The 72,089-nt window shown below is 37.8% G+C and overlaps 1 pseudogene; it reads left to right on the top strand.

Annotated features, from left to right (window-relative positions):
* The first annotated feature begins 57,154 nt into the window (after positions 1-57,154).
* On the top strand, positions 57,155-57,342 carry LOC132538377 (small nucleolar RNA U3; annotated as a pseudogene).
* Positions 57,343-72,089: the final 14,747 nt, after the last annotated feature.

Genomic DNA, 72,089 nt, shown 5'->3' with positions numbered 1-72,089 from the left:
CCAAAACTCCCTCTGTTGTGATGCAGACCAGATGCTTTATCTGTTGAACCACCTTTCAGTTTCACAGATTTTTCTTTATTTGTGATATAGCCCTGCTCAGGTGTAAGAAAGCATGATGAGACATAGATTCGAGTGTCATTATGTGCAAATGGATCTGGGAGGTTCATGATTGGGGCTGGACAGTAATACACTCAACAGAGCTCACACATGCAAAAGGACCCAGATGGATTCAAACTCTTGGACCCCACCTGTATAGGGAAAGCTTTGTGAGTGAAGAAGCAGTGCCAAAGGTGTGTTTCTCTTTTCCCTCTCTCACCCTCTCCCTTTCCTCTCAATTTCCATGTCTTGCCAAATAAATAAATAAAATTATAATCAAAATCTAACGCATTACTCTGCACATGAGTTGGCTCTGTTGACAAAATTATGAGGAAATGAAACATAAGTAAGCTAGAGAAGATCAGTGACATTCAAAACTTCACCCCCTGACCTCCAGTGAGCTGAAGTGTGAGGTATACTTTATTTCCTTTTCCGTATCACAAAGAGCTGCAGTCTGTAATCAGAGATAAGACTCTTTCCCTAGAAGAACTGCAGTAGATTTGTGAACACGTATATGGTAATATGCGTATCCTGAATCTGTCTGTCAGCTGATGAATAAATTCAGGGAGCCTGGAAACCCTTCTTTTGCAGACCAAGTCTAGTTAACTTTCTTTTGAAGATTATGTTTGTTTGCTGTTTGCTTGTTTATGCTTATCTTCAATGTAAGCCTCCATTTTGTAAAGGTTGCAAATCTTCTCTGTAAAACTGGAGATTAATGGGTGAAACTTGATAGGGAATATCATTAAGTATATTAAATCTATGAACTTTCAATTTTTCCCCCTTGGTTTAGTTAACAACTTCTCTGGTGTTAAAATATGTAGCTATATTTATAATTGTACTGTTTTAGTAGGTATTGGGGGGGAATCATAGCTGCACTGCCTGTGACTATTAGATTATTGTACTAGCTCATTTGATACTTTGATGTGTTCTGCTAAATATTAGTACAGCCCCTCTATGACTGCATGTGACAGTGCATTTCCCCAGAATCATTTACTTCATTTCATTCTTACCTGAATTTTTTAATAATCCTAACCAGATGGACATCTGCCTTCTTCTCTAAATACCAATGCTCTAGAGTTTACTTATCCTGGGATATTTTAACATTTGTGATGAACTCTTTAATGAGGAGTAGCAAAGGGATCATGGAGTTCAGTTTGTTAATTAGCAGTACAGCTTCTGGCTAGTGTTCAGATAAAAAACAATTGATTTATATTTCAGTGCTATACTATCTATGCAAGCTCATACAGAAGTATTTGATAGCCTTACCTGAAAGTGACTGGAAATAAACACTTTCTATAGATATAAAAATTTATCTTGAACCAAAAATTTCTGAGGATTTTGAAAGTAGTCTAGAGAAAAACGAACGAGACTGGAGGCATCACTCCTAGATCTCAAACTGTATACGGATATTGTAATCAGGGGCTGGAGAGACAGAATAATGGTTATACAAAAAGAGTTTCATACCAGAGGCTGTTGTTTTTCCATTGATAAGTGTCTGGGTATGCTATCCATTGTGGGGATTAGGGGCTTGAACCTGGGTCCTTGTGTATCGTAATGTGTGCACTTCACCAGATGAAACACCACCTGGCCCTGAGTATCCAGATCTTTTCAAAGGTTGATTTCTAGCACTGCAGCTAAGAAGGAGGCATGATGCTTCCAAGCTTTCATGTCTCTAGGGTCTCATTACCTGTTCTGGGATTTTTGCTTCTTGTTTTATATCCTATACAATTAATGTATAGTGGTTTTTATGCTTCATTAACACAGGTATGTGGTTGTATGTGTGCCACATGAGCATTATTTCTGCATATTTCCACTAATTTAAAAACTCACTTTACAAATTATTTGGAAATGATTTTAATCATCTGAAAAAATTATTTTTAAATGCAATTTTGGAGACTAGCCCTAAAATAAGGAGTATTCCAAATATGACAACGTGTCTTCTCTAAGTCAGTGGAAACAGTAATTCAAGGTAAATCTACTACAGAAGAAATCAATCAACAGTGACACTTGTGTTGACCTCAGTGAGCTAGAACTGGATCTGGATATGATTGTGGATTGGCAGGACAGTTCTAAGACCTGTTAGCTAAATTAGAACAGGACAGGTTTAGCAAAAGCAAAGCATTTTGTTACAGGAGGCTGGATGAATAGTTTACTGATTACTTGTTATCGCAGGGATGAAAAAGAAGGAAGACTGTGATGTTTTCTTAAATGTAGCTAACTATTTAACATTTGAATGTATATTTGCTCCATAAAGTTAGTAGTTGAACTTGTTAGAAGATTCCCCAGAACCCCACTCCACTAGGGAAAGAGAGAGGCAGGCTGGGAGTATGGATCGACCTGTCAATGCCCACATTCAGGGGGGAAACAATTACAGAAGGGGGGTACTCACTGCAAACTCTAGTGTACTTCTGCTTTCAGGTATATATTTTGCAGTAGTTTACGGATACGTGTGAAGATATGCTCTCTCTCACAGAACCTGGTGTATATCTAGGTTTTGGGACTTTGTTAGAAAGTGAACCACCTGAGATGGAATTAGAGAATACCATGAAAGGAAAGGTCTCACCCGAGTAATGAGGCTGAAGGGTTGTCATTTCACACGTGAAGTCTCTGGACATAGTCTGAAGTGAAGCATGTTGAGGTGGCAATCATTGCGTTGGTTAGGTTGTGATCGGCAGATGCAATATTATTTGATATGGATTGGGAGAGGCAAACCCTAACAAAAGGACTTTTCAAAGTTAACCCAATTACCAAACAATGTGATGATAACATTAACTATTAATTGTCTTTTTGAACCCTAAGACAGCAGGAACCTCACATCTCCACTATAGAGCTTCTACTTCCCCTATGTTTCCTTTTTATAAATAGAAAGAAAGAAGAAGATTAAGCTTCAATGTGAGTAAAGAAGTCATGAACTTTAACTAGAATATCAAATTCCCCATTTTATGTATGGTTCTCATAGGACCTTACCCTCAACTTGGATCAACAATGGTAGAGAATGGCTGGCTGGACAACATACTTTATGCTACACTTGAGGAAGATGGATCCTGATATTGGGGCAATTTGGAATGTTCCTACTGATGACCACAGAATGTGAGGTCGGATCTACAGGGATACAGAGGTCACATAGGCTCCTACGCTGAATATGGGCCCCAGATAAGGTCAAATCGATGGGGTTTACAGTCTGCTATATTTGTACACCTTTCCCATATTTGGGAGCTACTCTCTTCCCTGATCTAGCTTTCTGGTCTTTCTCCAGCCATGACATCATCTCCCCAGACAATAACTAGGATCCACCTGCATATCAGATTTCAGGCCCAGGGGAAAAAATTAAAAAAACATTAATATAGCCACAGGCCCATTGAAATATAACTAAAACAAGCCTATTAGCTATCTATAGAATGGAGACCCCCCCCCCCCAACTCTTCATCTGCACTACTCCAGGCTTTAGGTTCATGATTAGTCAACAACTTGTTTGGCTTTATATGTTAACTCTCTTTTCAGCCACCAGGTTCCAGATGGTAGCATAATGCTAACCATATTTCTCTGGACAGACAACCCCACCAATATGTCCTGGAGCTCTGTTTCCCTAGAACCCTGCTTGACTAGGGAAAGAGAGAGGCAGGCTGGGAGTATGGATTGATCTGTCAACACCCATGTTCAGCAGGGAAGCAATTACAGATGCCAGACCTTCAGCCTTCTGTCTTCCACAATGACCTTGGGTCCATACTTCCAGAGGGTTAAAGAATAGGAAAGCTATCAAGCATGGGGATGGGCTCAGGAGTTCTGGTGGTGGGAATTTTGTGGAGTTGTACCCATCTTATCCTATGGTGGTTGTCAGTGTTTCATTTTTATAAATAAATAAATAATAAAAATAATTATGAAAGGGAAACATTTTTGACCAGTAAGTCTTACCATAACAGTGGAAAATTATTTTAATGAAGGAATGAATGCAAAACCAAGGTAAAAATGAAGAATGGACACAATGATTATACATGTATGCTTTTTTTTCCCCAAGTAGCTAAAATCATTTACTATATGAAAATATACCTAATGGACATGTCTGTCTTAGACTTTGAAAGACAAAAGTTTTGAGTCTCATAATTTTATTGTAATCAACCAAATATACATAATCACTAATTGCTGTTGGCAGGTTATTGTGCTGATGTTGGTTGGTGGTCATTGAAATTTTCTAACACAAGAGAACTGAATATTCCCTTGGTGAACTTAGTGACTTGAGGCAAATTCAATTCATATTTGAATGCAATTTCTTCCTCAATAAATTCATGTCATAATAAATATAAAGACTGTAAATAGGATGATTGATCCCTCTTTTCTGCACAGTGTGCTATTGATTTTTCCAATTCAGCATAAATTAACTTACTAAGGGGAGAAAAATATCAAGAAAAATAGACCTTTTTTTTGCTTTAACAGTATGATGTACATATGCTGGTAGTTTTGTTTTCCTTACATCTCACTATAGTAATGATTTAAGTACGCATGTGTTACTAATATAAGTACTAAACCACTCAGCTTGCTGATCATCTTTAAACATATATTTTGGGAAGACAAAAGATAAAAACAGTCTGTTTGTAAATTTGTATGTGTGGTTGAATATAAGGAAAGTATTTTATGACAAGTGAGGCTCTGATTTCTTAATAATATGAAAATTGTGTCAAAAGGTTTGAAAATTGGATTTAGAGACTATTGAGGTAAAATTCATGCATGATGACTTGTTCCATAAAGAAAGCAAGCATGTTATCATTGCTTAAAGAATTGTCCATATTGTGCTTATGACTTTTAAATGAGACATCTATTATAATTGAAACAAAATGCTTTCTTAAAATTTCAGGTAACATCAATGATAGATTTAATTATTCTCAGATACTTTATTGAGTAAAATTATATGACTTTATTAGATTCAACGTTGCTCTTACAAAAATGTTACTTTTTTTTTTAAGATTTCTTTATAATTCACAAAAAAGAATAAAAGTAGAGTCGGTATGGACAAAAAGAGGACCACAGCAATATTCAAGCCTGGCTGCCAGAATTGAACCTGCATGCATGTGCTCTAACAGGCTGAGCTATCTCTCAGGTCCTAATAGTAAGGATCTGTTATTCATAATCTAAAGTGACACTTTCTGTGTGGGTCTCTCTTTAACACCTCCAGTATTAGTTTTTAAAAAATGACCCCATCCAAAAGTGAGGAGAGAAAGTTTGGATGCAATTATTTAACTTTTCAGTTAAAGTCTAAATATTCTGTATAGTATATTCAATAGCTCCTATAATTTGATATAAAGTTGTATTCTAAATCTGAACTTTCAGAACCAATTTGTCACTTAGATTATGGAAAGATATGTCTCAGTGTTTTTACCTCCCATGTCCCACATCAAATTACTCATGCAATGTGGTAAATTCTATTTTTTAATTTTTTTATTATCTTTATTATTAGATAGAGACAGCCAAAAATCAAGAGGCAAGGGGTTATAGAGAGACAGAGAGAGACACCTGCATCCCTGCTTCACCACTTGCAAAGCTTTCTCCTTGCAGGTGGAGGCTGGGGGCTTGAACCCGGGTACTTGCACAAAGTAACCTAAGCACTCAACCAGGTGCGCCACTATCCAGCCCCGTCAATTCTATTTTTTAAAAAAGCCCTCTTCTCATATTTTTTTCTGCCTCCAGGGTTATTGCTGGGGCTCGATGCCTTCAGCACGAACCCACTGCTCCTGGAGGCTATTTTTCCCCCTTTTGTTGCTCTTGTTGTTTAAAGTTGTTGTGATTATTATTGTTGTTGTTGTTGTTGTTATTGATGTTGTTGTTTTTGGATAAAGAGAAATGGAGAGGGGAGGGGAAGACAGAGAGAGGGAGAGAAAGATAGACACCTGCAGACCTGCTTCACCACTTGTGAAGCAACCCTCTTGTAGCTGAAGAACCGGAGGCTCGAACTGGGATCCTTACGCATGTCCTTGCGCTTTGTATCATGTGCGTTATCCTGTTGCGCTAACGCTGGACCCCGTCCCTTCTTTAGTTCTTATCCCCTGCCTGTTTCCCCGTGTTTAATAAACAATTTAATTAGCATTTGTGTTACTTTTCCAGTGACTGGACACTTTCTACCTGTCTCTCTTCTTATGCATTTTGATTTCCCCTTGTATGTCAAGATCTTACATATGAAGTAAACCCGTATGTAATATTGAGAGAATAAATTTAACTGAGTTCACTTTAAGGGTTTTATTGGCTTTATCCAACAATTCATGATTTGGGTAGTTTTCAATCTAGGCGAAAGAAGCTCAGAAAAGTTACTAGACAGAAGAAGGCAGGCACAAGGAAGTTATTTCATAGTGGGAAGAAGTTGCACTAGATGCTGTCCTGTAGAAGATGGCACGGTTTTATCAGGCAGATTACTTAACTATGCTGATAAGTAAACTCTGACTTTCTAAAATTCCAATTCTGGGAGACCTGAGACTTTAACTAAATCTTGACTTGGTGACTGTAACTTGGCTTAAACAAATCCAATTTAAATTTGTCTTATATAAAACACGTATACAGCTCATGTGTATGACAGTGGGGCTGCTGACAGTGTGGGTCCCCGTCAGCCCCGGCCTCAGCTGATAGACCATCTTTCCAGGAGTCAGATGAGGGGCAGCCATGGGTGTGACTGTGCATGATCTCAAGTTTTCAATCTGAGACCTCCCAGGTTAGAAAAATATATATATAATAAAATATATACAAAGCTGTTGGTGTTATTATTTCCCCAGAATGTTGTCCATGGGAAGAAAGTTGCTTAAAAGTTGGGAGCATGCCTGGCCTGTTTCTGTGCAAGCAATAAAGTAAAAAAAAACACTATTGCAGAAATATTTATTCACACTTATTCTGTGTGATGATGCTAAAAATGTATAATGAAATACTTAAGGGCTGTGCGCACATGTTACAATGCGTTAAGGACCGGAGTTTAAGCCCCAGGTCCCTACCTGCAGAGGGAAAGCTTGGTGGGCGGTGAAGCAGGACTGCAGGTGTCTCCCCCTTCCCTTTAGATTTCTGCCTGTTTCTATCCAATAAATAGAGATTATAAAGCTTAAAGAAACCAAACAAAATTTAAGAAGTACTTAATACACCCAACAGAATGCAAACAAATGCAAGGGATTACTTTTAAAATTATGTATTTTCACTAAATGTAGCTACTTAGCTATTAATCCTTGTCTTAGAGATCCACAAACTTTGTGGCTTAATGGACAACAGAATAATAAATGTAACTGGGTAGGTAGTGCATGAAGTATTTGACAGAGCCAGGAAGTCCAACTCTGATAAGTATACATTCAGTGTTATTGTCTCCATCATCTCTAAATTCAGAGCAGCAGCAAGTAAGACATACATTGTTTTCCAAAAAGGAAACAGTTCATTAAAAAGAGTTATCTAGTAGTTCTAGACCAATTTCAGAAATAAGAATGTTTCTTCTGTTATAGGGAGAAGGTAGGAGCCTGTCTCTCATAGCAAGGATGATTTGATGGTGGTACTTTTTTTTTGTTACAATTTGTGATCGCTTGCTTTTAGCTTGGTTATTCTTATCATTATTTTATTTTTATCTGGGAAAGAAAAAACGGGGATATGGTGTGTTCCTTTTTTTTATTTCTAACAAGTAGTTTCTCAGAACACAGTGAAAGAGATTTTGAATAGAAGATATTTGAAAGAAGTATAAAATATTTCATATATACATTATCTTCCTCTAAAATTCATGTTGTTTTCTTGGCACCTATTACAGTAGAAAATGGTTTCTTTTATAAAAAAATACTCTCAATTGCAAAAGTTGAGTTTTTTCTTTATAAAACCAATAGCATCATTATCTAGTGCAAAATTTATTCTTATTCTCTTATGCCACTCTTAGAATGTAAAGAATCATAATACATCAGATAGAAATAAATAGAACTATGCATATCATTTTTGCATTGATTATTTCTAAGCACAGCCTTCTGGCCAGACTTGCAATGCTCTTTTTTCCCAGTCAATACCCAGTTCTCCAGATCCACTTACTTCTATAAAATGGTCAATGTATTGTTGAGCAGACACTGAACTTTGAAGACAGAGATGCAGTACAGCATTTCAATTGGAATTCATTTGACTAGAGGGGTGGTTGATTAAGCTGGTCACTTGAAGAAATATATTGATTTCATAATATATTTTCAGGAAGCAATTTTTCTTTTCTGAAACACTGTGTCATGATGTGCTATTTAAATTTTCTTCTTTTCCCAGAGGGATAGGGCAGAGCTTTCAACAACTGAATGAAGACATAGCAATGGGAAAAAAAAGGTTATTGTGTCATCATTACATCCAATTCCCTAAATGCTAATATACAAATATCAGTCTACATGTTTCTCATTTTTAAAGCTTATGTAAACATATTTTATCTTATTGTGCATTAGTCATACTACCCCCAAAAAGCACATTATGGCACATTAAATTCCTAAATCACAGCTAACACATGAAATGTGTAAAATACTTAGTTTTGTACTTGGCAGAAAATATCATTTGAAATTTATCTTCATTCCCATTTTCTTTATTACACAGAACAAAAATTGTTTCTTAAAGTCTACTGCTTCAAGGGGGGAATTTCTTGGCCTCCCTCTGTTTTAAATACTTACCTTTGGAAAGAAATTTACTTTCATTGAACATTTAGTTACCACTAAGCATTTTCAAATATTACATTTCATAGAATAGTCACAAGAATGATCTGAAAAGGAAGTTACTACTCTTTTAGTGATAAGGAAAAAAAAAGAGAAATTATATATGTCAAGGCTCACCCAAATAAATCTGTTGTAATAATATAATAATAAAATAAGTATGACTTTTGGGTTCATCAAATAACTAGCCCAATTTCCTCCTTATTTATCTTTATTTAATGGAGATTAGACCTTTGAAATACTTTATTTCTCAGTTTCTCATGCAGCTAGAGGGGATGGAAAGACCATAGTTCTACTCAAAAAGATAGATACAGAAAAAGTTCCTATAGGAGGTGTGTGTGTGTTTTCATCAGTCTGAAAAAAGTAGGTTTCATATCTGAAATCAAGCAGTCATTCAGAGACTATACAAAACTGCCAACCAGAAAGAGAAATGAGTCTGTAATGCTGATGATTACTGGAGTATTTATTACCAGATATGGTTTTCCCAGCCTGGGACATGATATGCCATAATAAAAATAAATGCTTATTTTTAAAAGTCCATACTTATATAATTTTTGTGTTATTTTCAATTCTCCATATTTCTAGAAAACTGATATGCAAGTATATTTTAATTGTCCAAGGTAATTTTTTATATTTATTTATTCCCTTTTGTTGTCCTTGTTGTTTTATTGTTGTAGTTATTATTGATGTTGTTGTTGTTGGATAGGACAGAGAGAAATGGAGAGAGGAGGGGGAGAAGAGGGGGAGAGAAAGATATACACCTGCAGACCTGCTTCACAGCTTGTGAAGCAACTCCCCTGCAGGTGGAGAGCTAGGGGCTCGAACCAGGATCCTTATGCCCTTCCTTGTGCTTTATGCCACATTCTCTTAACCACTGCCCTACCGCCAGGCTCCCTGTCCAAAGTAATTTTAAAATTTATTGAGTACATAGCATAGTGGCTAAAGCACTGAACTTGATAGTTTGAGTTCCCAAGTTCAAGCCAGAGCACATCATAAGACAGAATGATGCTCCAGTTCTTTCTCTCTCCTCTCTTTCTACTTCCTTTGCAACAAAAAAGCAAATAAGTAAATCTTTAAAATAATGGACAAAAAGGATGATGTTTTAAAACCCAGAATATGATTAGACCAGGATCACTTAATCAAAATATTCTTCATCACCATCAGTATAGTCTATGTCACCAACCAATGCCTTTTCACCTTCAGCTTACATTCCACCAAACTATCTTAGCTTTAGGAATTATAAAAAAAAGCTTAAACGGATACTGAGTTAATGAAATCAGTAGTGAGGTTATTATCTAAATTATATATCACTATATATTTTGGACTTTCTGTTTGTAACACAAATTTATTTTGGTATTTGCAGTACACAAAAGAAGCTGAGACATGTACAGAGTTATGTGATTCAGGCCAGCAAAATAGCTCACCTGATTAATGCACTTATTTTGCCATGCATATTATTCAGACTTAAACTTGGCATTGGAGAAAACTCTAGAGCTATGTGTATCTGCAGAGTCAAATTTATTATCTAGGAGAAGTGGAAGGCCTCATGATATTGATCACATTTTCCCATGGATCATGGTGAAAATGCATGCAAAGATACTGAAACTGTTTTCCCAACAATCCTTATGCACAGCATTTTACACTATATTAATAGGTTTAGTAAGCACAACTAGTAATAAAGGAAATGAAAGTAAACTCAGGACATACAGTATGCAGAGCAGTATCTGCAAGTCCAACATCTCCACAAACTGTTGATTTATTTAACTCTTTCCTCTTGATATTATTTTATTTCATTTTATTATTGATCTTATTTTTAACCAGAGCATGGCTCATCTCTGGTTTATGATGGTTCTGAGGATTGAACCTGGGACTTCCCATGGCTAGATCAAGTTTTTATTATTGCCACAAGAATTATTGCTTGGGCTCAGTACCAGCACCATGAATCCACCTCTCCTTGTGGTCCATTTTTTCTTTCTGTGTGTATGTTTTCATTTCTAGTTTTTATTTGATAGGACAAATTAAAAAATTCAAAGAGAAATTGAGAAGAGGGGGAGATAGAGAAGCAGAGAGAAATATAGACACCCACAAACCAGCTTTACGTTTTTGTCATGTTCCCTTGCAAGGGGGAGCTGGCGCTTGAACCTGGATCTTTTGCACATGGCAATGTGTATACTTAACCAAGCACCCCACCACTTGGCCTCCCTAATGCTACTTTCTGAAGAAGGGTAAAGATGGAGGGATGTAAAATGTGGAGAAACTCAGAGAGTATATCTCAAAAGATAGTTTAGTCCACCTTTAGAAAAAAGAATTAGGGCTGGCAAAATAGTTCACTTGTATACTGTACTGTTTAACCATGTGTGTGACCCTTATCCTTATTCTTATTCTTCTTTGTTTTGTATATGCTTTTAAAAGATTTATTTATAAAATGGAAATATTTACAAGACCATAGGATAAGAGGAGTACAGTTGCACAAAATTCCCACCATCAGAACTCCATATCCTGTCCCCTCCCTTGAAAGCTTTCCTATTCTTTATTCCTCTGGGAGCATAGACCCAGGGTCCTTTTGGGGTGTAGAAGGTGGAAGGTCTGGCTTCTGTAGTTGCTTCCCTACTGAACATGGGCATCGGCAGGTCGATCCATACTCCCAGGCTCTCTCTCTCTTTCCCTAGTGTGGCAGAACTCTGGAGTGGCAGGACACATTGATGGGGTCATCTATCCAGGAAAGTCTAGTTGGCATCATGGTGGCATTTGGAACGTGGTAGCTCAAAAAGAGTTAAGATACAAAGCAGAACGAATTGTTGACTAATCATGAACCTGAAGGCAAGAATATTGCAGATGAGGATTTGGGATCTCTGTTCTGGAAAAAACTTAGTCTATTCCAAGGAGTCCATGAGTTCACTAGTTTTTTTCCTGTGTCTGATAGCTAATATGCAAGGTGGACCCAGGCTATTGTTTGGGGAGATGGTGTCATAGTTGGAAAAATGACTAGAAAGCTGGATCAGGGAAGAGAGTAGCTCCCAAATATGGGAAAGGTGTATAAATACCATTAACTATAAACCCCATCAATTTGATCTGGGGCCCATAGTCAGCACAGGAGCCTATGTAACCTCTGCATCCCTATAGGTCTGATCTCACATTATGTGGTTATGGCTAGGAACATTCCAGGCTGCATTAATTTCAGGACTCATCTTCCTCAGGTGATAGGTAGAGTATGTTGTCCAACCTCCCTTTAGAGAATGAACATTTCCTACCATTGTTGATCCACATTGAAGGCAAGGTCCTATAGGGCTCTACAAAGGGGTCCATTATGTTGTTCCTCATGGAAATGACCAGTAACAGCGGTGAGAGGGATCTGTTAGAAGACTAGGCCCATCATGTCTGTGTGGGAATCCCATGACTCCCTGACTAGGGCCCTAGGTAATGGGGTGGCCTCGCAGTGACTCAGAGTCATCCTTAAAGTATTCCAGTCTCTTCCCCTTATCCAGATTTTGTAGTCTTTACTTTGACAAGGTTAGCTTTGGAGTGATTGAGGGAAGTGAAATAGGAAGTAGGTGAGGAGGGTATTTAGGTCTAAGTAGAAACTTTTTTTTTTTTGCCTCCATGGTTATTGCCGGGGCTTGGTGCCTCCACCATGAATCCACTGCTCCCAGAGTCCATTTTTTCCCTTTTGTTACTCTGGTTGTTTTATCATTGTTGTGGTCATTATTATCGTTGTTATTGATGTCATCATTGTTGGATAGGACAGAGAGAAATGGAGAGAAGAGGGGAAGACAGAGAAGGGGAGAGAAAGATAGACACCTGCAGACCCGCTTCACCGCCTGTGAAGTGACTCCCCTGCAGGTGGGGAGCTGGGGGCTCGAACCAGGATCCTTACACTGGTCCTTGAGCTTTGCACCACGTGTGCTTAACCCACTGCGCTACCGCCCGACCCCCAGTAAAAACTATTTGATTAGGTACTTTGTAGTTTCTTCTTTAGGTCTTCCTACTTGCTTGTTGCATTTATTGTATATCTTTTATTCTTATTTATTCATATCAGAAGTTGGCAGTGTATATGACAGTGAAAGTACTGTGGGCTGGAAAAATAGCTGACCTGGATTGCGTGCTTGTTTTGTTATGTGCCCTACCCAGGTTCCGGCCCAACACTTCTGTGCTCGAGAATCTTCAGTGCTGTGAATACCTTTTATTTTCTCCCTGTATCACCACTTCTCTCTCTCTCTCTCTCTCCCCCACCTCTCTCTTTCTTTCCCATCAATTATCAGTGGAGCTCTGTGCCTTAATGATCCTTACACTTCCTGTAGAATTAATTTTATTTGTTTGTTAGGTATGCAAGAAACACAGAGGAATACAGGGGGAGAGAGAAAGTGAGACTGAAACATTATGCCAACACTCATGGAAACACTCCTTTTGCATGGTGTCCCCATGTAGTGGCCAGGAGCTCAAAGCTGGCCCTCATGCATAGTGATGTTGTGGACTATATAAGGTGAGTTATCTTCCAGCTCTACAGTATTTTGCACAGAGCAGTGAAGAACCCTTAGGGATGACAAAACAAATGAGTATGAAAAAACACTTCTTATACTAACAATCATTTCACTGCTGTCAGGGTTATTGCTAGAGCTATGAACACAGATGTACAAAGAGATCTTTGGCTAGGTGTTTTTGTTTTCTTTCAAAAAATCCCTAGGAAAGGAATTGTTAGATCAGGGGTAGATTATTTTTAGTATTCTGAGGAAACTCTAGATAGTTTCCCTCAGGGGTAGAACCAATTTACATTCCCAGCAACAGTGTGGAAGCATGCCTCTTCCCTCACCCCCTCCATACCCTTGCCAGCATTTGTTTCTGTTCTTTCTAATGTGTGACATTCTCACAGATGTGAAGTGATATCTCATTATTGCCTTTACTTTTCAAAAAATTTTTATATTTATTTCCCCTTTTGTTGCCCTTGTTGTTTAACATTGTTGTGGTTATTATTATTGTTGTTGGTATTGACGTCATCGTTGTTGGATAGGACAGAGAGAAATGGAGAGAGGAGGGGAAGACAGAGAGGGGGAGAGAAAGATAGACACCTGCAGACCTGCTTCACCCCCTGTGAAGCGACTCCCCTGCAGGTGGGGAGCTGGAGGCTTGAACTGGGATCCTTACGCTAGTCCTTGAGCTTTGTGCCACATGTGCTTAACCCACTACGCCACCGCCCGACTCCCTTGCCTTTACTTTTATTTCTCTGATACTCTGATACTGAGCATTTTTTCATATCTGTTGGTCATCTGGTTCTTTTCTTTGGTGAATATTCTCTCCATTTCCTCTCCATTTTTTTTTTAGAGATAGAAACGGAGGGGGAAAGAGAGAGAGAGAGACAGAGAGAGAGAGAGAGACAGAGAGAGACAGAGAGATGGGGGGGCAATGGGAGAGATGTGCCACAGTACCAAAGCTTCCTTGTATATGTGTATTAGGGGCTGGACTCAAACCTGGATCCTGTAGGTGGCAAAGCAACTCACTATTCAAGGAAACTATTTCACTGACCCTCTCTCTCCATTTTAGTAGGGTTTTATGTATTTAAGAATGCCCTAGTAGGATGATGCTGAGCTTTGAGTTCTCCTAGTTATTAATGGGTGGTACACAATAAGGCACAGGCTTTCATCTTGTGAAAAAAAGAACCCCCCCCCCCACAGCCCCTGCTCAGCTCTGACTGCTGGTGGTACAGGGGATTGAACCTGGAAGCTCAGAGCCTTAGGCAGGAGTCTGTTTGCAGAACCATGACGCTTTCTCCCTTAGCCAGCCTACTTTCTTTACCTGACTCTTACTTGACTTAAACTCTGTCAGAGAAGGGATGACATTGCAACATGTACAAAATAGTTGCTCAGTATTCTTTTACTATTTATTAATTTATTTATTATTTATTTATTATTGGATAGATGGGGGAAATTGAGAAGGGAGAGGGAGAGAGACAGAGACACCTGCAGACCTTCTTTACTACTTGTGAAACATCCTGCCTGCAGGTAGGGAACAGGGATTGAACCCTGGTCTTTGAGCACTGTAGTGTGTATACTTAACCAGGTGCTCTACCACCTGACCCTTGTTGTATTTTATTTATTTATTTATTTATATATTTATTTATTTATATATATCACAGCAATGATCAGCTCTGGCTTATGGTGGTGCTGGGTATTGAACCTTGGCCTTCAGAGCCTCAGGCATGAGAGTCTCTTTGCATAACCATTATGCTATCTACCTCACCCTATTCATTCATTCATTCATTCATTCATTCATTCATTCATTCATTCATTCACTCCTTTGTTTATTTTTACCAACGCACTCATAAATTCTGGCATATGGTGATGCTAGAACCTGGGACCTTTAGTGCCTTAGGCAGGAACATCTTTTTGTATAATCATTATATTTTCTTCCCAAACCTGTACAATACTCTGAACTGAAAAGTAATAGTTAAAAACAAACAAACAAAAAGAAAAGTAATAGTTGATTATAGCATCAGTCTTACAGGCCAGCAATTACAAACCACCAGAAAGTGATTTAAAACTAATTCAATAGCAGTTTTGTGCAACTGAAGTCAATTTGTAATCTGAAATCAAGCTGAATCCCCAGAAGAGCTTCTGGGGAGAATCAGTGTGACTCTTTAGTTGCTTGTGGCTACTGGAATTCCTTAGCTTGCAATAGTATCACTTCGATGTCTACTTTGTGTGTTTTGTTTTTCTCTGCCTGTTGTCTGTTTCAAATACTCTGGTTTCTCCTCCCTGTAAATACAAAAGTACTTATGTTTAATGCTCATCTAGATGGTCCAGTACTGCCTTGCACTCTCAAAATCCTTCACATAAACTTCACAGGTCACTTATTATTATTATTATTTTTTGCCATGCAAGTTAGTTTTGCAATGAGCAGGCACTTGAAATTAGGTGTAATTGGGAAACTATTATATAGACTACTTTGGTTATCATAATTTTTATCCACATTCCTTTTTTTTTTTAAATTATCTTTATTTATTGTATAGAGACAGCCAGAAATTGAGGAAAGGTGAGAGGGAGGGAGGGAGAGAGGGAGAAAGAGAAAGAGAGAGAGAGAGGTAGAGAGACCTGCTGCACTGCTTCACCACTCATGAAGCTTTCTCCCTGCAGGTGGGAACTGGGGGAATCAAACCCAGGTCCTTGACGCATTGTAAGGTGCCCTCAACCAGGTGCACCACCACTCGGACCTTCTACATTTCTTTCTCTTGAGCAATTTATGGTTATAAATGTATTCACTCATGAAATAAATTAGAAAAGACATGTTATTATTATTTATTTAATTCTATCTTTCTTTGGTCCCCAGATGCCTTACCTATCACTTTTTCTTATTTGGATGTTAAGTGATTTGGATACATCCATCATTTCATTTGAAGAGGTCCTGGACTTAAATGCATTTCTTGTGTTGTTTAGTCATGCAATACGGTATAATTTAATTGTCTTCAAAATTTTAGAAAACAATTAAAAAGAAAATGCAAGTCACTTATGATCTCTCTCTTCCCAAACCCACTTTTCTTAGAAATATGAGCACAGTTCAGTTGACATGGCAGTATGTCATGTATTCTTTAGTAAATCTCTCTCCAATAGTACGTAGCATCGAAAATCGAAATGCTAATTGCAACTGACCTGGTTAAGGGTAGCTCATCTAAACATTGTTTCTGGTAGTCTCTGTGAGGATGAAAGAGATTAACATTTGAATTAGTGGACTGTGTGAAGAAAATGACCCTTAACAGCGTGGGTGGTTAACACAATTCCCTGAGGGCTCCAATAGAACAAAAGGGGATATAAAGGCTGGTGCTTTCTTTGTTCCTACCAAGTTCATTTTACCCAACTTTCAAAATTTGCATTTCTGCTTCTCAGTCATGCAAACATGGACAGGGAACTGCACAGTCTTGTGCCCCACTCCTATTTGAATTTCCCAACTACTGAGCCTTAAAATTCTTAATCTCCATAATTCTGTGAAACAATTCTTATGATAAATCTTCAAGTCCCTTCTCTCCTCCCATTCTCTCTCTCTCCCTTTCTTCTTTTTTCCTTCTTTTTCCTTACTTCCTTCCATCCTTCCACCTTTCTTTCTTTCTTTTTTCTTTTTTCTTTTTGACTTACTTATTTTAATGAGATCCAGGGAGATAGATACGAGAGGAGAGACATTGCTCTAACCTTTCACTGCTGAAAATACGGATGTGGAATTATTGATCTGCTTTGGAAATATACTATTATTATTTTTTTATTATCATGTTGTTTCTTCATGTCTCTGAATTTATACAAATAAGATGAAATTTCAAGAGCCATGGTATGCATGTTTTACCAGGACTCCTTAACTTTTTAGCCATGTCAGATTCAGTTATGAATAACCTGATTCTCAGCATTTTCAGAGTATCCTACTTTCACTTTAACTCCAAAGACTCAGAGAAAATAATACATTTGCCGCATAGAATTTGAATCAGAGAGGAAACAAATGAACTAAATGGTTGGAAAAGAAATAAGTAAAGTTTTGGTATTTTCACACTGGAAACTGGAAGTGGTCATTCCTGCTGAAAGGTCAAAGGCAAGTTCAATGAAACTAATCTTTTGTTGTGTAAGGTCCCCCCACACACACACACACAAGATATGCTATTTGGGTTTACAGAATGTAGAATGTAAACATTTTGCAATAAGGATACGACTAAATAATTGGAGTCTGGCATTGCGTGTTACACTGGCTCAAAGTAGAGGCTTGGACAACTATTAGGACTGACTCAAAAAATTTTAAACAAAATTGAGAAATGTGTTCAGTAGGCAAAAGGAGACTTTTGACTCTCTTGATTTGTATTTCACTGAGCTATATTTAGTTTTTAGACCAGTGTCTTAGCATTGCAGAAAAATTGCTAGAGCTTTAAGCTTTGCCCGCTGCTACATGATACACTGTTAGCAAAAGCACATAGTCAGAGACTGGAAATGAGTATTTATGTGTCCAGATACCAGAGAATCTCAAATAATGAATCTGTCCCTGAGTTAACAAATGGCCACTGTAAGTCTTTCCCATTTCCTATTTATTTTAAATGCTGTCTGGAATTTTATTTATTATTATTTATTTCTTTTTTTCTTTTGTTGTCCTTGTTTTTTATTGTTGTAGTTACTATTGTTATTGATGTCACCGTTGTTAGGACAGAGAGAAATGGAGAGAGGAGGGGAAGACAGAGGGGGAAAGAAAGATAAACACCTGCAGGCCTGCTTCACCACCCGTGCAGCGACTCCTCTGCAGGTGGGGAGCTGGGGGCTCGAACCAGGATCCAAATGCTGGTCCTTGCGCTTCGCGCCCTGTGCACTTAACCCGGGCGTTACAGCCCTACTCCTTGGAATTTTATTTTTAAATCATTTTATTTATATATGAATAAGATTACTGATAAGGAAAAATATAGTATGCTTTAATTCTATGTGCTTTCTGTGTTTGCCTGTGATAGGAGTAAGGTTGCAGCAACTTCTAAAAATTGGCAAAAGATCTGCCCAATACACAGATCAAAACATAAACTTACAGGCACAGAAGTGTCATGAGGATTGTGTGTGCGTGTCAATTCTAGTTCTCTTTGTGTACTAATAGTTCAACTCTCTAGTTCAATTCTAGTTCTCTTTGTGTACTAATATGGTCTTGGCAGTTTTCCCCTGCTTTTCCAATGTTCCACTTATTTTCACTGAAATATCATTTCCTTCTAACACTATATAGATTTTAGATGTGCATCACTAAAAAATCAGTATGTACTTTAAACATACTATTTTAAAGTGGTTTAAAGTTAATATTAAACATTAACTTTACCACTAGAAATTCAAGAATAGAACTGGACTTTTCATGATGAATCCCATTTTTGACCTATGAGATCTGCACTTGGACATTCAAGCATAATGTACAAAATTATCAGAGAGCTACTGATAACAAAAGCTTGTTTTGATTTGTTTTCTTCATTGCACTCAAGAACTGAAGCAGGTCCAGAGTTGGAGTGGAGATGTGACATGCACAATCAAGAATGACATAGTTTGCTGGTATATAAACACTCATTTAATACCACTTTGTCAGAACAATATTCCCTAGCTGAGTATTTGCAGTGGATAACTTACACATGTGAACACTACCTTATACATAATATGATTGAAAGTTACACTAAGTGACTTATCTCAAATGACAAAAGTCTTGAACTTCCAATGAACTTCAGCTATCCCAACTACCATAACATATGTCTTCATTTCATGAGTAAATTGTTAAGAAAATTCATAGAGATAAAATAAAGAACCGAAATGAAAAAGAGTAATCTATTTTGGGGTCCAGGTGGTGGTGTACCTGGTTAAGTGCACACATTACAGTGTACAAGGACCCAGGTTCAAGCATCTAACCCCCACCTGCAGAGGCAAAGCTTCACGAGTGGTGAAGCAGGGCTGCAGGTATCTCTCTGTTTCTGTCCCTTTCTACCTCCCCCTCCCCTAACAAAGTCTCTGTTTCTATCCAATAATATATAAGCCAACATTTAAAAAGAGAAATTAAAATATCAATCTGTTTTGCCTTTAGTAAAAACGAATAACTCTATATTGCACTGGAATTTATACTTAGAATTATAAAATAACCCATGGTAAAATCATAATCTATCACTTAGTGAACAGGTAGACATTGAGCAGATTTCTTAACCTACTAATTTTTCTCAGCTCAATGTCAAAAATTATACTATCTGTGTCCCAGTTATTTTGAAGATAGTATGAGCTAAGACTTAAAGTCTGCTCAATATTTATTAAATCTCCTCGGTGCCTTTTTTCATTGCAAATATCTATAAAATTGCTTACTGGCCTGCTTTATGAATTAACAAATTACCCTAATCAGGACAAGCACAGTTAACAAAATTGTTCCAAGAACTTAATAGTTTTTCTGTACTACTGTTGAGCCATTTTTATCTATTCAGTATAATGAATAAGAGCTTTCAAGGTCAATAGATTCCCCTCGTATGTTCTTGATATTGAAATCATCAGGAAATATTCTCCTCAGTCTTCAGGATTTTCTGACATCTGTGGGATAAACAAACAAAAATGATTCCTAACATGTACTAATATCACTGAAATTAAAACTCACAGGAAGAATATAAACAACTATTGCATATTAATGACGCAGTTACCAGTAACTGCCAAAGTTGGTTTTATTACTGATGACTAATATTTTAATCAGTATTGCTGTAACACTACGAGGAAGACAGAGATTATGGTTATTATAAGTATTCCATAACATGCAAGGAGATCTTGAAGACAAAAATTTGCATTACTTTTTCTTCTACAGTTCTTCTTTTCTTTTTTTTTTAACTCAATAATTGCAAATTGAGATCAATATTCACACAGCTGGTAATGCAATTAGATGGACCATTAGCTATTAGAGGAATTAGCTTGGGTTGCAAGAAACGAATAATAAGAAACTGATGAATGATTTGAATTGTTACCAAACATCTACCATGACTTTCAATTTCTTATATAATATGAAATATAACAATAAAATATAAGTAAGGAATAATTGAGGATATATAAACACATATTTATTATTTTAGTGAATCTCTTTTAATCCATTTAATATGCACATCAAAATGAATAGCAATTGTCACTTCTTTATCTCTTAATTACATCTTTGTTTGGTAACAAAATACAAAGAACAGGACTTTGAACTTGACTGGACTGTATGTTGTTGGGCATTACGCCAGGTCCCCTGCATTGCTTGATGCTGTGGTCTATTTACATAATCATTGTTTTTGCCTGAGACCCACCCTGCCTGCAGGATATTGGTTAATCCCACTGGTTAGAACCTTCGAAACAGCTGCTATGGAAGCTTTTTACCTTCCCAGAGTGCCTTATTTTCTCCAACCCCTTTCCTAGCTAATTCTGTCCTGACTTGCGGCTTCCAGAATTTTCCTATAAAAGTCATTCCTGTTTAGCACTCTCTCTTTTTCTCTTCCGAGTCCAAACCTGGAGAAAAGCTGGCTTGCATAGCAGGAGGCAGCCATTTTGCTAGCTCCATGTGGCCTGGCCTAAACCCGCAGTGCTCACATATGACTCTGGGGCACCCACATCAATAAAGATTTGCATTCCCACTACGCCACAAGTTCCTGGTCTCTTCTCTCTCTGGCGATGCTAGCCCAGAAGTATGTATTTGTGTTACTTTAAGTAAAATCTAATGGTTTTTAAACTTTGCATTCATCTTTACATTTGACTGTATCATTTACTCTTATGTAACCAAACACTGTATTGAAAGCATGATATTAGCTTTTATTACATTTACCTTTAATATTAGTTATAAAGTATTTTCTCTTCTTTACATTCAAGACAAACAGAAAAAGATTTGTCAATGTGTGGAGCTTAGAAATTTCACTAAGAGCTCACTGTAAAGACCATACACATTCAGGGAACTGCTCAACTCTGACTTATGATGGAGTGGGGTTTGAACCTGGGATTTTGGAGGCTCAGGTATGAAAGACTTTTCACATAATCATTATGTTATCACTCTGTCTGCATCAATAATATTTTTATAAATAGAAATATAGTTAAGACAAATATTCCAAAAATATAACACTTTTCTGCTTAATCATTATCAAATTAAAAGGGCTACCCTGTGCAAGGGTTAAATATCTGGTTAGGATTCAAAATCTTGGGATGCTTTTGTGTGACCTTGGGTTACAACTTTATTCTCTAAATTTGAGTATCCTCATATTTGAGGTGACAGGTTTAAAATAAATCATCACTAAGGTCTCCCTCAACTCAAATAGGCTATTATTTGAAATTCAAATGGATTAATGTGAATTTTACTCTGGTAGTAAAACTTTTCTGAGTTGATTGCTTAAAGAAATTGAAAAAGTAAAGGATACAAGTCTCCAATAGAAATCACAGAAATATGTCCAAAGAATATAATAATAAAGAATGGAACTAGTAAGGGGACAGATGTATAAATGCACAAGGACCCAAATTCAAGCCCCTGGTCCCCAGATTCAGGGGGAAAGCTCCATGAGTGGGGAAGCTGGGCTGCAGGTGTCTCTCTGTCTCTTTCCCACTATAGCTCCCCTCTCAGTTTCTTTCTGTCTCTATCCAAAACAAGTAAATAAATAAAAACATTTTTTAAAAAGAACTGGACGAGTGGATAACAAAGAGAAACTTCTTTATTGAGATATAGTCAATGTACATTCACATGTACTTCCTGTTACTTTATTCTTAAACATTAAATTACTTGCATCACTTACTTTAAAATGTGGTTATAAAATCCACACTCAGACATTCTGAACACAATTTTAATGCAACAAAGAAGTGTCTCCATTGGTGTGTGTGTGTCTCAACTCGTAGGTCCATTATATTATGTTGCCTTAGGTGTGCCCTTCCAAAAAAGACTTGGAATAAGATTTAGTACAAGTGATTTACCAAGGATATGCTCCCAGGAGAAGTCACTGGAAGGCAGCAGATTGATGAAGAAGGGCAAGGAAGAGGACTTTCATGTAAAGAAGTAATTTCGGGTGAAGTCCCAGAGTCAGCTTAAATCAAGGGAAATTCTTTCTGGAGTAAACTTTAGAATATTCCTAGCAAGGGAACTGAACTTCTGTATTTCTGTACTTGCCAGTCATTAGCTAGACTAGGAGTCATTAGCCTGAATTTGGGGTGGGAGGGATGCGAGTAGAAATTAAAAGGCAATAATATGCTTCCAAGCATTTTCAGTTTTTCCAATTGGTGAGAGAGGCTGAGTGTTCAAAGGTAATTATTGGTATATATTTTCAGATAGAGTATATTAAGAAAACAAACAAAAGAAATGGAAGCTGGGGAATTAGGTTCAGTACCTCTAAAAAAAAATGGCCTTCAGATTTTAAAAAGTGAACGAAGGTAGGGAATTAATTCCAGGAATCTATTGTGTATTGGCCTCTCACTTAAATACCAAGCATGTTGTATTTCATTTTTTATCATTTAATTAAAAAGAAAACAAAAAGCATATATATGTATATTCTTCCAGGTTCTATGTCAAGAATGTCCATGGCAGCTGCGTACCCTTCAAACTATGCATGGTGACCTAATATGAGAAACTTTATATGCTGCACTATCTTTTTTAGATTGATGGTGCACACACAATCTTATAGATCTTAAATAATAATGCAATAAGGAAACCACTCACTTTTTTTTTTTCCAATCTAAGTATTTCCCAAATGAATTTGACTAATTCATTACGTATCTGCCATCTGGTGGGTACAAAATAGAGATTTTGCCAGTAGGATTGCTACCCTTTCAATAGAGTAAAATTTGATTATATCATAGCTGTTTGTTGCAAACAGTGCTCTGTAGCAATCTCTGAAGAAGTTTATTTATGCACCAAAATACTTGTTATGACAAGTCTGTGCACACACAAACTTACGTTAACAATAAAAAATGACAGTCAACATGCTGTAATAAATTAGGAGGCTCTCTAAAGAGCCCAAGGGAATGGGGCTGAAAACTGGGATTGATAGTTTATATGGCTTCTGCCTACAATTAGCTGGGAGACATATTTTGCTTCTTGGCTCCTATTCAAGACCCACATTGGTGGAAACAACAAACAAAAACAACTGTCTCTTGTAAGAGTGCATTATATTCTCAGAAAGTAAGTCTTGTTACCTTGGTACCGTAAAACTTTAAGCAGAGACTCTAGTTATACGGCACTCTATTCAGACTCTTGGCCCACAGAACTGTGAATTTTAAATGGAAACATATATTTGCATATGTATAGATATGCATATATGTATATTTACGCATGTATACACTCACGTTTTATTTTTTACATTCGTAGCAAAATCGAGTGGAAGATTTTTCATTCAAGACACTTCTCATAACCACTGCCCATGTATATTTAGCCTTCCCATAATTTATATGTTCTTTTTGTTTTGTATCTATATCTATCATCTATCAATATTATTTCTCTCTCTAGTACCTCTCTCTCTCTCTATATATATATATATATATATATTTTTTTTTTTTTTTCTGGGTGACGCCAGTACTACACCAGTCTGGGTTTTTCAGATAAAGTGAGACAGAGGCAGAGAGAAGAGAAGATGCAATAGCATCAAAGCATTCTTTACCGTGGGGTCTGAGCTCATAACTGAGTCTTGTACATGGCAAATATGTACTGTATTATATTATACTCCCAGAGGAATAAAGTTAGCTTAAAGTAGAAATACCCTGGCAGTAAGAAACAGCAAGCAGACTGAAAACGAGAAGCAGCTTAATATGTATGGCAAAACATCATCATAGCTGAATTTTTTTAATTAATTTTTTTCCTTCAATAATAATGTAACCAAATCTCATCTGCTATACTTCTGCCTTTAGGTTCCTGATCATTAAACATTTTGTTCTGCTTTTTATCTTAATTCTTTTCCAGCCACCAAATTGACGCCACCACAACACCAACCTGACTTTCCTGGGCAGAGGACCTCACCAGTGTGTCCTGGAGCCCCACCTCTCCAGAGCCCTACCCCACTAGGGAAAGAGAGGAAGAGACTGGGGGAGTATGTATCCAATTGCCAAGACCTACATTCAGCAGAGAAGCAGTTCCAGAAGCCAGACCTTCCACTTTTTGCACTCCATAATGACCCTGGGTCCATGCTCTCGGAGAGATAAAGAATAAGAAAGCTTTCAAGAGAGGAGATAGGATACAGAGTTCTGGTGGTGGGAACTGTGTGGAATTTTACCCCTCTTATCCTGTGGTCTTGTCGATATTTTTTATTTTATGAATAAATTAAAAAATAGTATTATAAATTCACTTGCAATTGTTAGTAACACAATAATATCTGCTTATCCGTTACCCCCTCCCGTTTTGCAAAAAAATTTACTAACATTAAAACCAGGATATTTGGGGTGAGACAGTGTGGGGGCAGGGTCACATGCCTGGACACAGAGTGAGGCTGTGGGTGTTCTGGCACTGCAGGCCGCTTGAGGAAAGAACAAATAAACACCACCGAGAACAACAATATTCACATCAATATAGTCAAGATAAAGCACTTTTCCTTCTCAGGACTTACTCGTTTTGCTTTCCTAAAGCCACAACAGTTCCCTTTCAAGGCCAAAATCTTCTTAAATACTAGCAACCACTATTTTGTTCCATTTTTAAAATTCAGTCATTTCTAAAATACTGTGTGTATAAAGATGAATAGAAAAGGGAAACTTCCCACAAGTAGAACCTGAACTGGAATTGGTGTATTGCGTCAAAGTAAAAGACTCTGGGGTGTGTGGGTGGGAAGAATACAGGTCCAATAGTGGGGGTTGTATTGCTATATGGAAAACTGAGAAATGTTATGCATGCACCAATTATTGTATTTACTGTCGAATGTAAAACATTAATTCCCCAATAAAGAAATTAAAATAAAAGTAAACTTCCAGTACTGGCTTTTGCATTCAAATTGGTGTTCTGTAAATCCATCCCAGTTATATATTAAAAGTTAATTTATGGGGGTCGGGCGGTGGAGCAGAGGGTTAAATGCATGTGGCGCAGAGCACAAGGACAGGCATAAGGATCGGGGTTCGAGCCCCCGGCTCCCCACCTGCAGGGGAGTCGCTTCACAGGCGGTGAAGCAGGTCTGCAAATGTCTATCTTTCTCTCCCTCTCTCTGTCTTCCCCTCCTCTCTCCATTTCTCTCTGTTCTATCCAACAATGAACAACATCAACAATGGCAATAATAATAACCACAAGGAGGCTACAACAACAAGGGCAACAAAAGGGGAAAAAAATGGCTTCCAGGAGCGGTGGATTCATGGTGCAGGCACCAAGCCCAGCAATAACCCTGGAGGAAAAAAAAAGTTAATTTATTTTCTACCAGTGAGCAATATTCTGTAATATGGGTGTCCCAAAATGTCTTTACCATTCACCCACTAAAAAGCAGTACAATGGTTTCTAGTTCAGGATTATTACAAACACAGCTTTTATAAATAATTCTGTGCTAGGTTTTTTTTGAGCCTAAGTTTCTGTTTCTCAGATAAAATTTTGAAGTTCAGTAACTAAGGTTTTATAGTAGTTGCAACTTCATTTAAAAATTTTTTTTTAAATTTTATTTTCCCTTTTATTGCCCTTGTTGTCTTTTTATTGTTGTTATAGTTATTATTGCTGTTGTTATTGTTGTCGTGGTTGTTAGATAGGACAGAGAGAAATGGAGAGAGGAGGGGAAGACAGAGAGTGGGAGAGAAAGATAGACACCTGCAGACCTGCTTCACCACCTGTGAAGTGACTCCCCTGCAGGTGGGGAGCCGGGGCTTGAACCGGGACCCTTACGCTGGGAAATGTTATACATGTACAAACTATTGTATTTACTGTCGAATGTAAAACATTAATTCCCCAATAAAGAAATTAAAATTTCCTTGTGCTTTGTGCCACGTGCGCTTTACCTGCTGTGCTACCACCCGACCCCTCATTTTTTTTTTAACAAAAACTTTTTTCTTCCATTAGCCTTGTTTGAGTGATCCACCCTGTCAACAGCCTTGTATGCACTGCTTAGTGTCACTGTGGATGTAGCTTGGAATTGTAATTGCAGCTTACTTTTCCTAATGTCAAATGATGTTGAATTCTCTCCATGGGCTCATGACCGTAGATAAGCATATCTAACTCTATGTTTGTGCTTTTCCCATGCTCTAATGGGTTGTTTTCTTTTTACTCGAGTTCAGTGATTGCAGTATGACTTTTCACGGTTACATATACACAGTTTAAAAGCCATACTCAGCTTCTGTTTGGAAAAAGAAGGTGAGATCAAACCAAGCAACTCAATATATCTAAGACTAAAGAAAACATCTACTGCTAAAATAATATTTCTAGTCAGAGGAACATACTTTGAAGAAATTCAATAAACATTCATAGATGCACAACATTAAAAAGCTACTTGATTAATAAAAATATTTTCAAGATAATGGAGAATATATATAAGTTTTAAAGAATAGACAAGTAAGGCAGAATATAGTAATATTTCGTTTTATATTTATTTATTTTCCCTTTTGTTGCTCTTGTTTTTATTGTTGTTGTAGTTATTGTTGTTGTTGTTATTTATGTTGTCGTTATTAGATAGATAGGACAGAGAAAAATGGAGAGAGGAGAGGAAGACAGAGAGGGGGAGAGAAAGACACCTGCAGACCTGCTTCATCACCTATGAAGCGATTCCCCTGCAAGTGGGGAGCTACGGGTGCGAATCTTGAATCTGGATCCTTAAGCCAGTCCTTTCACTTTGTTACCTGCGCTCAACCCTGTGAGCTACCGCCCAACACCCAATATAGTAATATTTCTACCTTACAAAGGAAATCACTATTATTATTTATTTAGTTAGTTTAGACATTAATTGTACATATATATATTATATATATAGTTTGAAATCAAATCTAATATTAATTTTTGTACCTTCAAGATAAACATTATGAATTTGTCTTTAAAAAATTAATGCTATGATTTAGGTAACTATTTAACCAATATCTAGCTTTTGAACTACTTTGTACATTTGAAGTTTTGATGAATAAACCACGTTTTTGTGTCAGCTTTCATGTTTTTACTTTCAGCCCATTTACAGTCAGTTCTTTATTTTTTTTGTATAATATGAAGTAAGAATACAAATGTATTTCTTTTTTTTTTAATATTTATTTTATTTATTTATTCCCTTTTGTTGCCCTTGTTGTTTTATTGTTGTAGTTATTATTGTTGTTGTCATTGTTGGATAGGACAGAGAGAAATGGAGAGAGGAGGGGAAGACAGAGAGGAGGAGAGAAAGATAGACACCTGCAGACCTGCTTCACCCGCCTGTGAAGCGACTCCCCTGCAGGTGGGGAGCCGGGGTTCGAACCGGGATCCTTATGCCGGTCCTTGTGCTTTGCGCCACCTGCGCTTAACCCGCTGCGCTACAGCCCGACTCCCACAAATGTATTTCTTTTTAAAAAAATTTTATTATTTGTATTGGATAGAGATAGAGAGAAATTGAGAGAGAAGGGGGAGACAGAGAGGAAGAGAGACAGATGCCTGCAGACCTGCTTCACTGACTGTGAAGTGACTCCCCTGCAGGTGGGAGCGGGTGGCTGGAACCAGGATTCTAACCTGTCCTTGTGCTTTGTTCCAAGTGCGCTTAACCCACTGCGCACTCCCCTTACAAATGCATTTCTTGATATTTCCAGTTGGCTGTCCTTTCCCTACATACTACCTTACCTTAATTCAGGTGAACAAAGAGATATAGCTCTAACTTTAGAGTCTAGTGTTTTATTTATTTGTATTCCTTTGTGCTAATATTATACTGCCTTTATTACTTTTACTTTCAATACTTTTCAAGTTTTTCTTTTGTCTTCTTTAAGTTGAACTCATATTTTAAAGTTATACCATCATTTTAATTTTAATTTATATATTATTATATAAATTATATATTATTTATTAGATAGAGACAGAGTTCTTTGCTTTGGTGAAATACAGTAAATTTAGTCCAAGTTACCTAGTGTTAATCTGAATTTCTTCATGAATTTTGATTGATGTTAAGTTAATTCCATTGTGATCTGAAAGTATACTGTGAAATATCTTAGCTATTTATTGTTGAGACATATACCTTGATTTAGTACATTTCACTTAATGTCTTGTGAGTTCATTAAAGAGATAAAGATTTTTCTTGCTGTTGGATTCCGGCTTATAATTGAATTTTCATAAAACAAATTGTAGACTTATTTTTAAACCAGATTCCAAAGGAAAGTAAGAAAAAAAAGTCGGGAGTCGGGCGGTAGCGCAGCGGGTTAAGTGCAAAGCCAAGGACCGGCTTAAGGTTTCTGGTTCGAGCCCCGGCTCCCCATCTGCTGGGTGGCCGCTTCACTGGAAGTGAAGCGGGTCTGTAGGTGTCTTTCTCTCCCTCTCTCTGTCTTCCCCTTCTCTCTCCATTTCTCTCTGTCCTATCCAACAATGATGACATCAATAATAACTACAACAATAATAATAAAAACGGCAACAAAAGGGAATAAATAAATTTTTTTTTAAAAAGTCTATACCCAAGAGCAAGTTGAAAAGCTCCTTTGGATGAGTGTGCTGTTTTGCCGTGTTTGTGAAGCCTGTTTCCATCCAGCTCAGTCTCCACTGCAGTGGGCAGTGGAAGACACTTTGATGCTGGGATCTGTTTCATTCTTTCTCTGCTCCTCTACTTCTCTGTCTCTATCTAAATAAAATTTTATGTTCTTTCCCTTTTCCTATGAGAATTTAAATTATACTAAAATAATATTCATGGATACATCACCTCTTTATGTTTTTCAGTTTATCTGTTTTACTTTCCACCTTTTGTGTCTATTGATAATATAATCTAGATGACGAGGCACAACTGTGTTAGAAGGATGTGTTAGGAAGATATTTATCCTTTGTGCAGTTGCTGAACAAAGTGAAAATAAAGATATCAGCACCTCTTTGCAAGAGCATGACCTTGCTCTTTCGCTACCTGATTGCAGGCTGGAGTCTACAAGCACATTGCTGGGGATTTAAGAGCTTGCCAATATCTTCTGGCACATGTTCTGCATGTCATAGCACAACTTAAAAGTCTCCTGGAGTCTTTTTATCATATAATTAAGTTATAAGTCTGTCTATGCTCTATACATTTAAGGACTCTTTTTGTTATCTTTTGTCTAGATACCTTTTCTTTTCCCTAACTTGTTTTCCTTTGTAACACACTTTCTCCCTCCGCTATCTGACACTCTTCCTCCCTGTTCATCACTTAAGTAGAACACGCTTAGGCTTCCCTGTGGAAAGTAGCCGCCCTCTGCCCTCCAACACACACAGTAACCTATAATCTATCATCACATCATGTGAATTCCACTTATTCCAAAGTGATAACTTCATTAAGATGGCTCCACTGCACAAGATTGATGTGTTAAAAAAATACTTAGAGGCAACCATCACCAAACCGGCCCTGGGATTATACCCCAAGGACTCCATAACACCCAACCAAAAAGAGGTGTGTACTCCTATGTTCATAGCAGCACAATTCATAAAAGCTAAAACCTGGAAGCAACCTAGGTGCCCAAAAATAGATGAGTGGCTGAGAAAGCTGTGGTATATATACACAATGCAATACTATGCAGCTATCAAGAACAATGAACCCCCCTTCTTTGACCCATCTTGGACAGAGCTAGAAGGAATTATGTTAAGTCAGCTAAGTCAGAAAGATAAAGATGGTATGGGATGATCCCACTCATCAACAGAAGTTGAGTAAGGAGATCTGAAAGGGAAACTAAAAGCAGGACCTGACCAAATTGTAAGTAGGGCACCAAAGTAAAAACCCTGTGGTGAGGGGTAGACATGCAGCTTCCTGGGACAGTGGGGGATGGGAGTGGGTGGGAGGGATGGGTCACAGTCCTTTGGTGGTGGGAATGGTGTTTATGTATACTCCTAGTAAAATGTAGTCATATAAATCACTAGTTAATTAATATGAGAGGGGGAAAATTAATTGTATGTCTCGAAGTTTTTAAAACACAGACTGAGTCTTTTAAATATATAGGCTGTGCATTTGATATGTGGACTCTCTCAAAAGCTTAGACCAAGTAGATTAGAAGCAATCAATAGCACAGCTATATACAACATACTGTGTACTGTACAGCAAACCCTAACAAAAGGAGTTTTCAAAGTTAACCCAATTACCAAATAATGTGATGATGACATTAACTATCCATTGTCTTTTTGAACCCTAAGACAGCAGGAACCTCACATCTCCACTATAGAGCCTCTACTTCCCCCAGTCCTGGAACCCTTGGATAGGGCCCACTTTCCCATATGCTTCTCCCAATCCTTATCAAATAATATTGCATCTGCCAGTCACAGCCTAATCAACACAACGATTGCCACCTCAACATGCTTCACCTCAGACTGTGTCCAGAGACTTCACGTGTGGAATGACTACTCTTCAACTTCATTACTCGGGTGAGACCTTTCCTTTCATAGTATTCTCTAATTCCATCCCAGGTGGTTCACTTTCTAACAAAGTCCCAAAACCTAGATATACACTAGTTTCGGTGAGAGAGAGCATATGTTCTCATGTATCCATAAACTACTGCAAAATATATACCTGAAAGCAGAAGTACACTAGAGTTTGCAGTGAGTACCCCCCTAACACTTCCTCTCCACTGTTCCAAGCTTTGGGTCCACGATTGCTCAACAATTTGTTTGGCTTTGTACATTAACTCTCTTTTCAGTCACCAGGTTTCAGATGCCATCAGGATGCCGGCCAGGCTTCCCTGGACTGAAGACCCCACCAATGTGTCCTGGAGCTCAGCTTCCCCAGAGACCCACCCTACTAGGGAAAGAGAGAGGCAGACTGAGAGTATGGACTGACTAGTCAATGCCCATGTTCAGCAGGGAAGCAATTATAGAAGTCAGACTTTCCACATTCTGCAACCCACAGTGACCCTGGGTCCATGCTCCCAGAGGGATAGAGAATGGGAAAGCTATCAGGGGAGGGGGTAGGGATCAGGGATATATGTAGATTGGGTGGTGGGAATTGTGTGGAGTTGTACCCCTCCTACCCTATGGTTTTGTTAATTTATCCTTTCTTAAATTAAAAAAAAGAATTATTTAAAAAAAAAAAAAAGGGAGAGATGTAGGGGACTAGGTCAGGAGAGAAATGGTGGAAAGTCTTTTCTGACACAAACCTCATAGTAGAATCTAACTCTGCTATCAAAGGATAGATCCTCCATGGCGCTGCTGTGCAGCTGTCAGAGGTCAAAATCTCCATGTCCTGCCTGTGATGGTGACACGTGCTGCTGAAACAGCCTTCAATGTGCTATGTGCTATAATTCACAAGATCTCTGAAGGTACAGAAAGGACATCACTTTCTCTGGCCTTCTCCTAGTCTAGGTTAGAGAATGAGAAAATGTCTCACATCCATAAGAAAGATAATTGCGTGATTGGGTGAAGCATTCAAATTCGTGAGAAAGATTGCCAAAGTCTGCCAAAATCTGCTGTACGTGTTCAGCGGTCCTTTTCAGGTCACTATTTATGATTCCAATGTTCCTTGCTCTAGATTGCTTTCAGTTCCCTCCCTTCCTTCAAAACCATGGGAGCTGCCTTAAGCTGAGTTTTTGCACCATGGGACCAAAAGATGAAAGTTTCTGAAAGTGAACATATCACCCAAGTTATGCATCTATAATTTAATGGATTGTCTATTCATTCACATGTCTATAAGATTTCCCAGGGAAAATTTCTAGCTATGTCATTTTAATGAAACCTCTATCACACCTAATGTTCAAAGGAGGATAAACTAAATTCTATTTGGAAAATCATTAATGACAAACAGTGGAAGAATGAGACACTCTAAAGTGAATAGCTCAATGGAAATTTTTATTGAGTATTCACTTTGAAACCTGACTCATTCTCATTTCTGGTATAGTTTTCTTTCTTGTATTTATCTGCCTCTTAATAACCTTTCATTTTCATGTAACTTACAGCATTTGAAAGGTGTTTTACACGTATTTTGTTACAAATATCAAAAAAGATCTTCTAATTTAGGAAAATGTACAGTGAAAACTGGTATAAACCATAAATCAAATTTTAGAACTGTATTAATCCCCCAAAAATGAAAGAGAGAGACCATTAAGAATGCTGAAGAAAAGATACGTAGTTTCATTCTCACTGACATCTCTTGTCTAGACTCTTAATGATGCATCCCAAGCGCTCTCTATCAGAAGACTTAACAGATGATGATTCACAGTCTGAAGTAGCACTTTTGGGAGTTTCTCTATTGAATGCATTGGCTTTTAAAAATGTCAATGACCAAGTCAAGAAACAGTCACAAGACTGTCATTTTCTTCAGTGTTAAAGGATGAATTATTACTTTACCTAAGAATAAATAATCTCCCTCCCCAACTGTGAATTAATTCATTACGTATAAAACAGGAAAAAAAAAATCAGTCCAGGAACTTGTAGTTCTAGAGGTAGCTCTGTGGCAGACTGTTAAGATGTGCCTGGAAGAAGCCCCTTCAGAGTATTGGTTCTAAATCATTGTGTGTACGTGGCAGAGAAAAAAAATGCCAGATATAATAAAACTTTTGCCTTTGTGGATGTCTTTTTGCACATGATAGTAGAAAAAATACAGAAAAAGCAAATTTACTTTGACCTAGCACTGACACTACTTATTGAAATCTTTGCCTTCTATGACAGGCAGGGACAATTGGAAATTTGCTGGGTTGCTGTAAATATCAAAAGGAATTCTACATGCAATTTCAGACATTTTTACATTGCCATCACTGACAAATAATTTATTTTTAAAATAAATAAATCTTTAAAAACTCTACTTATTTGTTCTAGATAGGTCAGAGAGAATAAATCTAAAAAAAACCCTCTACTTATTTATTCTAGATACATCAGAGAGGAGTTGAGAGGGCAAGGGGTAGAGAAGGACAGAAAGAGATACCTACATTCCTACCTCATCACTTGTGAAGCTTCCCCCTACAGGTAGAGACCCAGGACTTGGACTCAGGTCCTTCCTTTTGCACTGCAATGTGTACCCTCAGCCAGGTGTGCCACCACCTGGCCCCTGCTCATAAATTTTAAAGTATGGTTAATTGCATTAACAAACAGGCAAAGAATGAATAATTGACTCATCACTGTGTCAACAGATATGTATTATAATAGTGTATTTACATATCAACAATGATAAGTTTTATTCCAATTTGCATTTGCAGGTATTTGTAAATATATTAATTATATATAGTTGAATTTGCATTTTGCTAACAGTCTCTGGTAGACAAAGAAATTTCCAAAATAAAAATTTCTGGTCCCCATCTGCAGGGGGAAAGCTTCACAAGTGGTCAAGTGGAGCTTCAGGTAACTCTCTTTCCCTTTCTACCTTTCCCTCCTGTCTCAATTTCTCTCTGTCTCTGTCCAATGAGTATAATAAAACTAGAATTTTCTGTACTGTGAAATTCTGCCTTGACTTTTATTTCCCTTACTGCTGTAGTCTGTTTTGGTAAATACACAAAAGCAATGGGAAGTAATTTACAATAATACTCTTAGTGGAAGTAGAGCAAACTATTCTCACCGGAAAGTACAGCAAGTTACATTGCCTAACAGGTAAGAGCACATGATATGGTGTCAAGTTGCTGTAACTCCAACACTTATGAGCTGTGTGAATTTGACAAGTTATATAAACATTATGAGCCCCAGGTTCTGCATCTGTAGAATGGAGATAAAATTAGCATCTGTTGCTTAGAGCTTTTATTAAGATTAAATGAGTTAATAAATGAGTCACACATAGAATAATTTCTGTCAAACAGGAAATGTTCAATGTGGGTTAATTATTATCATCTTTGGATTTTTTCATCTGAGGCTTTCACTAATGCTTCAGAAGATATGATTTTTTTTTTCTGCAGTCATACCTCTTCCATTTCTACTGCTTGATTCTTTTTCCCTCATATCTTCGCTTCATTTTTTCCACTCATGCAAAATGAAAGAATTTAAAATATGCTAGCTGTAAGATTTGTCTCCCTTACCCCATAAGCCACAAATTAGAGTGGAACCATCTAACTATGCAGGATGGAAGTTAATGGTTCTTCAAGCATCTTGTATCTATGATTTCTTTGGTATCTAAAATATGTTTGTAGAGTCACTTTAATGTGTTCCTAGGTTGATTCAAGGTTACATATAATGTTCATTGTTTCCTACCTGAACACAGCACAACTTCTTTAAAAGGATTCTTTTTCTTTTTTCTTTTCTTTTTTTGCTAATTTTTCTTTTTTTTTTTTTTTATTTAAGAAAGGATTAATTAACAAAACCATAGGGTAGGAGGGGTACAACTCCACACAATTCCCACCACCCAATCTCCATATCCCACCCCCTCCCCGATAGCTTTCCCATTCTCTATCCCTCTGGGAGCATGGACCCAGGGTCATTGTGGGTTACAGAAGGTAGAAGGTCTGGCTTCTGTAATTGCTTCCCTGCTGAACATGGGCGTTGACTAGTCGGTCCATACTCCCAGTCTGTCTCTCTCTTTCCCTAGTAGGGTGGGTCTCTGGGGAAGCTGAGCTCCAGGACACATTGGTGGGATCTTCAGTCCAGGGAAGCCTGGCCAGCATCCTGATGGCATCTGGAACCTGGTGACTGAAAAGAGAGTTAACATACGAAGCCAAACAAATTGTTGAGCAATCATGGACCCAAAGCTTGGGATAGTGGAGAGGAAGTGTTAGGGAGGTACTCACTGCAAACTCTAGTGTACTTCTGCTTTCAGGTATATATTTTGCAGTAGTTTATGGATACGTGTGAACATATGCTCTCTCACACAGAAACTGGTGTATATCTAGGTTTTGGGACTTTGTTAGAAAGTGAACCACTTGAGATGAAATTAGAGAATACTATGAAAGGAAAGGTCTCAGCCGAGTAATGAAGCTGAAGGGTTGTCATTCCACACGTGAAGTCTCTGGACACAGTCTGAAGTGAAGCATGTTGAGGTGGCAATCATTGCGTTGGTTAGGTTGTGATTGGTGGATGCAAATTATTTGATATGGAGTGGGAGAGGCATATAGGAAAGTGGGCCCTATCCAAGGGTTCCAGGACTGGGGGAAGTAGGGGCTTTATAGTGGAGATGTGAGGTTCCTGCTGTCTTAGGGGTCAAAAAGACAATCAATAGTTAATGTTATCATCACATTATTTGGTAATTGGGTTAACTTTGAAAAGTCCTATTCAGTTTCAGGGGGGAGGGGATAGTGATTTGCAATACAAGAATTTTGTTGTGCAGTATGTCCTAGCACTTCTGTACAGTGATTGTAAGGTACACAATAGAATTTTTATAACGTATTCTTACCTTGCTGACTTTTAAAAATCTCTTATTCTTTCATACTCCCCCTCCTCTTTTTTTCCCCCCAAGGCACATATTACCTACCCTCTGATCTGTTAAACATGTTGCATATTTATTTATTTATTTATTTATTTATTTATTTTTAATGTCCATTTCTCAAGTTTGCAAGATAGCACCCCTATCACTACTCACTTTGCTATGCCCATGACCCGGGTTCTAGCCTGTCCCTTACTATATTGGCATGCACTCTGGTTTTGTGGTATCTCCTACTCTATCAGTCTATCTCTGTCTTTCTCTCTGAAAAAGTTGGCTTAGGTCAGTAAAGAACACCACTCATTCATTCATTCATTCATTCATTCATTCATCCATTCGTCCATTCATCTATGGCTACACATTATCTATGTGTTGCATAATTGATACTTCAAAGTCACTAAACTGAACTCTTAATCTTTCCCTGTGCTTTTCCCTTGCAAAGCACAAAGACCGGTGTAAGGAAACGGGTTGGAGCCCCAGGATCCCCACCTGCAGGGAGGTCACTTCAGAAAAATTGAAGCAGGTCTGTAGGTGTCTTTCTCTCCCCCCCCCTGTTTTCATCTCCTCTCTCAATTTCTCTCTGTCCTATCCAACAACGACAAAATCAATAACAACAACAATAATAACTACAACAATAAAACAACAAGGGTAACAAAAGAGAATAAATCAATCAATAAATATATTTTTTAAATGACTGCTGGCTGCCTGGATATCTTTTTTGGTGAACATCTGTTTATGCTCTCTCCCCATTTTTAGTGGATATTTTTGGTTGATTTTGTTACTGAGTATCTTTTACTCTTTCTATATTTTTATTAATCCTTTAGTCTATGGTGTGTGTAGTCCTCTCCCATTTGGGTTTCAGGGATTGTTCCTTCTGCTGTAAAAAGCTTTTCAGCTTGATGTAGATCCAAAGGTTTATTTTTAATTTTGATTTTCTTACTGTTGGGCTTGTTTCCAAAAAAGTTACTGAAGTAAATATAGTGGTGTATGCTGCCAGTGTGTATGTGTGTGTGTGTGTGTGTGTGTGTGTGTGTGTGTATAATGGTTTCTGGTCTAACTTCAAGTATTTAAACCATTTAGAGTTGACTTTTCTTTTTCTTCCAGATCTCTGCTCCAGGCTGACTTTTTGAGATAAGGAAGGAGAGATGGGGAGGGGCAAGGGTGAGGACATGAAGGAGGGTAGGGACAGGGTTTGAGTTTGGATTCTATGCACTGGAAAGCAGCGCTTTCTCCATGTGAGCTATTTTGCCCGCCATGGAGTTGTTTTTAGTGCACGGTCACTTGTAGTCTGATTTCATTTTCCTGTATGTCCCAACCTATTTTTCCCAGCATCAATTAGTGAAAACATTTTTTCCCCATTTGTATTCTTCTTCCATCAGTTACATAATTTAAAAAAGTGTAAACATTGTAAGGTGGATATATGATAATGTATTTGATATATGATAGTGAATTTGGCAAATGGTGCCAGAAAAATGAGACTATTTTTCAAAAAAATAACTTAAAATTATATTTCACTGCATGCACATAATTTCAAATTCAAAATGAATGCTGTTTAAGTTCAAGGCCTAAAAATATGATGCTTGTAGAAAAAGTTAGCTGAAGATTTATATGTGCTTGCATGAGCCAAAATTTTAAAAATTCAATACAGTATCCATCTTAATGTATGGAGATAAGACCTTATCTTAATATGCAACTTTTGCTCTGTGGAAATCACTAGTAACATGATGGCCAAGATACAGGCTAGCAAAACACCTTTAAGTGATATATCTGATAAAAAGACTCTATAAATCAACAATAAGGAAATAAGAAACCAAATAAAAGTGGGGAAAACATTCTAAACAGAAACTTGACAATGAAGGTATATAGCTGGGCAGTAAGCAGATGAAAACATGTTTAACATTATCTGCATGTTGACAACTGCAAATTAAAGCTATAAGGAGCTATTTCTAAAGACATATTTTGGAATGGCAAAGCATGCAAAACAAGTAAGTAGATAACAGGAAAGCCTGACTTCATAATATGCAGGCCAGGATACCAAGTTACTAGGAGTTACCTAGATATTGGTAGGAGTGCAGAACATTATGGATATTTTGGGCCAAGATTGTAGAGGTTATGGCAAATTGAAACAAAAATAGCATATAGTGTGTAAGGAGACAGAAAATGGTGATGCAAAAGGCTTCCTGTTAGAGTCTCTGAAGTTCCAAGTTCAGTCCTAAGCATAACCATAAGCCAAAGCTAAGTAGTGCTCTGGTCTCTCTCTCTCTCTCTCTCTCTCTCTCTCTCTTTCTCTCTCCTCTCTTTATATCTCTAATTAAAAAAAAATAATAGAATATTTAAAAAATAACATAGATCCCAACATACCTACTGTTAAGTATTGACGAAAAGAAAGTAAAAAACATATATTGCCAATATATTTATGTGAAGTTTATAGAAGCATTGTCATAATCACTAAAAACTGTATAACAGCTGATATATCCTTCTAAAACTAACACAGTGATGGTGTATGAAAGAGTCCCACAATGTGAAGCACTTTAGTAATAAAATTGAATGTACTATCAGTTCTCAACCATAAAAATATTTGTTAAATATATCTTACTAAGTGAGATAAATAGGGCTTAGTTGACTATATTATATGACTTTTTTATGACAATTTGGCAAGTGGCAAAATTAGGAAGTAAATTTCACCAGTTAGAGTTATGGGAGGTTATATTTTGGACAGCACACACAAAAAAACTTGAGGCATGTCAAAAATTAGTTGTTAAAATGATTCTGTGTGACAGTGTGATTGTGAACATAAAAATTTTTGTGTTTTTCAAGCCCATAGAATTGTACACAAAAATGACTGGACTTATAGTTTGAAAAATTAAAAACTAATTCACCAGGATAACAGGAAAAGCAAACTAGAATGAACTTTTAACAGTGAAAACAATTTCACTAAAAATAAATACTACTGACATGTGGAAGAAAGAAGTATATAATAATAACTTTGGAAACATTACTTTTCACAATACACTGTTATTGAAAAGGATCAGCAGTGAACATGGGGGGATCATGACACATCTGCTTGAGTGCACACATTACAGTGTGCAAGGACCAGGGTTGTCTCACCTACCCCCAAGTTCAGGAGGAAACATCATAAGTGTTAAAATAGTACTGCATCTGTCTCTCCCCTCTCCCATTCTGCTTTCCATTTCAAATTTTCTCTGTCTCTAATCAAACAATTACACACAAACTCTCAACTCTGGAAAAACTCTGTCTTACAAAGGTATTTGTTATCAATTCTAAACTACTTTGTTATCTCTAAAGGACAAGTAAATATGTATCTGTCACTAATAAGAGTCATGTACCATAAAATAATGAAGTATGAGAAAAGAAGCAATACTACAGAAACATTTTTTTTAAATATATCTAACATAGAGTCAGAGACAGGTATATAAATAACTGCATGGTGGAGTGTGCACAAAATCTCTAATAGTTAACAGAATATGAACTCTGCTTCACTGCTGGTGGGGATGCAAACTGGTGAGCCCCTTAGCAAGACTCTATGGACAGTCCTTAAATAAATTAACATGGAATTACCTTATGATTCAGTAATACCACTCTAAGGTAGTCAGCCAAAGGTCCCACAGACACTAATTTGAAAAATTTAATTAATAATAGGAAAGTATGTGCAGGGCAAAGTGATTCAAGTTTCTCTACTATGTGACATTGGACAATCAGCTTAAAATCTCTATGCAAGAGCTAAGAGATAGTTTTCCTTGTAGAGCACACACTTTACCTAGATTAGTGTCTCAGTGGCACACGGAAGCAGCATACACACAAGATGCTCTGTCTGCCTTTTCTCTGTCTCTTAATTTTAAAAGGAAAAAGTCTTCATGGAGCAGTATAGCCATGCAGTTATGAAGTTCCCTCATCCAACTCTCCATGCCAAAAAAAAAAAAAAAAAAAAAAAAAAAAAAAGGTGAGAGTGAGGGGTGGGGAAGGGAAGTGGCTGGAAAATTAGCTCACTGGGTCCCACACTGATTTTGACATACATGTGACACAGCTTCTATTAGTGCAGTGGTGTCTTTGTCTCTTGCTCTTGTTCTTCCTCTTCCTCTCTGAAAAAGTTAGGCTGGAGTAGTGAAGCCCTTGCTATAACCCAAAGTAGCCAAACAATCAACCAAACCAAACAAATAGCAGTTACTTTATCTATGAAATCAGGAGATATTTTAATGGATGATTGTAAGAACAAAGTGTTTTGTTAGACTTTCAATTCTACTATCATATATCTGAGCCCATGGGTTGTACTAGTAGTTAACATGCTACTAACTTTTACTGTTGCTACTGATCTCTTATGCTATGATAGTGAAGATGGTACTGAAACATTGCTTTGAAATAGTCTCACTTTTGGACATAGCATTTTGTCTAGTGATTTGTAATTTAAAAACTCTGTCAATTTAGCCTGTTTAAGGAAATATACTAAATAAAACAGTTCAAATTATACTTACAAGAGATAATGGTAATTGAGCACAAAAGAGCCATAGGACTTTCTGACTCTCAGTGTTTTAATGGACTAAAAAAAGAATGTATTAACTTAACACAGTTAATAAAAGTAAGAAAACACTATTTTATCATTTTTCACTCAGAACATGTCTCTCCAATAACTACCCATCAACTTATTTATCTGCTACACTGTTTTTCTCATAGGACAACATTCAGTAAAAGGAGAGTATACTTCCCTACTGGCTCAGAACAATACTAGATTGTTTCTGATTGGTTGAAGTGACTAATAGCCTCTAAGTAAGAGTGCAACAGTTAAATTAGCTACATCATTGTTTAGATTGGTAGGATTTTGTCTCACTTAGCTTTTCACTTCTGTTGGTGGACCTGCTTTTTAAAAATATCTGATTTATTTTATTTTATTAGTGATTTAATATTGATTTACAAAATTACAGGTCAACAGAGATCTAATTCCACAATGTTCCCACTCTCAGAGTTCTGAATATCCAGTCCCTCCCTTGCAAGCCACAGCAGTTCTCCTAAGCTTGCAGACATGGGTTAGCTGTCATCTCTACAAATATCCACCTACATTTGGACATAATTGCCCCTTTTTTCTTCCAGGTTCAGCCTTCTCTTCCCTTCCACGCCACTCATGACCAAATTACTGCATCCAAATGTCCCTTTCTTGTTCTTTTTTTGAAAATTAAGAGAGGAAGGGAAGACAGAGAGGGGGAGAGAAAGATGAACACCTGCACTTGCTTCACTGCCTGTGAAGCGACTCCCCTGCAGGTGGAGAGCTGGGTCTCCAACCTGGACCAGTCCTTGGGCTTTGCACCATGTGTGCTTAACCCCCTGCGCTACTGCCCAACTCCTGCCCCTTCCTTTTTCTAGACTCGCTTTAGTATTTGTGATAGGATGCTGTATTCACGGACATATTGTTCATGTTAAAGAGAAGGTAGCAACTTGGAAACTTCAGGGACCAATCTTGAGTGTTTGGAATGTTTGTTTAAATCTCATCTGCAAAATTTATACCCTTTTCCCACATTAGGGAGCTACTCTCTTTATAAATAAAAATTATATATATATATATATATATCTTATTTGCTTAACCGGGCTTTCAGCACATTGTAACACAACTTAATGTTTGCTCTGTATGATTCTTGAGAATACTACTGTAGAGCAATCTATGCTTTGTTTCCAAATTACACATTAAATCCTAGTGACTTATTTCACTTGGCCACATTCTTATATCTGCATCAGAGTACTTGATACAATACTGCTATGAAATTGTGCAGATGCAGTCACATCTGCCATGTTGACCCCTCAGTCTATTGCTAGTTCCCGCGAGAGCTGGGACATTCTCAGAGAGTTGGGATATTCTCGGAGCACCTGTTCCGCCATGTTGTGCCCTCAGGGTGTTATCTATTCCCCCGCAGTGGTTGCAGTGCTCTGGTTGCTCCTCCCCCTTCCCATTCTCATGAGAGTTGTTATCCTACCCTGGAGTGCTGTGGTTACTCCTCCCTCTTCCCATTCTCGCGAGAGCTACTCCCATAAAAGCCCTTCTTCTTCCTTACCTCGCTCTCTTGCTGGCTTCTTCACTTCAGTGTTTAGACGCAGGAAAGGTTACTGCATGAGGTGGCCATTTTTGCTACCTCCATGTGGCCCAACCTGCTTCTCTCTCACCCAACTCTGAGGTGCCAGTGCAAATAAAGATTTGTGTTCCCTCTTCGCTCCGGATCTTCTCTCTCTTCTCCACAGCAGAGCATGACACAATACTTTGGCATTTCTCTTCAAGTAACTCAAATCTTAAGAAAAATATGAGCTCCTCAAACATTTTTGACTGTTAACTTTTTTACTTTAATTTTTTATTTATAAAAAGGATATATTGACTAAACCATATGATAAGAGGGGTACAAATTCACACAATTACTATCACCAGAACTCCGTATCACATCCCTTTCCCTGATAGCTTTCCTATTCTTTACCGTCTGGGAGTATGGACCCAAGGTCATTGTGAGATGCAGAAGGTGGAAGGTCTGGCTTCTATAATTGCTTCCCTGATGAACATGGGCGTTGACAGGTCGATCCATACTCCCAGTCTGCCTCTCTCTTTCCCTAGTAGGGTGGGGCTCTGGGGAAGCAGAACTTCAGGACACATTGGTGGGGTTGTCTGTCCAGGGAAGTCTGATTGACATCATGCTAGCATCTGGAACCTAGTGGCTGAAAAGAGAGTTAACATACAAAGCCAAACAAATTGTTGAACAATCATGGACCTAAAGGCTAGAATAGTGCAGATGAAGAGTTGGGGGGTACTCCATTTTGTAGATAGCTAGTAGTCATATTTTAGTTGTATTCCAAAGGGCCTGTGGCTATACTATTTTTTTTTTCAGAGCCTTAAATATGATATGCAAATGGGTCCTAATTATTGTCTGGGGAGGTGATGTCATGGCTGGCAGAAGGACAAGAAAGCTGGATCAGGGAAGACAGCAGCTTCCAAATATGTGAAAGGTATATAAATATTGTTGACTGTAAACCCCATTGATTTGATGTGATCTTGGTTCCATATTCAGCTGAGGAGCCTATGTGACCTCTGCTTCCCTGTAGATCTGAGGTCACATTCTGTGGTCATAAGTAGGAACATTCCAAGATGCCCCGATATCAGGACCTATCTTCCTCAGGTGTAGCATAGAGTATAATGCCCAGCCTCCCTTCAGAGAATGGAATATTCTCTACCATTGTTAATCCAAGTTGAGGGCAAGTTCCAATGGGGGCCCACAAAGGGGTCTATTGTGTTGTTCCTGATAGGAATGACCAGTAACAATGGAGAGAGGGATTTATTGGAGGTCTAGGCCCATCATGTCTGTTTGGGAATCTCAGGACTCCCAGAATGGGGCCCCTGCTGGTGGAATGGCCTGATAGTGACTAAAGAGTCATCGTTAAAGTATGCCAGTCTCTTGCCCTTATTCAGCTTTTGCAGTCCTTGCTTTGATGAGGTTAGCTTTGGACTGAGTGAGAGAACTGTAATAGGAAGTAGGTGAGGAGGGTATCTAAGTCTAAGTAGACACTATTTCATTATGAACTTTGTACTGACTCACTACAGACTATTGTGTATTTTTGCTTTCAGGTATATTCTTTGCCCTAATTTATGGATACATGTGGCATATGCTCTATCTTACGGGACCTGGTCTATATATAGGTTTTGGGATTTTGTTAGAAAGTGAACCTCCTGAAATGGAATTTGAGAATCCTATGAAAGGAAAGGTCTCACCTGAGTAATGAGGCTGAAGGGTTGACATTCCATGCCTGATGTCTCTGGACACAGTCTGAAGTGAAGCATGCTGAGGTGGTACTCCTTGTATTAGATTAGGTTGGGATTGGTGGATGCAGTATCATTTCCTCAAACATTTTTATGGAGGCGGTACTAAGGGATGTTTGAGATCATAGCTTAGTTTTCATAACTTTCATTATGCCATTAATATGAAACCTATTAACTATACTTTTAAGTACCTGTTGATATCTAGAAGAAAGAAAACAGCAGACTTGCTAATGAGCAGATCATGGTTATCTCTTAATGTTTGTGACGACTATATGTGAGATAATTGTACTAATTTTTATGTTGCCCAATCTCCTCCTCACCATTAGTTTTTGTTACAAATGAACTTAAATCTAATTTATCTTTGAAGATCACCTACCAGCGCTGTACTCACAAGGCACAGCTATGGAGTGTCAACAGCTGCGTTTTTGCTCTCCCTGATCAACTAGGAAAAGCAAAGAGGAGGATCACCTGAGAATGCAACAAGTTAAGACTTGTTAACTGAGGGATCTCACCAAGCCACAGGTGAGCACTGCACTCACCGCTAAAGATTTGGTTCCTTCCTTTTATAGTTCTCACAAAGTCTAAGAGGCAGTTCAGTTACTTCGTTTTTGCAAATATGAGGGGAAGACGTGTGGTAGTTGTCTTTCATCACCTTATTCACTTTCCTAAACATGATCATCATCTCCAGCTCCATCCATTTTGTCCTGAAGGAAATAAATTACTTTTATTATAGACAGTGAAGGTGGGAGAGGAAGGGAAGGAAGGAGAGAGAGAGAGACAGAGAGACAGAGAGATAACATGCAAGGATAACCTTGTATAGAATAATAATTACTGTATTTCTCTGTCAGAGTATTTGGAGATTACAAAATGTATATCAAAGTTATAAGAAATCTATTAGGTTTTTTTTTTTTTTCCAAATTTGTGTTTCAAAAGAAGATAGGAAAACAAAAATAAATAACCAAGGACAGGGTGGTAATGTACCTGATAGGCCACACATATTTCTTATGTGCAAGGACTAAGGTTTAAGCCCCTGTTCCTAATTTGTACTGGAGAGGCTTTATAGGCTGTGAGGCAGTACTGCAGGTATCTTTCTTTCTCTCTGCCTTTCCCTTCCTCTCAATCTCTGTCTTTTGCTGTCTATCAAAAGAAAGAAAGTTAGTCACAAGTAATATTAGAGTCATGCAAGCACTGAACCCTGGTGGCATAAATAAATAAATAGTCAATTTACATGACTAAGAATAACACAGAATGGCTAGATTTTTAAGTGAAGGGAATTTGTAGTCATTGTAAATGTTTACAAAGAGCACCTGGGACTTCGACATTCAGCTTTTTTTTATCCTAGAGATGATATCCTGTAATTCATATCTGTAGTATTTTTGAGCCAAATACTGAATTAGCTATAAGCTTTGACCATCTCATGTATATATTGAAGTTAGATATTTCATAGGTTAAATAAACATTCCTATAAATTGTAAATTGCTATATATGATTACAAGGTTAAGACGAACTGCATAATAGTATAATGAGGAGAACTGCATCAGAAACTGGATTCTAAAATGTTATCTGGTAGGACACTGATAGTAAAGTTACATTAGTAAAGTTTGCTAACATCTTCCTGTAACTGGAGCATGCTTCAGAAAGGGGAAGTCAGGTTAACTATACCAAACTCATTTTATCTTTAGTGTCAATAAAAATAAATTGAGCCACTGAAAATAACACATTGCCAATCAAAATATAATGTTTTGAGTAATAGCTCTTGTCCTGTTTTTCATACAGAACTAAAGGGAAAATAATTTTACAGACACTTCAAAAAAAGTCAAATATTCACTTGAATAATAGGGGCTATTAGTGCTCTAATTATCCCTTAACATCTTTATTGAAAGATTAGGGCATGTTATATAGACATAATTACAATGTTAGGAAAATTATTCCTCAGTGACTTTGTCATCATCTTAAAGTAGTGAGGAAAATCTAATAACAATTTTGATATATAGGTAAGAATGTGCTACTAATTAACTGAAAAGAGTTATTTAATACAAATACAAAGAAGCTTTGGTTATTTAAGTAATGCTTGGTAATTCTTTTTTTTTTTCATTAGTTACTTTTTTTTTTTTTTTTTTAAATTTTTTATTTAAGAAAGGATTAATGAACAAAAACATAAGGTAAGAGGCGTACAACTCCACACAATTCCCACCACCCAATACCCATAACCCACCCCCTCCCATGATAGCTTTCCCATTCTCTAGCCCTCTGGGAGCATGGACCCAGGGTCCTTGAGGGTTGCAGAAGGTAGAAGGTCTGGCTTCTGTAATTGCTTCCCCGCTGAACATGGGCGTTGACTGGTCGGTCCATACTCCCAGTTTGCCTCTCTCTTTCCCTAGTAAGGTGTGTCTCTGGGGAAGCTGTCATTAGTTACTTTTAAAGCAACTTGTCAAGGTTATCTAGATGCTGAGCATAAAAATTAGGATTGTTTAGATATAAATACCAGGATCCTTAGTTTATCTGTTTTTCTGACTGGGAGAGTTATTTAACCTTTTTAAGACTGCTTTGTGGGCTTGGTGGTGGCACACCTGGTTAAGTCCACTTTACCATGTGCAAGGACCTGAGTTCTTGATCCCATTTCATACCTGCAGGGATGGCACTTCACTAGTGGTGAAGGAAGTACTCTCTCTCTCTTTCCCTATTTCCCTTTCCTTTCTCAATTTCTTATTTTATTTTTATTTTTATTTTATTCCTTTGTGTTGCCCTTGTTTTATTTTTGTAGTTGTTGTTGTTGTTATTGGATAGGACAGAGAGAAATGGAGAGAGGAGGGGGAGACGGGGAGGGGGAGGGAAGGACAGACACCTGCAGACCTGCTTCACCTCTTGTGAAGGGACTCGCCTTCAGGTGGGGAACCGGGGCCTCGAACTGGGATCCTCATGCCAGTCCTTGTGCTTTGCACCACCTGAGCTTAACCCACTGCACTACCTCCCAACTCCCCTTTTTCTCAATTTCTAACTATACAATCAAATAAATAAATAATAAAAAAGGCACTTGTGGCTGCCAAGAATGGTATATTTGTCCAGAAAGATACTGAGCCCCAGTGTTAACCCCAGTGTCAATAAAATAATGAATGAATAAGTTAATTAATTAAGATGTTCCACTTGTTAGAAAACCTCACCTCATGTGGAATTATTATAATTAAGATAGGCAATATTATACATTACATTCCACAACAACTAGCCTATATATTATGTGATAAAAATACAAGCTTTAAACATTTTCATTATTTCACAATGGAGAACACTGGCTGACATTCCAGCATGTACTGTGTGTGTGTGTGTGTGTGTGGTATAAGTGTATATTTATTTGGACATGGAAACTGTGTACACAAAACTATCATGGGGAGATGAGAAAAATGTGTCAATATTAGTAATGTTAACCTTTATCCTCCCAATAATATAATTTTTAAAAATTAATTTATCTAGGATATCAGTCCAAAGAGAAATCACCTGTCTTACAAACTCTGCATCTACACACAGGCTCAAAGAATAACTTTGGAAAACCTAAAACAAAGGACTTTCTCCTGCCCATTTGTACAACCTAATTTTTTTTAATTTATTTAAGAAAGGATAAATTAACAAAACCATAGGGTAGGAGGGGTACAACTCCACTCAGTTCCCACCACCCAATCTCCATATCCCATCCCCTCCCCTGATAGCTTTCCCATTCTCTATCCCTCTGGGAGCATGGACCCAGGGTCATTGTGGGTTGCAGAAGGTGGAAGGTCTGGCTTCTGTAATTGCTTCCCTGCTGAACATGGACGTTGACTGGTCAGTCCATACTCCCAGTCTGTCTCTCTCTTTCCCTAGTAGGGTGGGTCTCTGGGGAAGCTGAGCTCCAGGACACATTGGTGGGGTCTTCAGTCCAGGGAAGCCTGGCCAGCATCCTGATGGCATCTGGAACCTGGTGACTGAAAAGAGAGTTAACATACGAAGCCAAACAAATTGTTGAGCAATCATGGACCCAAAGCTTGGAATAGTGGAGAAGAAGTGTTAGCGGAATACTCACTGCAAACTCTAGTGTACTTCTGCTTTCAGGTATATATTTTGCAGTAGTTTATGGATATGTGTGAACATATGCTCGCTCTCACAGAAACTAGTGTATATCTAGGTTTTGGGACTTTGTTAGAAAGTGAACCACCTGAGACAACCTAATTTTTTATACACTTGGGGGTAAACTACTCTTACGGTTTCAATAGTTTAGAAGACAAAGTGATCGTTCAAATGTGAGAACTTTATATGATTTCATCTTTTATAGATTACTGAGGTAAATGATTTGAATGATTTTATATGAAATAATCTACTGGGTTGAATGTCATGAATGACATTTTTTGTACATGAAAATATCATTATGTGTGTTAATTGTAAAGTATAATCAATGAATAAACTCTATATTTTACTTTCAGTTGTTCTTTTATATTTATTTATTTATTCCATTTTGTTGCTCTTGTTTTATTGTTGTAGTTATTGATGTCATTGTTGTTGGATAGGACAGAGAGCAATGGAGAGAGGAAGAGGAGACAGAGAGGGGGAGAGAAAGATAGACACCTGCAGACCTGCTCCATCGCCTGTGAAGTGACTCCGCTGCAGGTGGGGAGCCAGGGACTCGAACCGAGATCCTTATGTTGGTTCTTACACTTTGTGCCTCCTGCACTTAACCCCCTGCACTACCGCCTGACTCCCTTACTTTCAGTTGTTAACCTGGGTTATATATTTTACTACTAATATATAAGCCAGCAATATTATGTATCGGTTTTGCCTTCAAATACAGGAGATTACTATTTAGAAGATAACAGCTGTCCACCCCCTCCTTTTTGTCATTTTCAGGGCTTCACTGCTCAAGGCTGACCTTTTTCATATAGGGACAGAAAGGCAGAGAGAGAGAGAAAGAAACTACAGCACTAAGGCTTCCTGAACTAGCTCTTATGTGGGTGGCAAAATAGCACATTGTGCAAAGGAGCTATCTGCCAGTCCTTATCTTCATAGCTGCTGAGAACAGTTCTATTGATACTGAGATCAGGAATTAGTCACAGAAAACTTACTGATGTCTAATGATTGGATTCATATTGATATCCCTTGCTATCTGTAACTCTAATCACAATTTTCTAGAAATTTCAGTTTCACTAAAATATACATCAATGATAAATTTTTGTGAATGACACGTTTAAAGTTATTGTCAGCAGTCGAGAGGGAAGGGGGTGATAGGAAGAGAGACAGAGATACACCTGCAGCCCTGCTTCACCACTTGTAAAGCTTTCCCTCTGCAGGTGGGGAGTGGGAGGCTCGAAGCTGTGAGCTCAGCCAAATGCACCACCACCTGACCTTGAATATTCCTCTTTACAGGTGTTTCTGTGTGCTGTCTGGGGTCTCAAATCTGGGTCCTTGTGCATGGTAGGTAATGTTTGTGCTCCACTGGGTGGGCCACCTCATAACCCTTACCTATAATAGGCACTTAAACATTCTCTGTCTGAAAAACCTAGTCTCAAATGATGTATTCATTTTTCAGGAAGATAGTGCATAAAACATGAGTATGTTTCATACTTTACTACCAAAAAATATATTGAATTAGGAAATTGGATTAAATTAAATTAGGGTTTTCAGAAGTTAATGTGAAATTGTACATTATAATAAGCTTTAGAACAAAATATAGCACTTTAAGGAAGACTTAATGCTTTTTTCATGTGTCAAATCAAGGATACCATGTCTTTTAATTTTAGTGTCAAAGTACCAGGCATTTTTGTTTATGTTTCTTGTGTGATTAATGGACTACAGTACAGTTGTTGACTCAGAGGTAAATTTCCTTCTTTCTTTTTCTTTTTTTTTAATTGACAACAAGTTCATTGCCGGGGCTCAGTCCTAGCACAATGAATCCACCACTCCTGGTGGATTCATCCCCCCCCCCCTTTTTCCCCTTCTATTTTGTTTTGATAGGTCAGATAGAAATTGAAAGTGGATAAGGAAATAGAGAGAAAGACAGACATCTGCAGACCTGCTCGTGCCTCGTTATGTGTGTACTTAACCTAGTGCCCCACCCACCCCTGGTACAATTTCTTATGTTCCTGTGATAGCAAAACCTTTTCACTCGCCACTTAGATCCTATTCCAATATCCTGCAGCAGGACCCCAAAGCACCCCTCATCTCTTCCTTTCCTCTTCATCCCCAGAGAAATTTGCTTTAGTGCAGGACACAAAATCCATTTCAAATTTCCCTTTGCAGTTTCCTCTCCTTAAATTCCTCCATTTTCAAAGACAGAACTTGTCATAGCAGCACAGTTTCTAATTGCTCAAATTTAGAAGCAACCCAAATGCTCAATGATAGATGAATGGCCAAGAAAGAAATAGTGTGTATGGACTATTAGTAGAGTACCATGCAGATGTTAAAAATAATGAGGCCACCTCCTTTGCAATCTTACGTTCAGTACTTGAAGGCACCATGCTGACTGAGAAGTCAGAAAGAGAAAAAACAATACTGAATGATCTCATTTATAGCTGGAACTTAAGAAGAAAACACAGTAAGCAATCCTATAAGGTGCAGTTTGGACTAGGTGTGGCATACAGGACGCTAGGGAAGGTGTGAAAACACAGGAAGAAAGGACTTTGGGATGCTGATGTGTATTCTAGATACCAGTCAAGGGGAGATGAAAAGCTGGTGTTCTCTGTTTCTATACCCCCCTTCCCTTTCGATTTCTGGCTGTCTCTATCCAATAACTAAATATAATTTAAAAAATAAACAGGACAACTAAATAAAAGATAGGACTGGAAGGACTGAGACAGCTTACTCTGTAGAGCACATGACTCAATATGCATAAGCAGTGCCAGGCTAGCGTGGGGTGCCTCTTCCTGGGCACGTACCCTCTGTGTTGGAGAGAACTTGACCTGAGCCAGCCTGGGCTGCTCCTCACTCAGCGACTAGGGAGATGACTCAGGAACCAAACACTTGGCCACGAGGCAATGCAAAATCTTTATTGATCAGAGAGCCAAGGCTTTTAAAAGGCAGACCTGGAAGTGGCAAGTAGGAAACGGAAATGGCTTGGAAAGGTGTGGAGAAAGGCAAAAGGGGCTGGGAAGGTAGGAACTTCCTTAGCAACTGTTGCAAGTGTTTTAACTGGTAGGATTAATACTACCCTGCAGGCAGGGAGGGTCTTGAGGGTAGAAAGAAGATAGATCAAAGGAATGGAATGGGTAGAGATCTTTCAAGCAAAACAATGATTATGTATATAGGCCATAGTATCAGGAATGCAGGGTATTTGTGAGCTCTCACAATTTCCCGACAAAGCAATATAACACCAAGAGACGCTCAGTGGTTGGTGGAGTGATGCTGGGGTGTCTCTCTCCCTCTCCCTACATGTTGATCCTTCTTTCTCTCTTTCTAAAATAAAAGGGAATAAATGTTGTCCTTGGAGCAGTGGAATGATGAATGTATGAAGTCAGGTATGAATGTATGAAGTCACAAAAGCAAACAAAATTTGAAATCATGTCTTGAGCCCTGCCTCCCCAGATCCCTACCCCTACTAGGGAAAGAGAGACAGGCTGGGAGTATGGATAAACCTGCCAATGCCCATGTTAAGCAGGTAAGCAATTACACAAGCTAGACCTTCCACCTTCTGTATCCCACAATGATCCTGGGTCCATGTGCCCAGAGGGATAAAGAATAGGGAAGTTATCAAGAGAGGGGTTTGGATACGGAGCTCTGGGGGTAAGGCATTGTGCAGAAATGTACCCCCCTTGTCCTGTGGTCTTGTCAATATTTCCATTTTATAAATAAATAAAAAAAGAAAAACAGAAAAAAAAGATCTAATAAAATTACAACTGATAAAATACCCTCCCCCCACCTTTAAAAATATTTTTACCAGAGCACTGCTCAGATTTGGCTTATGAAGGTAGAGGGGAATTAAACATCTTCAAGCAAAAAGTCTATTACATAAAAATGTGTTATCTCCCAAGCCAAATCAATTCCTTTCAATTGAACTTTAAAATAAAAGGAACTCTGGAGCTAGGCAGTGGTATTTCTTGTAGAAAACACACAATCTACTGTGCAAGGACCTTGATTCAACCCCATGCTCCCCATTTGCAGGGAAGCTTCACAAGTGATGAAACAGTACAAATGTCATTTCTCTCTCTCTCCCTTTATTTGCTTATTTATTTATTGCCTCCAGGGCTTGGTACCTACACTATGAATCCACTGCTTCTATGGCCATCTTTTCAATTTTTTAGATAGGACAGAGAGAAACTGAGAGAGGAAGGGAAGGAAGACAGGGAGAAAGACACCGCTTGTGAAGCGACCCTCCTGCAGGTGGGGAGGAGGAGCTTGAACCGGGATCCTTGCACTGGGTCCTTCCACTTTGCCCTGTGTGCTCTTAACCCTGTGCGCCAAGGCCCGGCCCCCACTTCCCTTTTATCTCTCTCTTCCCTCTCAATCTCTTTTTACTCTATCCAAAATAAATAACATATATTTATAAATTACATATATTTTATTAAAACCAGAATCAGAGTTTTCATCTACAGGAATTCTAATCCTGTATGAATTTGTCCTATCTACTATTACACCTGGGAGGCTAGTTTTTATTGTTACAGAAAATTCATTTTTGAATTTTGCACTTTTTTTTTTTGCCATTGTTGACCACAGTTCAGGTCCAGCAATCAGACATGCAGGTATTAAATCTGGAATTTCTTATATGTAAGTCCTATATAGCCTGCTCCAAATTTTATTATTTTAATTTTGTTTTGTCCTTGTGTAACAATTAAAGTACTTTGTAGTATAAACTAATAAAAGTGCACCAACTTAATTTTTCTCAGCATAAAAAAATTCTCAGAACTACCATTTTCTGCCCATTGTCTTCCAGAAACCTCTAAATAGACTCTGTTCCATATTATGAGCTCTGTTACTTGTGCCCATAAAAGTATAGCAGATATAATTATAAAATAATGAATAAATAACAGTAATGCAATATTCAAAATAATCCTTTACTGAAAGCTTAGTATACTTATTTCTTTTTAAAACTTTTTTTATCTTTTATTTGTTATTGGATAGAGACACAGAGAAATTGAAAGAGGAAGAGAAAGACAGAGAGACAGATAGATACCTGCAGCCCTGCTTCACCATTAAGCTTTCCACCTGCAGTGGGTGATGAGGAGCTTGAAACTGGGTTTGTGTGCACTGCAGTGTGTGTGCTTAGCCAGGTGATCCAATGCCTGGCGCCCTACTGAAGTTTGTTTTTTCCAGGGTGCTGGTCAGCACTACTTACAGTGGCAGGGAGATTGAAACTGAGACTTTGGAGCATGAGAGTGTCTATGCACAACCATTTTGCTATCTTGCCAGCCTGAGTTTGCTTATTTCTAATTCACATTTATAAATTCCAGGGCTGGGTGGTGGTGCACCTGGTTGAGCACACGTGTCACAAAGTGCAAAGACCTGGGTTCAAACCCCCAGCCCCCATCTGCAGAGGGAAAGCTTTGAAAATGGTAAATCAGGGCTGCAGGTGCCCCTCTGTCTCTCTTCCTCTATATCCCCCCCTTCCCTCTCAATTCCTGGCTGTCTCTTTCCAATGAAAAAATAAAGATTAAAAAATAATTAAAAGATTCCCAGAAACATCATGCTGCCTATTCCTTGTCACCTAAACTTATAAGATATTATCCCGTTTCATTTTCATTTTATTTATTTATTTTTAAAATATCTATATTTATTTATTTATTCCCTTTCATTGTCCTTGTTGTATTGTTGTACTTATTATTGTTGTTGTTACTGATTTCGTCGTTGTTGGATAAGACAGAGAGAAACGGAGAGAGGCGGGTAAGATAGAGAAGGGGAGAGAAAGACAGACACCTGCAAACCTGCTTCACCACTTGTGAAGTGACTCCCCTGCAGGTGGGGAGCCAGGGTCTCCAACCGGGATCCTTAAGCCAGTCCTTGCGATTCGCGCCACCTGCGCTTAACCCTCTGCGCTACCGCCCACCTCCCCATTTTTATTTTATTTTTTTAAAGGTTTATGTATGTATGTATTGAAATGGGGGAAGGAGGGAGAGGGAGAGAGAACTAATTCACTCTATACTTACACAGTGAATTAGTTTATTTTTAGCTGATACATAATAAGAAGAGAGAGAGACTCAAGAACAGAGGTCCACTTTCTTCTGGCTTCTGTTGTGCCAGGGTTTGAACGAAAGACATCCTTCATGCCTGTTCTGTGTTCTGTGCTCTGCCTGCTGAAGCACTTCCTCAATCACTGCACAGCGTCCTTTGACTTAAATTCACTTACAAAGAAAGAGTCTGATAGAAACATTCTTAAATATCTCTAGGAGCACATGAGCACATGTACATATACAGACTACAACTAGAACTTTTCATCGTCAGCTTTGAAGAACTGAAAGGGTAATAAAAAGAATTGAACACATTCTAAGGAGAAACAGAATGATAATTCAGTTGTAAAGCTGCTGAATTCTTCTAGCTATTAATTTTGCTAAGACACATCTGAAAACTAATTTGTATAAATGAATATAGTGGTAAAGGGAACAATCTGTCCTACAGACTTCTGCAGAACATTTGTGGGAAAATCTTAGCTAACATCATTAAATTGCATTGAATATTGATTATTCTCAAGCAAAACTATTAGCTGAGAACTGCGGATGTAATATTCTGAGATGAAAATAAGACTAGACATTACTAAGCAGTTTATTTATACTGCTGTCTTAATGGCCTTATCCACCATTATACTCATCTTCTTGAAGCAATGTATGTTCTCCTGAACCTTGCACTTTTTTCAGTATGAAATTTGACTTTCTCTTTGTAACTGATTATGAAAACTAATTCTAAATCTTACCTATGTGAGATACATGCTAAGGAACAGGAAAATATTGAGGCTTTTATATTCTGACTCATATTCACCAATATGGGATCTTGAGAAACAAATGTACATACATAAATGTATATATATATATATATATATATATAAATGTACATACATCTATCCATGTAGACACATATACATAAATAAGATATTACAACTTTATTATGTTTCAATTCCGTGTGCTTTTTCAGAAGTGTTTAGGTAAACAAGTTCACACTAATTAAAATATATGCTATGACTCTATACTTATACAGTGAATTAGTTTATTTTTAACTGATACATTATGAGAAGCAAGAAATCAGATATATATACTATGAAGAATATGTAATAGTCACATGATAACTAATAATAATAAGATTAAATAATATACAAAATGGACTGCTTTTATGTAAAGAAATAAAATAAGGACAATGTAGAGACTGTTGCATTCATGGGGCCAGGCAGTGGCAGGGGGCACACAGAGAATCATGTGCAAGAACCCAGGTTTTTTCTTTTAAAATTTTTTTAAATATTTATTTTATTTATTCCCTTTTGTTGCCCTTGTTGTTTTATTGTTGTAGTTATTATTGTTGTTGTCATTGTTGGATAGGACAGAGAGAAATGGAGACAGGAGGGGAAGACAGAGAGGAGGAGAGAAAGATAGACACCTGCAGACCTGCTTCACCGCCTGTGAAGTGACTCCCCTGAAGGTGGGGAGCCGGGGTTCGAACCGGGATCCTTATGCCGGTCCTTGTGCTTTGCGCCACCTGCGCTTAACCCGCTGCGCTACAGCCCGACTCCCGGTTTTTTCTTTTTAAAGATTTCTTTTTCTTTTATTATTTTTATTTACTTATTGGATAGAAACAGCCAGAAATTGAGAGGGAAGGGGTTGATAGGGAGGGAGAGAGAGACAACTGCATCCCTGCCTCACCACCTGTGAAGCTTTCTCCCTGCAGGTGGGGACTGAGGGCTCAAACCTGGGCCGTTGTGTATTGTAACATGTGTACTCAACCAGTTGTGCCACCATCTGGCCCTGAGAATCCAGGTTTAAGCCCCTGGCCCCCAACTGCAAAGGGGAAAGCTTCACAAGTGGTGAAGTAGGGCTGTAGGTGTCTGTTTTTTTCCCTCTACTTTACCTCCCGTCTCAGTTTCTCTCTGTATCTATCCAGTGCTAAACAAATGTAAGTTGTTTTTTTTTTTAATGAAAGAGAAGGTTATATTCATTATAGCAGAAAAAGATCATCAGAAAAGGTAGGTTGTGGGGTCAAAGGAACTTTCCTGCACTGCTTGTGGGAATGTAAATTGGTCCAAACTCTGTGGAGAATAGTCTGGAGAACACTCAGAAGGCTAGAAATGGACCTACCTTATGATCCTGCAATTCCTCTCCTGGGGATATATCATAAGGAACCCAACACACCCATCCAAAAAGGTCTGTGTACACATACATTCTTAGCAGCACACTTTGTAATAGCCAAAACCTGGAAGCAACCCAGGTGTCCAACAACAGATGAGTGGCTGAGCAAGTTGTGGTATATATACATAAAGGAATACTACTCAGCTATTAAAAATGATAATTCACCTCCTTCACCTCATCTTGGATGGAACTTGAAGGAATCATGTTAAGCGAGATAAATCAGAAACAAAAGGATGAATATCAGATGAACTCACTCATAGGCAGAAGTTGAAAAATAAAAACAGAAGGGAAAAGACAAAGCAGAACTTGGCTTGGAGTTGGTTTATTGCACTAAAGTAAAAGACTCTGTAGTGGGTGGGTGGGGGGGTGGAGAATACAGGTCCAAAAAGGATGGCAGAGGGCCTCATGGGGGTCTATTGTTATATGGAAAACTGGGAAATGTTATGCATGTACAAACTATTGTATTTACTGTCAAATGTAAAACATTAATTCCCCAATAAAGAAAACTAACTAAATAAATCATATAAATAAAGGGGGAAGTAAATGAACAGGAGCATTATTAAAGAAGATATGTGAAAAAATAGTCATTACCACTTATTATCAGAGAAATGCAAGCCAAGTTAACTATCTTATACATGTGAGAATGACTTGCATCAACAAAGTCAGCTCATTTGGAAAACTACTTTGCCATGTGCATGAACTAGGCCTGAGCCCGATTCCCACTGCATTGAAGAAAGCTTTGATGGTATGACCTTTTTCACTCCCTCTCTCCCACTCTGCCTCCTTTGTCTCTATTGAAAACAAAACTAAACAAAATTAATAAGCTGGGATACAAGGGTAGAAGCAACAACTGCTAGAGAGATGTGGGGAAAGAAGTATCCTGTTATGCTGTTTATGGGAGTGTAAGTTGATCCAGTCTTTCTGAAAATAGTTTGGCTATTCCTCAAAATATCAGAAACAGATCAGCCATTCATGTAGCAATACCTCTTTATGTATACAGAGAACACACACACACACACACACTCACACACATACACACACACACACCCACATATAACTGATAATATACATGTACAGCATAGTCATTGAAGCTTTTTATAAAGTAGTCAATATTGGGGAAGAAAATGTCCAGTGGTAGATGTGCAGATAAGGAAGTTGTAAGAAAAATAAACAACATACTACTCATCTGTTAGAAAAGGCAGGTTTTTCTCCTTTGTTACAACTTGGATGGAATAGAGAAAGCATACATGCTGTCAAAATAAGTGAAATAAGGCAGAGGGAAAACAAATGCCAGATGATCTCATTCACAGGTGGACTTTACAAAAGAAAACAATGGAAACTATAGACGCTAATAATCTGTGTCTACTTTACTAGTTCCATGGATTCCAGAAACCAGAAGGGAATGAAAGGGTATAGGTAAACCAGTGCCCTCTGGTAGAGGGACATGACATTTGGTGGTGACTGAGATGTGTTAACACCTATATGGGGATATATGAAACTGTAGCCTTGTAAGACTATACCTTCAGGGATCGTCTCTATAGTGCCTTACTAGAGATGTTCCTCTGATCGTACAGAAAGGCCCAGAATTCATTCCTGAGCGTGAAGCAGGCACTAGGTGTTGCTTCTGAAACTGCCTCTTGCTGTTGGTGATCACTCTTTTTTTCATTTGGGGGAGAAGAGAGAGAGGATGCAATCTGAGTGGTAAAAAAGAAAGGAAGGAAGAAAGGAAGGGAGAAAAGAAGGAAGGAAGGGAGGAAGGAAGAAGAAAGAAAGAAAGAAAGAAAGAAAGAAAGAAAGAAAGAAAGAAAGAAAGGAAGGAAGGAAGGAAGGAAGGAAGGAAGGAAGGAAGGAAGAAGGAAGAAAGGAAAAAAGAAAGGAAGGAAGGGAGAAGGAAGGAAGAAACTGCACCTTTGTGACAACAGTCTCAGAAATGAACATTTTGAAATATAATGATTTGTAGAATCTGGGCCACAGTCTTGCCTGGGCCACCAGGTTCCAGTTGCTACCATAGTGCCAACTGGACTTCCTTGGACAGATGTCCCCACCAATCAATGTCACCTGGAGCTCCCTCAGGGCCCTGCTGCACTAAGGAAAGAGACATGCAGGCTGGGAGTATGGATCAACCTGTCAACACCCATGTTCAGTGGGGAAGCAATTACAGAAGCCAGACCTTCCACCTTTTGCACCCCATAATAACCCTGGTTCCATACTCCCAGAGGGTTAAAGAATAGGAAAGTTAATCAGGGGAGGGGATGGGATAGGAGCTCTGGTGGTAGGAACTGTACCCTCTTATCCTATGGTCTTGTTTGTGTTTCCATTTTTATAAATAAATTAAAATAAAAAAGAAAAGAAAATATAGTGATTTGTAAATGTGTATCTATCATCTACCGTGTATTTATTTTCTGTTCATACTTTTTAAGTAGAAATAATAATATGCAAATGAAAATCTCATTTTTCATATAATCTAGCATTTAACATTAATACATAATTACTATAAATATTTATGCAAAATATATGGTTATATATAGTTTCTTTTTTCTGCATAGTGGAAGCCCTCATTATTTATAGAGCAGTACAAATTCCCTATATAAATTTATTGTAGTTTACTTATTCACACATAGATGGGCCTTTGGCTCATGTTCAGTATTTTGCTATCATGAATAGGAATGCTATGAAGAGTGTTGTACATAGGTCATTTTCTCTGGTTATTGGTAAATCTGTAAAATGTATTTCCCAAAGCTGAATGAATGCCTGAGTCAAAGAATAAATGTTACCACAATTTTGCAAGATAATGTCACATTTCTTTTCATTGGAGGTTGAACTATTTCACTTTCCTGTCAGTAATGTGTGAATGCCTCTTTTCTTAAAGCCCCATAAAAAAGTACTATTTAGTGGTCCGGGAGGTGGTGCTATGTTTAAAGCATTGGATTCTCAAGTGTGAGGTCCCAAGTTCAATCCCTGGCAGCACATGTACCAGAGTGATATCTGGTTCCCTCTCTCTCTCCTCCTATCTTTCTCACCAATAAAAAAATAAAATATATTTTTTAAAAGTACTATTTAACTTTTTGACAGTCTAGATAGTACATATATATGTATAAGTGTAATTCCTATTTTTTTTTGCCATCATTAGTGGGAAATCACTGCTCCATTTAAACTTTTTTGCGGGGGGGGGGGGCAGGCAAAAAAAGAGAGAGGAGGGGAAAGAAACCGTAGTATCAAGGGGCTGGGGACATAACACAGTAGTGCTTTTTACCTGGCAAAGCAGTGCCCTATCCAAGTGAATGATTTTGCAGGTTCTTTGTAATTTTTTTCATATGGACAAAATTAAATATCTCTTTTAAGGTTCAGTATATTTTTTCTTGTGTAGATGTGTTTATTAATGTGTTTTGATTTTTTTTCTTGAGACTGCTATTTTAGGTAGTTAAAACAAATTTCTTTTTTTAAATATATTTTTTTAATTTTGATTTATTTTCCCTTTTGTTGCCCTTGTTTGTTTTTCATGTTGTTGTAGTTATTGTTGTTGTTGGATAGGACAGAGAAATGGAGAGAGGAGGGGAAGACAGAGGGGGAGAGAAAGATAGACACCTGCAGACCTGCTTCACCGCATGTGAAGTGACTCCCCTGCAGGTGGGGAGTCAGGGACTTGAACTAAGATCCTTATGGCAGTCCTTCTGCTTTGCGCCACATGCACTTAACTCTCTGTGCTACTGCCCGACTCCCAACAAATTTCTTTTTTTAAAATATTTTATTTTATTTATTTATTCCCTTTTGTTGCCCTTGTTGTTTTATTGTTGTAGTTATTATTGTTGTTGTCGTCATTGTTGGACAGGACAGAGAGAAACGGAGAGAGGAGGGGAAGACAGAGAGGGGGAGAGAAAGATAGACATCTGCAGAACTGCTTCACCACCTGTGAAGCGACTACGCTGCAGGTGGGGAGCCAGGGTTCGAACAAATTTCTTTTTTTATGGCTTCAGGTAGTTTCTGAGGCATAGTTAGAAAGGTCATTCTCCATGATTCTATAAAATGTTTTATGTTGACTTTGGGTAATTTGAACTCTTGTCCTTATATCAGCGATTTCTCCAAAATTTCCTAATTCATTTGATTGAAGACCAATATTAGAAAAAACAATATTTGAAAAGTATTCCGTGCCAAGAGGAGGATTTTCCTCCAGGGACTGTCAGCAAACTAGACTAAGTATATATGTGTATGCTAATCTATGTATGCATATTTATGTATGTCTAATCATTTATACATATAAACAAACATATTAAGCTAAACATGAATGATTATGTATATCTCTAAATTTAATTCATTACAAAATATATCATTCGAGTTCCCACCTGTTGCTTATCTGTAACTTTCCACTCCAACTAGGAGACTCATTTTTCCTTTCGTCAACAATCTATTTCCTTAATTAGTCAATTCAAATATATACAGTATATATACCACAGCTTTCTCAGCCACTCATCTGTTGTTGGGCACATGGGTTGCTTCCAGGTTTTAGCTACTAAGAATTGTGCTGCTATGAACATAGGAGTACACACCTCTTTTTGGTTGGGTGTTATGGAGTCCTTGGGGTATAACCCCAGGAGAGGAATTACTGGATCATATGGAAGGTCCATGTCTAGCGTTGTGAGAGTTTTCCAGACTGCTCTCCACAGAGGCTGGACAAATTTACATTCCCACCAGCAATGTAAAAGGGTTCCTCTGTCCCCACAACCTCTCCAGCATTTGTTGCTGCTGTCCTTTTTGATATATGTCATTCTTACAGGAGTGAGGTGGTATCTTAGTGTTGTCTAAATTTGCATTTCTCTGACAATCAGTGACCTAGAGCAGTTTTTCATATGTTTGTTAGCCTTTTGGATCTCCTCTGTAGTGAATGTTTTGTTCATATCCTCTGCCCATTTTTGGGTGGGGTCATTTGCTTTTTTGGTGTTAAGTTTGCTGAGCTCTTTATATATTTTGGTGATTCGTTTCTTGTCTGATGTATGGCATGTAAAGATCTTCTCCCATTCTGTGAGGGGTCTCTTTGTTTGTTTAATAGTTTCTTTGACTGTGCAGAAGCTTTTCAATTTAATGTAGTCCCATTGGTTTGTTTCTGCGTTAGTCTTTCTTGCAATTGGGTTTATTTCATCAAAGATATCCTTGAGGTCTGGGTGGGAAACTGTTTTACCAATGTTTTCCTCTAAGTATTTGATTGTTTCTGGTCTGACATCTAGGTCTTTGATCCATTTGGAGTTGATTTTTGTTTCTGGTGAGGTAAAGTGGTTCAATTTCATTCTTCTGCATGTTACAACCCAGTTTTCCCAGCACCATTTATTGAAGAGAGCCTCCTTCCCCCATTTAATACTTTGGGCCCCCTTATCAAATATTAGATGTCCATAGGTGTGGGGATTTATTTCTGGGCTTTCAATTCTGTTCCACTAGTCTGTGTGCCTATTTTTGTTCCAGTGTCACACAGTTTTGATGATGATGGCTTTATAATATAGTTTAAGGTCTGGGAGTGTGATGCCTCCATTTCTGTTTCTTTTCCTTAAGATGGTTTTGGCAATTCTAAGTGTTTTCAGGTTCCAGATAAATGATTGTAGTGTTTGTTCTATTCTCTTAAAGAAGCTTGGTGGAACTTTGATGGGTTTGAATTAAATATGTATATGGCTCTGGGGAGAATATTCATTTTGATGATATTTATTATTCCAATCCATGAGCATGGGATATCTTTCCATTTCTTGGTATCAGTTTCTATTTCCTTGAGTAGCGACTCATAGTTTTCAGTATATAAGTCTTTCACTTCTTTGGTCAACTTTATTCCTAGGTATTTGATTGATTTTGCTGAAACAGTAAATGGGAGTGATTTCAGAATGTCTTCTTCTTCAGATTTAGTGTTTGCATAAAGAAATGCCACTGATTTTTGTACATTGATTTTGTAGCCTGATACCTTGCTATATTGCCTAATAACTTCCAGTAGTTTTCTGCTGGATTCTTTAGGTTTTTCTATATATACTATCATATCATCTGCAAATAATGAGAGCTTGACTTATTCCCTTCCAATCTGTATTCCTTTGATTCCTTTCTCTTGCCTGATTGCTATGGCAAGAACTTCCAATACTATGTTGAAGAGTAACGGTGACAATGGACAGCCCTGTCTAGTCCCCGATCTGAGGGGGAATGCTTTCAGCTTCTGTCCACTGAGTATGATGTTGGCTGTAGGTTTGCTATATATAGACTCCACTATCTTGAGGAATTACCATCTATTCCCATTTTTTGGTAGAGTTTTGAGCATGAATGGGTGTTGGATTTTGTCAAAGGCTTTCTCTGCATCTATTGAGATAATCATGTGGTTTTTGGCTTTGCTTTTCTTGATGTGGTGAATGACATTGATTGACTTACAGATGTTGAACCAGCCTTGCATTCCTGGGATGAATCCCACTTGGCCGTGATGAACAATCTTTTTGATATGTTGCTGTATCCAGTTGGCCAAGATCTTGGTTAATATTTTGGCATCTATGTTTATCAGAGATATTGGTCTGTAGTTTTCCTTTTTTGTTCTGTCCCTATCAGCTTTTGGTATCAGGGTGATGTTGGCTTCATAGAAGGTGGAAGGGAGTATTCTTGTTTCTTCAATCTTATGGAAAAGCTTAAGAAGTATGGGTATTAACTGTTTCCTGAAAGTTTTGTAGAATTCCTTGTGAAGCCATCTGGTCCAGGACTTTTGTTGTTGGGGAGGTTCTTAATAATGGTTTCAATTTCTTTGTGATTGGTGCATTTAGATTTTGTAGTTCTTCTTGGTTCAATTTTGGAAGGGCATATGCTTCTAGGAATTGTTCCATTTCTTCCAGATTCTCTAGCTTGGTGGCGTATAGTTCTTTATAGAAGTTTCACAGGATTCTCTGGATTTCTGTGGTGTCAGTTGTGATATCTCCTCCATTTTTACAATTCTATTAATTTGAGTCTTCTCTCTTTTTTGTTTGGTGAGTCTGGATAGGGGTTTGTCAATTTTGTTTAATCTTTCAAAGAACCAACAATTGGCTTCATTGATCTTTTGTATGGTTATTTTATTTTCGATGTTGTTTATTTCTTCTCTAACTTTAGTGATTTCTGTCCTTCTGGATTCTTTAGGGTTCCTTTATTCCTCTTCCTCTAAGTCCTTGAGGTGTGCAGTAAGGTCGTTCATTTGAGCTTCTTCTTGGTGTTTAATATGTGATTGTATGGCTATAAGTTTCCCTCTAAGTACCGCTTTAGCTGTGTCCCAAATATCATTTGATAGGATGTGTCTTCATTTTCATTTGTTTCCAGGAACATTTGAATTTCCTGCTTGAGTGAATCTCTGACCTAGTGGTTCTTAAGTAGTGTGTTGTTTAGTTTCCAAATTCTGTGACTTTTAATAATTTTCTGTTTTTTGTTAAATGTTAGTTTTACTCCACTGTGGTCTGAGAAGATACTTGGGATGATTTCGATGCTCTTGAATTTATTGATGCTGTCTTTATGGCCTAACATGTGGTCTATCCTTGAGTATGTGTTATGTGGATTTGAAAAGAAAGTGTATTCCAGTTTTTTGGGGTGAAGGACTCTGAAAATGTCCAAGAGGTCTAGTCTGTCAATCTCTTCATTCAATTCTCTTGTATCTTTGTTGGTTCTCTGCTTTGTTGATCTGTCTAAGTGTGAGAGTGGGGTATTGAAGTCTCCCACTATTATTGTATTACTATTTATGTAATTTTGAAATTCCTTCAGTAAGTGCTTGATGTATTTAGATGGTCCCTCACTGGGTGCATAGATATTAATGATTATTAAGTCTTCTTGGCTGACTGATCCTCTAATCATTATGTAATGTCCTTGCCTATCTTTTATTTCTTTATTTAATTTAAAATCTATTGTGTCTGAGATGAGAATGACTGTTCCTGCCCTTTTTTGTGGTCTGTTAGCCTGTATGATAGTTTTCTATCCTTTCAATTTAAGTCTTTGCTTATCTTGTTGTGACAGATGGGATTCTTGCAAGTAGCATATGGTTGGATTATGTTTTCTGATCCATCCCCCAACTCTGTGCCTTTTGATGGGTGAGTTTAAGCCATTGACCTTTATTGATATTATGGATTTAATGTATTCTAGTGCCATTGTTCAAAAAAAATTTTTTCTGTTTGTTCTGATATATTGCCAGTATTATAGTGATGTTCTTGTTTATAAGAGGTCTTTTAGAACCTCTTTCAGGGCTGGTTTGGTGATGGTTGCCTCCTTTAACTGTTGTTTGTCTAAGAAGGTTTTGGTCCCTCCATCTAGTTTGAATGAAAGTCTAGCAGGATATACTAGCAGGATATACTTGGTTGAAACCCTTTTTCATTCAGGGCTCGATAGATATCTTGCCATTCCCTTCTGGCTTTTAGAGTTTGAGTGGAGAAGTCTGCATATAATCTTATGAGTTTTCCCTTGTATGTGACTTTTTGTTTCTCTCTTGCAGCCTTTAGGAGCCTTTCTTTATCCTTACTTCTTCTTATTGTGACTATGATGTGTCTTGGTGTCTTCAGGTCTGGGTTGATTCTGTTTGGTACTTTCTGGGCCTCTTGAATCTTGATGTCCTTTCTGTTATTCAGGTCTCGGAAGTTTTCTTCTATTATTTCCTCTAGAATTTTTGCTTCCCCTTCCTCTGTTTCTTCCTCTGGCAGGCCAATTATATGAATGTTACTTCTTTTGGGACCATCCCATATGTCTCTGTTGTTGTTTTCAGTGTCTCTGAATCTCTTTTTAAGCTCTTTCACCTCTTTCTTCATTTTCTCTAACTCATCCTCTGTCTGACTAATTCTGTTTCCTGCTTCTGTTAGTCTACTTTCCCTTGCCTTAGCTTCTTTCTTCATTACAGCTATTTCAGCTTTCAGTTCGCTAATTGCCTCAAGATAATCAGATTTTCCTTGGGGGTCTCAACTGTTGTTTCCCTAATACTGCCATTCCTTTCCTCCAATGTTCTTTTCATTTCTGTGATTAATAAGTTTATTATTGCTTGCATACTTTTCTTATCTATGGTTACTTCTGGCTGATTTGTAGTTTCTTCTGGGCTCTTGTCTTCATTCATTGGAGTAGCAGTTTTATTTGTTTTTGATCTACCCTTTTTTTTGATTTATGTGTTTCTTTTTTATGCTCTATTGTTCCTCAGCTGTGTGTCTTGAGTACTAGCAACACTGTACTAAATACCTTTATGACAATTGCACTCACCAACCTCAGGAATTACAGTAGCAACTGAAGCAAGTATTGAAGTAGTTCAATCACTACAAGTTAGCCAAAAAATTTCTCCAGTCTGTGAAAAAATAGTAACCAAATCCCAGTGAAGAAGAAAGAGAAAAGAAAGAAGGGATAGCAAGAATAGACAGTTATGCAAATCTACTATCCACTGTATATTCTAGGGGTTACAAGAGGGGAAAGAGAACTAGAGCAGAGATACACACATGGAGAGTCTACTCTGAGTCCGATTTCTTCCCCAAAACAATTCACGAATTCAGAAAGGCAAAGAAGAAGGAAGGAAGAAGTGCATGACAAGATTAAAAAAAAAAAAGAAAGAAAGAAAAAGAAAAAGAGACAAGTGAGAGAAAAGGGAAAAGATAAGAAAAAGAGCTGTAATTAAAGAGCAGTGAAAGGAAAGGTTTTTTTTTATTACTTTATTTTTAATTTAATTTAATTTGATTTTTTTAATTAGCTAGGAGGAGGAGGGAGGGGAGAATCTGTAGAGGAGGCAGGAGTAAGGTGACAAGTTCCTCCCACATAGATGATATGCCCACTACCCTAGCAATGAAAGATACCCTAAGAGTTAATTCTGATCAACCTAAAGGGGGGGAAGATATATGCCTTTATATAATATTAATAATAAAATAGAGCAGGGTAAAAAAAAAAACCCTATCCCAGATTACCTCAATCCTTGTGATCAGAGGCAGCTGATTGTTAAGAATGAGAAAAAACAACAACAACAACAAAAAAAAAACCTCAGGACTAGACAAGGATAGCTGAAATAGACAGTTAAGCAAATCTACTATCCACTGTATATTCTAGGGGTGGCTAAAGGAGGAAGGGAAGTTGAGCAGAGACACTTGCAGTGAGAGTCCACACTGAGTCAGACTTCTTCCCCAAAATAATTCCCAAATGTGTATCAGTGAATTCAAAAAAGCACACTGGTGGTGTGGGGGCTGGGGCCTGTGGCTTTGGAAGCTGTAGGATTAAGGAAGAAAGGATGACAAGAATGAGAAATAGAAAAAAAAAGAAAGAGAGAAAAATGAAAAAGATAACAAAAAGAACAGTCATAAATGAGCAGTTTATTTATTTATTTTTAATTATTTAATTAGCTATGTGGGGTGAGGTGAGGTGGTTGGCTACTTAGAAAGAAAAAAGGCCAGAGGTTTCAGAAGGGTATAGACTTAGAATGAATGATACTCCCTGGTGGGATAGGAATTTGCTAGACAGAAGCTCAGCAGGGGAGCCTGCTAGGATCTGGTCCCCTGGGACTGGTTATGGGGGGTGGGGTGGGAGTGTGCTTAATAATTAAAAGGAAAAAAATTATTTTCCCTTTTTTTCTACTCTATTTTTTAACCCAAATTAAGTTATAGTCACCTCCTTGGTGTTACCACTAGGACCCCTTATTGACTGGCCTACTAAAGGCAGAAAATCTTACCGTTTCCAGAAGATGTGGTCAGAGCTCAAGCCACTAGCAGCTTCTCAGTCCGCCATCTTCCGGGAACCTGCCTATTTGTTTGTGACTCTCACACACAACACAGACATTCAATTATTTTCTTTTTCTTTTTTTATATTTAAATTTTTAGTTATAAAAAGGAAACATTGGCTAAACCATAGGATAAGAGGGATACAACTCCAAACAATCCCCACCACCAGAATTCTGTATCCAATCCCCTCTGCTGATAGCTTTTCTATTCTTTATCCCTCTGGTAGTATGGACCCAAAGTCATTGTGGGATGCAGAAGGTGGAAGGTCTGGCTTCTGTAATTGCTTCCCCGATGAACATGGGCATTGATAGGTCAGGTTGATCCATACTCCCAGCCTGGCTCTCTCTTTCCCTAGTAGGGCAGGGTTCTGGCGAATCAGAGCTCTAGGACATATTGGTGGGGTTGTCTGACCAGGGAAGTCTGGTTGGCATCATGCTAGCATCTGGAAGCTGGTGGTTGAGAAGAGAGTTAACATACAAAGCCAAACAAATTGTTGAACAATCATGGACCTAAAGGCTGGAATAGTGCAGATGAAGAGCTGGGGGGGGGGGTCCTCCATTTTGTAGATAGCTAGTAGGCATATTTTAGTTATATTCCAAAGGGCCTGTGGCTATACTAGTTTGTTTTTTTTTTTCCCTGAGCCTGAAATCTGATATGCAGGTGGATCCAAGTTATTGTCTGGGGAGATGATGTCACTGCTGAGAAAAGGACCAGAAAGCTGGATCAGGGAAGAGAGTAGCTCCCTAATATGGGAAAGGGGTATAAATATTGTTGACTGTTAACCCCATCGATTTGATGTGATCTGGGGCCCATATTTAGCTTAGGAGCTTATATGACACAGACATTCACTTTTAATTTGAATGATCTTACAGAAAATATTAGTATTACTTTTAAATCACTCTCAAAATGAGTGAGTTTGATTTTTTTATTTATTGTTTGGAAACCAACTATCAATACCCATTTCAAATTACTCTATATGCAGAAATAATATGAATAATAGAATTGGTAGTATTTGCTCAATTGACAAGGTACAGATGCAGAGTTATATCCTTAGGCTGGCTCTAATTTTTGTTTTGTTTTTCAAGACTTAGATATCTCTATTAAAATCTGTGTATTTATTTTTCTTCTCTGTACATATGTTTTTTCCATGTATTTAATGGAAAAGTGTTGTCAAAACTGACAAAAAAAACTCTTAATAAATTATCACATTTAACCCTTGGCTAATACATTTGTATGGTGTTCATAGAGTGTTGTGGTGGCATAGCTCATCCAGAAAGTCCTCTTTGTTGGAGGGTTCAGTGCTGTATAAAGAATACATGGATGTATATGCATGTCTTCACATTCTAAGTTTTCCAGGACCTTGCCCTCACTGTAGAGCTCTGTAGCTGTGACCATGGACTGCAGACTCAGACGGACAGAGATCCAGAGGTTACACAGACTCCTGTGATAAATATGACTAGACATGGGCACTAGGTCAGCTTGATAGGGTTTACAGTTAATGGTATTTATATACTAGCTTCATGTTTGGGAGCTATTTTCTGCCTTAATCTAGCTTTCTAGTCCTATTCTCAACTCTGACAATTCTCAACTCTGAACCATCTTCCTAGACAGTATTTTTAGTACAACTCCATTTTAACTACCAGGCTTAGGCAAAAATTAGTAGAGTCATGGGCCCCTGGAAAATAGACTTCCTAGCTTCTTCCCACACAAAGATGCCTATTCTCATCTGCTCTATTCTTACCTTTGGGTTCCTGTTCATTAAACAATTTTCTCCTGCTTTATAGCTTGTTGTCTTTCAGCCACCAAGTTGCAGATGTTACAATGATTCCATCCTGACTTCCCTGGGCAGATCTCACCAATGTGTCCTGGAACCTCATTTCCCTAGAGCCCTACCCCACTAGGGAAAGTTAGAAACAAGAGTGAAAGTATGGATAGACCTGCCAATGTCCATGTCCAGTGGAGAAACAATTACATAAATCAGACCTTCCACTTTCTGCATCCTATAAAGTATTTTGGTCCCCACTCCCAGAGTGATAAAGAATAGGTAAACTTCTCATGGAGGAGATGGGACACAGAACTCTGGTGGTGGGAACTGTAAGGAAATTTACCCCTGTTATCTTACAGCTATGTTAATCATCATTAAATCCCTAATAAAATAATAAAGAAGAATATACAGGTGCTCAAACAAACATTCCTATAGGTAAAAACTATTACTGATCAGATGTGTGCGTCCTTCTGTTTTGTCAGGCACTGCAAAAACACTCAAAATCACCACTGAAACTATAATTTTCTAATCAATCTTTGGAAAGTGTAGGAATCATTTCTTTTTGAAGAAATGTATGTATTGATTTATCTATCATAACTTAGTGGTGTGTTAAACAGCATTTAAACAGATGATGACTCAGTTCCCATGGTTTGTTGATAGTTTTGCATCTTGAAGACAGCATGAAACACTAACACCTTTTCATATTTGTCTGTTTATAAAAAGTTGAATGATAAGAAAATTAAAGGGAGTAAAGTGCTGTTAAAGTGCTAACTCATCTCTTTTGGGAAAGGAGTCAGGGTTTTTATTAGATTTTTAGAATGACAATTAGAAGAGCAATCCAATTCTCTTGTTTATTATGCAGTATACTTGGAGCTTGTAGTGACAATACTATCATGAATAATGTTCAATAAAATTTAAGATATTTTGAAGTTTTTCTCACTTCCAAATTTTTTCAAAGATCTGAGTCATTTATAAGATAGAAAAGTATGCTTTTCTCTTAAAATACCTTGGAAAGGTTTTTCAATTTTCATTCTCTTTTGAATGTGCAAATGTCTTCAAAATATATCTAAGATATGGCATCTGAGAAAATGATCTTAAAAACTTTGATGTACCAGATATACTATTTATCATCTACACAGAATTTTATCTTTATTTGAAAAGTCAAGTTTTTAGAGATTAACTTAAAAAGCTTTTGAAAAGTATTTTGCTGCACCAAACATCATAGTTTAAATAGTATTCTATTCAAATGAAAAGGGAGACATTTGGTATAAGTTTCCCATTCTAAGCTGTTTTCAGTCTCAAATTTTATAATAAATATAAAAGTCTGTTGTCTTTTACTTTTTTTTCTGTAACTCTTAGTATCATTCTTAGACAAGCAAATCTTGAAAAGATATACACATTTATTTATTTACTTTCTGTTAGTGTAGTATCTATGGCTTTTGGTGGCTTTTTTTTCCCCATTTTATTGGGTAGGACAGAGAGAAATTGAGAGAGGAGGGGTAGATAGAAAGGGAGAAAGACATTTGCAGACCTGCTTCACTGCTTCTGAAGTGACCCCTACTGTAGGTGGGGAGCTGGGAGCTGGAACCAGATCCTTGTGCGGGCCTTTGTGCTTCGTACTATGTGTGCTTAACCCAGTGGCCACCGTTCAGTCCCCATTAAATTTTTTTTCTTTTTTAAAATTTTCTTTCTTTTAATATTTAATTTATTATTTATTGGATAGGGACAGAGAAAATGGAGTGGGGAAGGAGAGATACAGAGGGAGAGAGAATAAATACCCGTAACACTGCTTTACTGCTTGTAAAACTTTTCCCTTACAAGTGGGGAACTGGGGCTTGAACCTAGAGCCTTGGCCATTGTAACATGTGCATTCAACTGGTTGTACAAATGAGTGCTTCCCCTTGCTTCTGGGAATCAAGAGCTTGGACCCAAGCCCTTTCTCACAGTAACATATAGACTCTACTGGGTGAGACATTACCCAGTTCCACAATTCCTCTATTTCTTTTTTTTTAAATGGCATATAAAACTGAACATGAATTTAATTTTATTTATTTTTAAAAATACATCTGTCAAATAATTCAGAATGCTGTTGCCCTCAGGGCTAGTTCATTCTTTCCAGAAGTAATCTAAAAAATTAAGTTCTTTTTCTTTTATTTATTTATTTATTTATTTATTTATTTATTTAAGAAAGGATAAATTAACAAAACCATAGGGTAGGAGGGGTACAACTCCACACAATTCCTGCCACCCAATCTCCATATCCCATCCTCTCCCCTGATAGCTTTCCCATTCTCTATCCCTCTGGGAGCATGGACCCAGGGTCTTTGTGGGTTGCAGAAGGTGGAAGGACTGGCTTCTGTAACTGCTTCCCCGCTGAACATGGACGTTGACTGGTCGGTCCATACACCCAGTCTATTTCTTTTTCTATACTCTCTTCTGCAGTATTCCCAGTCTTAGTCTTCTTTAATAAGACAGTAGTAGTTGAAGGTCTATGATTTTTTTAACTAATCTCTATTTTTTGTCATTACCTGAATTTTGCACTGTTTGCTTTTTCTGATAGATAGATACATGATAGATAGATGATAAACAGGTAAATGATAGACAGATAGATAGATAGATAGATAGATAAATAGATAGGCAGACAGACAAAGAGAAAGGTAGTGGCAGAGAATGAAAGACAATACAACATTGAAGTTTTCTCCAGTGAGGCTGGGCAAAGCTCAAGCCTGGATCTTCCGTGTGACAAAGCAGGCATACAGTACAAGTGAACTATTTTGCCGCCTGTAAGTCCTCACTTTTAACTCCCTGTGCTTTATCATGAAAATTGCATCCACATCCATTATTTCAATATGAAGAAAATCTTATTTATGCTGTAGTTCTCTTCTGTGTGACAATTTTTACTGGGAATCTCAACAATACCACAAGTCTACTTTCTCAAAATTTTACTCAGTAATATCAGACATTCTCTTGATTTTAGGAAGAATTTCCCATTAAGAGGTGATTTATTTTCTTGGGCCATAGAATTAACCCATCCAGTAGGGTACCTGCCTTGCCAAGTGTGTGGATCAGTTTTATGTATGGGCTCCACATGAATGATCTTACGGAACCAGGGCAAACTTGTTGGGTTGGGGGGGGGGGGTCATGCTCAATTTCCCTTTATCCATCTCCACCTTTGTATATTATACAAAATCTTAATGCTTTTAACTCAGGTAGGTATTGAGTGTATTTACCTCTCTCAGTCTCTTTGTTATCAGAACGTCAACAGTCCACACTACATAAAGTTCTGCAATATTCCCCTAACTTCATTCTCTGTGCTATCACAGGTTACCAGTGCTTGATCTCCTTAAACCAGCTGTAATGACCCATCTTCCTCAGGTGTAGCATAGAGTATGTTGTCCAGCCTCCCTTTGGACAGACAACTCCACCAATGTGTCCTGGAGCTCTGATTCCCCAGAACCCTGCCCTACTAAGGAAAGAGAGAGACAAGCTGGGAATATGGATCAACCTGCCAACGCCCATGTTCAATGGGGAAGCAATTACAGAAGCCAGACCTTCCACCTTCTGCATCCCACAATGACCTTGGGTCCATACTCCCAGAGGGTTAAAGAACAGGAAAGTTATGGAGGGGGAATGGGATACAGAGTTCTGGTGGTGGGAATTGTGTGGAGTTGTATCCCTCTTATTCTATGATTTTGTCAGTGTTTCTTTTTTATAAATAAAATAAAAGAAAAATAACCAACTGTAATGTTTTTTTTCCTACAATGCAAAGCCAGTCACATGACACAAATGCTTAAAATATTTTTAATAAATAATTTATTTTAATGAGATGGAGAGAGAGCAAAACCAGAGTACAACTCAGCTCTGGCTTATGGTGATGCTGGGGATTGAACCAGGGACTTCAGAATCTCAGTCATGAAAATCTTTTGCATAACCATTATGCTATCTTCCCAGCCCCTTCAAAGATACTTTTTAAAGTATTTTATTTGATA

The sequence above is a fragment of the Erinaceus europaeus genome, chromosome 4, assembly GCF_950295315.1.
Source record: "Erinaceus europaeus chromosome 4, mEriEur2.1, whole genome shotgun sequence".
Classification (NCBI taxonomy): Eukaryota; Metazoa; Chordata; class Mammalia; order Eulipotyphla; family Erinaceidae; genus Erinaceus; species Erinaceus europaeus.
The sequence above is the reverse complement of the archived record's forward strand: the minus strand, read 5'-3'. Positions and strand labels throughout refer to the sequence as shown.